The sequence below is a fragment of the Pongo abelii genome, chromosome 7 (assembly GCF_028885655.2).
Source record: "Pongo abelii isolate AG06213 chromosome 7, NHGRI_mPonAbe1-v2.0_pri, whole genome shotgun sequence".
NCBI classification, from domain to species: domain Eukaryota; kingdom Metazoa; phylum Chordata; class Mammalia; order Primates; family Hominidae; genus Pongo; species Pongo abelii.
Window position 1 is genome coordinate 14,380,379 of NC_071992.2, and position 72,089 is coordinate 14,452,467.

The window sequence follows — 72,089 nt, forward strand, 5'->3', positions numbered from 1 at the left end:
AACTGGTCTAGGTATCCTTTACCAGTTACCTTGTGCCACACCTTAGAAACAAGGGACCTGTCCAGGCTTCCTTCTGATGGCCAACCCACTTCTAATGGTGGGCAATCTATTTCCCACAAAGTTCAAAGTTCCCCTGGTGGTCTAGTGGTTGGGATTCAGCACTGTCACCGCCGCTGCTCTCGTTCGATTCCCGATCAGTGAACCAAGAAATCAAGTGGGACGAGCAGGGGACAAAGTCCCTCAGACAGCGGATTCAAGAAGAAAGAGGTTTTTTTGTTCAGCCGGGAGCGTCGGCAGACTCGCGTCTTAAAAACCCAGCTCCCGGAAGGAAGACAGAGTTCCTGGCCCGTTTAAGGGCTTACAACTCTAAGGGGTTACACGTGAAAGGGTCGTGATGGATTCAGAGCACATGTGCTTAGAGTGGGGTGGGGGGTTAATCTTTTCACCTCATGCCGGCTCATCAGTGCCACCGGCTGGTCTTGCCACCGACTTCATTCCTGTTGTTTTTCCACTTCTACTTCCTCCTCCTCTTCAGAGACAGGAGACAGTAGAGAAATGGCTTCTCTCCTCAGGGCGACAGGATGATATTACTCCCAATATCGCAGGTGGTGTACACAGCCCTGTGATATTGTTCCTAATATCCAGAGCGAAAGAGGATGATATGACTCTCAATATCGCAGAGGGTGTACACCCCTCCTGTAATATTGTTCTTCATACCCTGGGAGGGAGAGCATAAGATGACATTGAATATCGCAGGGAATGTGCACCCTCCCCCTCTGATACACTTCCTAATACCCAGGGGAAGAGAGGATAGTTTTACTCCCAATATCGCAGAGGCAGTGCACCACCCCCCGCCCCGTGATATTGTTCCTAATATCTAAGAAGGGAGAGGATGATCCTTCTCCCAATCAAGCAGTGGGTGTACATTACCCCTGTGTTATTCTCTCTAATATCCGGGCGCGGAGAGGGTAACATTCCCTCAAATTTGGCAGGTGGTTTCACGCCCCTTGTGGTATTGTTTTTCATATCCAGCGGGGAAGACAACAACACTACTCTCAATATCACAAGAAAGGTACATCCCCCTGTGATATTGCTACTAATACCCATGTGTAGAGAGAATGATGTTACTCCCAATATCGTCAAAGTGTCTGCCCCCCTCTTTGCTATTGTTTTTCATATATGGAAGGCAAGTATGCTATGACTCTCAATGTGGAAGGAGGAATACATGCCCCTTTGATATTGTTCCCAGTATGCAGTGGAGGAGAGAACGATATTACCCCCAATATCGCGGGAGGGGTACACCCCTCTGTGATCTTGTTCATAAGGTTCAATGGAAAAGATGATCTTACTGGAAATATGGTAAATACACTGCGTGTCCACAGTGGCTGCTAACATGCAGGGAGGGACGGGGCTTGATATTACTCTGCGCATCAGCAGAGGGTGTCCACGCCCCTGAGATGTGGCTCCTAATATCCATGGGGAAGGGGGGTAGATATTACTCCCCGCATCACTGGGGGTGTCTACCCTCCCGCGATGTGGCTCGTCATTTCGGGGGTGGGGGGGAGGGTGATATTTCTCCCTGCAGCGCAGGGGTCGCCCGCCCCCCTGCGATGTGTATCCTAATAGCAAGGGAAGGAGAGGGGGATGATATTACTCCCCGCATCGTGGCGGAGTCTATAACAGATCGGGATACTATCCACCCCCTGGGATATGGGGAGTACACCTCCTCTCATATTGGGAATAATATCATACTCTTCCCCCCTGAATATTAGGAACAATATCATGGAGGGGGTGTTCATCCCCTGCCATATTGTGAGTCATGTCATTTTCTCTACCCCTGGACATTAGGAACGATGTCAGAGGGGTGGTGTACAACCCATGCGAAATTGGGAGATATATCTTCCTCTCCACCTTTGGATATGAGGGACAATATCACAGGGGAGGTCTACACCTTCTGGATTATTGGGATTAATACCGTCCTCTCCCCGCCTGGATATTAGCAACAAGATCACAGATATTAAGTGGAATGGCGCAATATTACTTATCGCAATTAATAATATCACTTTTAATATCAATATTACTTATCGCAATTAATATCAATTTCAACATCAATATTGATATCAATATTACTTATCGCAATTAATAATATTATTAATGCAATTAATAATTAATAACCGATAATATCCATTTTAATATCAATATTACTTATCGCAATTAATAATATCAATTATTAATTGATACTAATAATTATCAATATTAACTCATATAATTTTAAAAATCAATACCAATAATAATGATAATTAATATTAGTTATACAAACGATAACAATAAATGATTCATATTGATGATTAATAACGCCTGATATTAATAACTGATATTGATCTTATTCATTAGAAAACAGTAATATTAGCTCCTAATAATTAATATTAATATTCTGAACACTTTTTATTAGCAATTATTTATTAATATTAATATTGGTGATTCATACTCATGTGAATAATAAATGAGGAATAATGAATAGTAACATTATGCCTAATTCCTCAGTGGGTGTACACCCACCTGTGATATTGTTCCTAATGTCCAGGGAGGGAGAGAGCATGATATTCCGTTCAATATCGCAGTAGGTGTACACCCACCCGCTGATATTGATCCGAATATAATCTCCAGGGGGTGGAGTATGACGTTCCTCCCCATATAGCAGTGGGTGTACATCCACCCGGTGATATTACTGTTAATATTCACGGAAGAAGAGAATGCTATCACTCCCAGTATCGCAGGAAGTGTACACACCTTCTGTGACATTGTTCCTAATATCCGAAGGGGAGACGGTGATATTACTCCCAATATCGCAGGCTGTGTACACCCACCCTCTGATATTATTCCTAGTAGCCAGAAGGGAGAGGACGATATGACTCCCCATACAGCAGGAGGTGTACACCCATCCTGGGATATTATTCCTAATATCCATGGAGAGGAGAGGCTGATATTACTCCCAATATCGCAGGGGGTGTACATCCAGTCTGTGATATTGTTCTTAATATTTATAAAGGCGGAGAGGTTGCTATTACTCCCAATATCACAGAAAGTGTACAAACCCATGTGATATTGTTCCTACTATCCAGAAGAAGAGAAGATGATATCACCCCCCCATATCGCAGGAGGTGTACACTCACCCTGTGAATATTTTTTCTAATGTGCAGGGCGGGAGAGGATAATATTCGTCTTCACAGCGCAGGGTGTGTACGGCCCCCCTGTGATATGGTCCTTAATATTCCAAGGCGGAGAGGATGATCTTACTGCCAATACCGCAGAAAGTGTACACCACCCCAGTGATATGGTTCCCATGATCCAGGAGAGAAGAGGATGATGTGACTTTCAATTTCGCATGGGGTGGACACGCCCCCAGTGATATTGTTAATAATTTCAACGTGGGAGAGGATGATACTACACCCTATGCCGCTGGGGGTAGAAAGAATCCTGTGATATTGTTCTTAATATCCAGGGGGAAGAGGATGCTATTACTGCAAATAGTGCAGAGGATGCACACCCGTCTGTGATATAGTTGGTAATTTCCAGAGGTGGAGAAGATGTTACTGACAATAACATTAACACGCTGTGTGACCACCGCGGACCGTAATATCCGGGGGGGGGAGAGAGCGGTGATATTACTCCCCGCATCGCGGGGGGCGTCCTCGCCCCCCTGCGACGTGGATCGTAACATCCAGGGGGGGAGAGGGGGGTGATATTACTCCCCCATTTTTCCTAGGATCTTTTCTCTACTGCCACCCTTGGTTCACACCCTGGAACATTGTTTTCCATATTCTAGCAAGATGCCACTACTAAAGTCACAGGGGATATACACCCTGCTATATTATTCGTAATATTGTAGGGGAATGTTAATCTTGTCGTCACAGGACTCTACACACTGTGATGTTATTCCCAATATCCTAGCGGGTCATTAATAATAATGTCACAATGTGTGTACACCTTGTGATGTTATTCTTGTTCTCCTAAGCGGAGGTTAGTTTTATTGTCACATGGGGTATGTTCCCTTTTATAGTATTCATAACATCCTAGAGGGATGTCACTGCTCATGTCACAGGGTTTGTACACCTTGTCAAATTACTCGTATTATCCTTATAAGGTGTCACTCCTCATATCAGAGAGGTGTGATTCTAGGGAATTCTAGGGGATTCTAGAGGTCGTATTCTAGGGAAATATTACTTTTCATGTCACGGAGGGTGTACACCTTGTGAAATTTTTCGTTATAATTTTGTGGGATGTTACCCCTGATGTCACACGGGGTGTACACAGAGTGATGTTACGTGCAATATTCTATAGAAATGTTACTCGAAATTCACAGGTCCTGTACACCCTTTCATATTCTTCGTAGTAGTCTAGGAAAACATGACTGCTAATGTCACAGGGCGTGTAGACCCTGTCAGAAAATTCGTAATATCCTAGCGGGAGTTCACTACTAATTTCACAATGCGTGTACACCCTTTGATATTATTCGTATTTCCTGAAGAGATGTTACTACTGATGTCCCAATGCAGGTACATTCTCTGATACTATTCGCTATATTCTCGGGGGATGTTACTTCTAATGTCACACGGGGTGTACTCCCTGTGTTCTATTTTGTAATATCCTGGGGCAATTTTGCTTTTAATGACACAGGGGGTGTACACATTGTGATATTATTCGTGATATTCTAGAAAGATGTTACTCCTAATGTCACAGGGGTGTACACCCTTTGATAGTATTCATAATTTCCCAGGGGTCTATACTCCTATTGGCACAGAGGATAACACCCTGTGACATTATTCATAATATTCTAGCGAGATGATACTCCTAATGTCACAGGGCATGTACACCCTGTGATATTATTCTTACTATTGTAGGGGAATGTTACTGTTAATGTCACAGGTGTGCTCCTTCTGTGATATTATTGAAAATATGCTAGCAGGATATTACGACTAATGTCACAATGCCTGTACACCTTGTGATATTATTAGTAATATTCAGGGGGGATGTTACTCCTAACGTTACAGGGGTGTACACTGTGTGATATTGTTCCCAATATTGTAGGGGGATGTTATTCCTAGTGTCACAGGGGGTGTACACCCTTCGATGTTATTTGTAATCTTATAGAGAGATATTACTTTAAATATCACAGTGGGTGTACACACATGGGGTACACCCACTGGGATATTATTTGTAATATCTTCGAGAGATATCACTCCTAATATCACAGTGGGTGTACCCCATGTGTGTACACCCACTGTGATATTATTTGTAATATCCATGGTAAACATTACTTCTAGTAACCCACAGAGGGTACACCCTGTGATAGTTTTCATAAAATCATAGGAAGATATTGCTGCTAATAACACAGTGGGTGTACACCATGTGTGTACACTCTGTGACATGAGATAGCTTATAGCCTAGGGAGATATTTCTTCTAATATCAAAGTGAGTTGACACCCTGTGATATCATTCGTAATATCCTAGAAAGATGTTGCTGCTAATATCACAGAGTATGTGCCCCCAGTGACATTATTCGTAATATCCCAGGGAGATGTTACTCCTAATGTCACAGGGGGTGTTCACACTGTGACAATATTCGTAATATCCTAAATGGATGTTACTGCTAATGTCACCACACGTGTACATCCTCTGTATTTGTTCGTTATATCCTCAGGCGAGGTTACTCCTACTGTCACACGGGGTGTACTCCCTGTGATATTATTCCTAATATCCTAGGTGGATGTTACTCCTCGTGTCACAGGGGCTGTGCGTTTTGTGATATTATTCACGATATCCTAGAAAGATGTTACTCCTCAGGTCACAGGGGATGTATACCCTGTGATATTATTCGTACTACCCTAGGGGACGTCACTCCAAATATCACAGAAGGTGTACACTCTGTGATATTACTCGTAATGTGTCAGGGAAATGAACTCCTAACGTCACAGGGCATGTGCACCATGTGTGCACAGCCCCTGTGATGTTATTTGTAATGTTCTCGAGGGATGTTAATCCTAATATCCCATATGCTGTTAACCATGTGTGAGCATCTTTGTGGTATTCTTCCTAACATACTAGAAGGATGTAACTCCCAACATCACATGGGGTGTATGCCATGTGCGTACACATTCTGTGATATTATTCATAACATCGTAGGGAGATGCTACTCCTAATTTTACAAGGTGCGTACATTATGTGTGTACTCCCCCTCTGATGTTATTCGTAATATTCTAGGGAAATATTGCTGCTAATGTCACAGGGAGTGTACACCATGTGTATGCAACCCTGGTAATATTATTTCTAACAGCTTGGGGGGATGTTGCTCCTAATGTCACCTGGAGTGTACACCATGTGTGTACACCTTCTGTGATATTATTCAGAAATCACAGAAAAAGATTACGCCTAATGTAACAGGATGTGTACACCTTGTGCGTCAACCGCCCTTGATATTATTCGTAATATACTAGGGGGATGTGACTTTTCATGTCACAAAGGGTGTACAAAATGTCACAGGGTGGGTATGCCTTATGATATTATTCCCGATATCCAGAAGGATGTTACTTCTGAGGTCACAGGGGGTGGACACCCTTCGATAATACTTGTAGTTGTACAGGGAGATATTACTGTAAATCTCACAGTGGGTGTACACTCACTGTGATATTATTTGTAATATCTCAGAGATATTACAGACTTATAGCTCTCTCTGTTATATTAGAGAGTTATATCTCTCTAAGACAGTACAAATAATACCACAGTGGCTGTACCTCATGTGTGTACACCCTGTGATATTATTTGTAATATCCATGGTAAACATGACATCTAATAGCACAGAGAGTGTACTCCCTTTGATATTTCTCATACTATCATAGGGAGATATTGCTTCTAATAGCACAAAGAGTGTACTCCCTTTGATATTTCTCATACTATCATAGGGAGATATTGCTTCTAATATCACAGTGGGTGTACATCATGCGTGTACATTCTGATATGATACCTTCTATCCTAGGGAGGTATCTCTCCGAATATCAGTGCGTGTACACCTTGTGATATTATCCATAATGTCCTAGAAGGATGTTACTCCTAATATGACAGAGGGTGTACACCCAGTGGTATTCTTTGTAATATCCTAGGGAGATGCTACGCCTAATGTCACACGGGGTGTACACCCGTGATATTCTTCCTAATATTCTAGGGGGATGTTACTTTAAAAGTCACAGGGGGCATACACCCTGTGATGTTGTTCGTAATATCCTAAGATGTTACCCTTAATGTCACATGGGGTGTACACCCTGTGATATTACTCGGAATATCTTATGGGGATGCTACTCCTAATGTCACAGGCTGTGTACACCCTGTGATATTATTCGGAATATCCACAGAGACGTTATTTTTGATGCCACGACTGGGTCCACGCTTTGATATTTTTTGTCATATCTTAGGGAGATATTACTTCAAATATCACAGTGGTTGTACACCCACTGTGATGTTATTCGCAATACCCTAGGGATATATAACTTTTAATATCACAGCAGGTTTACACACTACTACACAGTGGAGCCAATAGGGGAGGGAACAGGTGGGAGCCCCACCCCCTACTGAGTTGGCAGGGCATGAGCCCCACACTCATTGGGTGCCATTGCAGCCACCCAGCTATGGCTCCAGACCTGGGCATGCCTGTACTCCTGGAAGCCCCCCTGCCCCCACAGGCTCAGAAGTGCCTGCTCCTGCTTCTCCCCTCTCCTGACACCTGCTCCAATTCTGGAGCAAAGTTGAGGCTGAACCCAGGTGCTAGCTCAACCTGGCTGGATGTGTGCGTGCTAGGGGTGGTGCTGACACACCAGTCCCACCACCTTGGCCCCCTTTGAATTTTGGGCACCAACAAGCAGGGGCGGGAGGCCGAGGGGGCACTGAGGGCAGTTTGGCACAAGCCTGCCAGTGCCTCTTGGTAGCAACAGCCTGGTTGCTATGGATGGCATGTTGATGGTGGCAGGATGGAAAAGGGTGGGTCCTGGTGAAACCTCACCTTCAAGCCAGGGATGGCCTGAAGCCTGGGGCCTGAGCTGCCAGTTCCAGCTGGAGTCCACTGCTTGGAGTGAGAACATATGGTGCTTTTTCCCCCAGCCCACCCATGGCCGCCCATGGACCGATCAGCACACACTTCCCCTCCTGAGCCCATAAAAACCCTAGACTCAGTGAGACTCAAACAGACCCTCAGGACTACCAGCTGCAGAAAGGAGCTACCCACTGCGGGTCTCCTTGACTCTTCTGGATGACCTGCTTGTGGAAAACAGCTACCCACTTCGGGTCTCTTCTCTGCTGAGAACTGGACACTCTTTGGGATGAACTGCCTGTTGAAAAGAGCTACCCACTAAGGGTCTTCTCTCCACTGAAAGCTGGACACTCATCAGGACGACCTGCCTGCAGAAAGGAGCTACCCACTTTGGGTCTCCTGAGAGCTGTTCTATCACTCAGTGAAGCTCCTCTCTGCCTTGCTCACCCTCCAGTTGTCTGTGCACCTCATTCTTCCTGGATGCAGGGCAAGAACTCAGGACTTGCTAAATGGTGAAACTGAAAGAACTATAACACAAACAGGGCTGAAACACGTACCCCCCTTACCCCCCCACTCACCACATTGTGGGTGACAAGAAGAGCTGCAGCTATCTGGGGAGTCCAGACCCAAGGGGTGCCTAAGCCAGCGCTGTGACACCCTCTTTGGAGCTCTGTCGTTCCTGGCATCTCCAAGCTTCTGGGTGCCACAGTGTTCCCCTTGTCCAGATGTGGGTGCCTGCAGTGGAAGCCACATGTGGTGCATCTGGTCCAGCTGCAACCTCGCATGAAGGTGCCCACCCCAAGACAGCAGCTGGTGTGCCTGGTTGTGTGCAGTGTCTGGACCCTGCATGCACTTGCCCACACACCCCTCGCTGCTCTGTGCCTGGTTCGCTCTTGGCAGGTGGGGGATCTGGGCTGGTAGCAAAAGCCAAGCACAGCCTGCCAGGCTGAGTGGCCAGAACAAGCCCAGTGGGCATGAGCATTACTCAGGCAGAAGGCGCCACTAGCCACAGATGTTTCTGGCTGGCAAAGTGCCACCCCAAGGATCCTGTGACAGGAAGATCACTTGAGCCCAGGAGTTTGAGGCTGCAGCAAGTTATGATTGTGCTACTGCATTCCAGCCTTGGCAAGAGAGCAAGATCCTGTCTCTAAAAAAAAAATAAAAATAAAAAAAAAGATGAGTGACTGACATTTGCAAAATCCTAGCTGAGGAATTGGGAGCAGAAACAGTCCAGTCTATGTAACCAAGAGAAGTCTCAAATGGTGAGGCATCAAAGAAAAGAATTTTAGCCTTACCCTAAAGGGACACAGATTTTTAAAAGGTTGAAAAATAGTGCTTTAGGGATGGTTCTGAGGCCTAAACCCTCAATAAATTGCTTTTTTTTTCTCAAAAAATAAAAATGGCCAAAGTTTTTGGAAACCATAGCATATATCTAATGCCACCAAACCATAAGCAAAACTCATCTGTTCTTTAACATATGCAGTTTGGTTCCTCTACTGACTTTGTTTTTAACACTGACCTACAATTTAAGAAAAAGTATTAGGAATTTAGCTTTTATTCAAAATTAAATAAGCAAAAGCAAAAATTTTAAGAAACTTTTACAAATTACTTACATAAAAGAAAGTTAATAAGGACAGTCACAAATTTGCAACAAATAATTACAAAAGTTTCTAGGGCAGCATGAATATAAACCATGTCGCAGCATGGTGATCTAACTGTGATATGAATAAGGCATAACTAACATTTGCACCGAGACCAGAATTAAAAACAAAAACAAACTTTAAAAGCTTAGTTCTATATTAAACTTCTTCTCTTTTCCCAGATCCTTAATGGGTTTATACTATGCATTTTTTTAAAACAAACACATCATGTCAAACTATAAATTACATAAATGGGCAGTTAATGTGAAAAGCCCCCTAAAATGTACAAACTAACTGGTACTGAACTGAGTTCTCCCTTTACCTTTATGTACAATTAAATGTAAACCATATTTTCACAGTTTTGAGTGTTTTATGAATAGATGCACAGTACCATGTCAGGTTTACAATTGTTCCTGAAAACTGGCTCTAGGTTCTGCATCCAATGCCTGTCGGCCACTGTGATGCAAGTATTTACATAAATAAGAAACTGTGTCATAGTCAATGGTCAAGACAGTTCAGCAAGAGCAGTATTTCCAACAAAGAATGATCCTCAACACGATATTTTACATACTTGTGCAAATATAAGCATTAGGACAGATATATCTGAGGCAAATTCAATTTGCAAAAACTTGTATCGCTACTCTTGTAAACTTGGGCAATAAATGACCCTCAGCAAGTTCTGCTCTCTATGGCTTTTTCTTTTTTGTTTTAAAATTTTAAAGCCAGAGAAAATGCACACACACTACCCAACCCCCACAAGCACGCACGCACACACACACCCACACACCCTCTCTCACAGACATACAGAGTTCTTATTTCATTTTAGAGTATGGTACATAGTGCAACTTCACAATGTAGAGGTTCAACACACATTCAGTGCGTGTTTTTCTGTGCAAGTTCTTAGTGGTCTAAATCCTAGTTGAAGGTATTCATTTGCAGAACCACATGATTCAGGAGGTTGAAGGAAAAAGAAAAGTTTCATTAAATTTCTGAAACCAGCACTAGATGTGCAAAGGCAGCAGACAATCTGGCCATCAATGCAGCCAGATTAGGGTAACTTTAAAGGGAGATCCAAACAGTTAGTTACTTAGATTGGTCTCTAGAAAAATAGGTCAGTATATGCTGTATCTTGGTCAACCGTTCTTTCAAAGACTTCATTGACAAAACCGACAGCTGGTATCGTGGATCTACAGGGAGAACTGCAAGAAGCCACCAACACCATGCAGGTCCATTAGGGGCTGCCTAAAAACAATGGACAGTTTATAGCATTAATAAAACAAGGATTTATGTAATAACAGTAGCAAACCACCAAAAAACTACTATTTATTGAGCACTTGTACTATGTGCCAGGTGCTATCTCCAATGTCCTTAACAATTATGCAAAGTATAAAATGGGGGAAACTGAAGCTCAGCAATGTAATGCAAATTGTCCAAGATCTCTCGGCTCATATGTGGCAGAGCCGAGATTCAAATCCAGACCGGACTCTCCACAGTCAACACGCGCTCTTTCCTCCTATTACACTAGCAAGGCTTCTTGACCTCAGGCTACCGACACTTTGAGCCAGATAGTTCTTTGTTGCGTGTGGCTGTCCTACGCACTAGAGCACACTCAGCAGCATCTCTGATCTCTGTCCACTAGGTACCAGCAGCACCTTCCCGCCCAGCTGTGGCAGCCAGAAATGTCTCCAGGCAATGACAAATATCCTCTGGGGGCAACATGACCCTAGTTCACAGCCACTTTCTTGAGCTATATATTTAAAGCATTAAGAAATGTTAATTGAGATTTAAAATTTCCTCAAAGTATTATGGAACCCTTGGAAAGACAGAAGAAAAAGGCCCCAGCTTCCAATTTTGTTCAAAAAAGAAACATATCTCCAGTGAAAAGGTCCTGGTAATGCTGTGAGGGCTGACTATTGACTACTGAAAAAACTAGAAATTTCCATAAAAGGACTTGTAAGCCACCTTCACTGAACCTTCAGTTGCTATTTATCGGACTTAAAATATAAAGCTTCAGAATGACAAAAGGAGCTATGACATCAGTGCTGATCTCAGTAGGCCCCTCTAGAATCAGATTCGGTTTCTATATTTGTGTATTGTCTGCTGTCAGCTAAGCATTGCTACCTCCTCATCTGCATTCCACAGACATTACAAACTGTCTCCTAGAATCCCCTCTGCCATAGGGTTCCAGGTTAGAGTTGGCCGATGAAAGGCACTTTTGTTGGGTGTGGAAGCTGTAAGAGAAGCCATTATCCTCTGAAGATTGTTGCAAAGTGTGGGCAGGAACTTTCCAGAGAGCTCCTGGAAACCCTTTTCTCCACTGCTGTAGACTGAGATAGTGGTGCGGACTCGCTGGGATTCCTAAGAATTACAGCCACTTCCCCACTAGTTCTTCAGAAGCACGCTGTTGGCTGTTCCTGATGCAGGATCTCTGGTGGCAGATTCCCTGACTTCTGTAGGTGACATCCCTGACCTTTACTCCCACAGCTCTCCCAACTACTATATAAAGTCTACATCCTACATCAAACCCTTCATTCTGGGAATATGAAGGGTGGTTGCTTTTGCTTTCCTGCCCAAATCCTAACTCACACAACATTGCTAACAGAAAGCAGTGACAGAGGACAGGACAATAAAAGGCAAGGGTGGTGAAGGTGATGGGAAAGTTACGTTGAATTTTTCTATAAGCTGTTTTGTTATTTAAAATTTCTTATTCAATATTGTTCTTATCAAAGCCCATTTCTATGATGTTTAATCAGATTCAGGTAATCAGTTAAAACAAATAGATGGCAACTGATAATACGCTAAACAGAATGAATACTAAATTTGGAGGTGGCCTAATGTTGGTGTTTCAAGTTCAGGTGAAGGATTCAATTGGGATTCAGACAAATGTAGACCAACCCTTGAAAACGGGAATGAGGCAGTGTGCATTACAATGAGATCTATTATCTCTCCATCTTCACATATTTACTGACAGCCATTCCTTTGTAAACCTATCACCTTCTGATCAAAAACATTTAATTCAATTCAAAATGCTTATGCCTAAAACGTAGTGCTTTAGTGAGTCTATGACCAGATTTTCCAGGAGCCAGACCCTTCTTTTATGCCTCCTGCAGTTCTGCTTGCACAGAAAAGTGCCAGATAAACATTCATTAGACTAAGCTTAAGTGTAAACCCTAAGTACCAGCAAGACTAAAAGAATAATAGTTTCATGAGAAGTGAGGTATTAAACATGAAGAGACAAAAATGAATTGAAGTGGTTGGGTCAAATGTTGGGAGATACAAAGAAAGGTGAGAAAAGATGTTTTAAATGTATAGAAAATGGCAAGTCTCTCAGCTGTCAAAGAATAACAGCAACAGGCGATGGGCTCGAAGGCATGGTTAGTTGTCTCACAGTCACAGTTTCTAGATAGTAACATCCCATTTTTAATTCCTTACCCCCTCCTAAAAATCCTCTTAAGGACTTGCTCCCTCTCTGGCACTCTCTCGTACAGGCATCTCAGCTGACATGTATTTCCAGCCTCTACCTGTACAGAATGTAGTGGAGACCACTGCTCTAGAGAACTCATGATTGCAAAGATGAGGTGGGGCTGGTGCCGGGGAGGGGGCAGTCAAAGAAAAAGTAGTGCAGAAAGGACAATGAAAAAAACAAATGTAGAAGTGTGCAAATTTGGGTTTACAAAAAAGTGACTTTTGGAAGAACAGAAAAGCCACCATACCTGAAGGTTTTCCTCCCTCTCGGGCATTGATCCAAAGTGCTGAAGAATTTGGCTTCGAAATCTGTCTCTTAAATTCTGAAACCAGCTGCAGGCTTGAGAGTAAACCAAATCATGAAGCTCTCTGAGATTCTTAATCTCATCTTCATTCTCAACCTAGAAATACAATAGTCAGTAAGACTTCTGTGTCTCATCCCCCGCCCATATGCCATATGCCAACCAACACAAATGGAAAAAGGAATCAGAAGAACAGGGCGATACCTGTTTCAGTGCTGACCTCCCAGAGAGTATTATTCCTATGCTATAATACATATTTCTGTCTCATATAGGGCTGACCAGACTAAAGAAAGACAGCAAGGCCTGAGCTATGCCTAACCTTGCTGACTTAGCAGCGCAATATTGCAGAACCCTACAACAGCCCCCAAGTGGGAGGAGTAAGATTGAGAGTGAGTTCTGGTTCAGAGGTCTACACTAATTTGGAATTCCATTTGTCTTTATGGATCAATGGCTTTTGAAAGCAGTGGAACAAAAAAGTGGATGATAGTTGCTACAAAAAAAGAAAAGTAGTTAGGGTGTAGATGACATGACAGAAAGTAGTAACAGGAGGAGTCCAGGCACATTACATCTTTTACTAAGGAACTGGGTCAAAACACAAAAACAAACAAAAAGCTACAACAAATAAGTTAGCATATAAAGCCAGTATGACAGAGAGTCAATTACACAATGATGAGCTTCTGCTGGAAAGGCCCAAGGCTATGGCTACCTCTGGAACCCCTCAGTGTATTCTTTAGACTACTGGGTCACCAAACTGCAAATGTAAAATTAATCGCATCAGGCTTCCAGCCTGAGATAGAAGAGTAGTCTCAGAGAACACAGGTGGGAAGATCTAAGTTTAACTCATCCATCTTATATTGATTTCTTTAATGCACACTTACATCCCACTTGCTACGTGCCAGGTCGTGCTCTGTCTCATATGCACAAACTCATCTGAAAAAATACCAGGCCTGACTCAGCCTTTCATACTTCAAGGATGACTCATTTAAAAACAACAAAGGGACTCCGAAAACATTTCGAAATATAAAAATAAGACTACAGCACACCAGAGACAAAAAAGCAAACTTTTTACTTTTGAAAGAGTTGAAATGAAAACTAAAGTTTAAAGAGCATCTGCTTTTTGCATAACAATGTGAATGTACTTAATGCCACTGAAGTGTGCACTCAAAGATGGTTAAAATGGTAAATTTTATGTATATTTTACCACAATAAAAATAAACTTTTAAAAAAGGTAGAGGAGCCACACAATTGAAGAATTTTGGTCTTGAAATGACTATACAAGATTCAGGCCCTTGCTAACATACATTGATAGGAGCAAGAAACAAACTTATGCCTTGTTAAATCTTTTTTTTTTTTTTTTTTTTTTAAAGCATCTGCTTTGCACCCTCACAAAATTCAAGAAAACAAATGACAGGCTCTGGTAAACAAGGAATGATAACAATTATAAGAGTCTGTGATGAAAAACAGAGCTGGCCAAAAAGCAGGCAGAGATGCTTTTAAAGTCTCTGCCTGCTTTTTGGCCAGCTCCATTTTAAAAGCAAGCTTTTAAAGTCAAGGAACTTTATTGTGATAATTTTAACAGAACTTAAAATTTCATTAGAAGTCACAGAAAACAGAATTATTATAAGAAGAGGAAAATTTGCTATATAAAACAAATTTGAGAAGGTTTTCCAGAATGGACAAGAAAATCATTATATAGATGAAGACATTATGATGAGGAAAAATTACTAGACATTCCGAGGACCAAAGAGCACTCGTTTATAAATATCAAATCTGTAATACTTTTAGAATGTGATTCTATTGCCTACATGTTTATAAGTATTAATACATACAGTCATGTAATTCAGCCATATACTCAAGTGATTTTGTCATCAAATCCAATACGTGAAGACATAAATTTACATAAAACTGAAATACGGTTATTAACTTTACAAAGAAGAACCTTTAGCAAGTGATTCCATTAACCAAGTATGCCTAAGGCACAGATTATATCAATCAACTCAAAATTTCAACTCACACAATACTTTCGGCCAACTGCACAAGACAAAGTACCCCCATAGCATTTTTATAATAAGATAGGACTGCCAACGTCAGACTAATCAGGTTTATCAACAGAGAGCCAAATGGCATAATGATAAAGCTCACAGTCTGAGTCAGAGAGTTTGCTTTAATCATTTTTGTTACATTATCTATAGGATCTCAGGCAAATTAATTAACACCTCTGAATTGTACTTTCCTCATCTACTATTTCATAGAGTTGTGAAAATTCTATGAGTTAATGTTTGTGAAAATACCTAATGCCAATATCCAATAAATGTTGACGAAATGAAGGGCCTAAACAGATCAATGAACAAGTGAAGGGATAAGATCTATGTTTTTATAATGCCTTTCCAAAAGAAATTGCCTTCAATTTGGTATTTATAGCATCATAAGTCACTTTTCCGGTTCCTAAACTAACTGCAGTACGTAAACTGGGTATTGCAAACATCAAAAGGGCCACATTAACCCTATTCTAGAAAGACATCACAAAAACCCTACCCTGGTAAGATATCAACAACATGTACACTGACAGTGCCTTCTACGTCTGCCCCAGGGTCTTCACACAGCATTCAACTCTATTTTATCATTAAGGTTATCTTAAGGCACAAGAACAATCTTAATATATAAAACAATTCTTATAAGATTTGATGTGTTTACATTTACATCAAATTTCAATCTACTAATTCCATCAGCTTCAACTACTAATACATTCAATAAAACAGGGCAGAAATGTAAACCTTTCAAAACTTACATGGGTTGGAAATTCAACCTACTCAACCACTATTGTTAAGTACCTATCATGTGTATACACACATGCACATGTGTACATATACACATACATTCTAGGCACTGGGCTGGTTGTTAAGCCTGTAGAAATAAAGAGAGTCTATGTTCTAGTCTTCCAAGTTCTCTTAGAATGTGCAACAATTTCAGAGCAAGATACGAAAAAGATAACTTGGAGCACATTCTCATAACCTTGGTAAGGCTCTCTGATAAGAACTGGTTCATGCGCCTAGAAAATAGCCTGCATGCCTGTACCAATCCCTGGAACAGGATATACGAAAGTATGCTGGCAAAGCACATTTTAAAATACCTTAACATCTTCCAGATATTCAATGTCGGCAGTGCAATATCCATCTTTCATTCCTCTTTTTAAAACCCTAAACCGCTTTCCTCCAACTGTATCAACCACAGACCTTCCATCAGGTAAGAAATGCACGTTTCTAATTTGTAACATACAACCATAATCTGCAAAACTAAAAGAAAACCTTGATTAGTAACAAAGCTGAAACGTAAACATGCAAGTTCTCATCCATATTGAGAGGTCTAACATAAATACAAATATTTAAGTTCACAAAAAGCATACCTATTTTGTGTATCACTGACACACATGCCAAACTGTTTGGTTCCAGTCTGTATACTTCTTCGAATCATCAGTCTATATCTTGGCTCAAATACATGGAGAGGGCAAGGCACAGTGGGGTAGGCCATAGTGCAAACAAATATTGGAACATTCTTGGTCAAGCTAAGGGAAAAACAGTTTAATTATTAGAATTCATACAAGAAAAATATTACCGAACACATACAAAAAATGAGTGAGGTTTATAACAGTAATGAACGAATGTAAAGCAAAAAAAGAATTAGTTCTAAATAAGGTGGTTTTTATTCTTGGCAAGAACAAGAATCAGCACCCCATTCATTAAGCTCACACTGATGAAATATTAATACTAAAAATCTGCTGTGATCCTCTTATTTATAAGAGTAAACTGAATTTTAAGACACCAGATTATCTTACAGAGCTAAGTATCTTTATGAATCAAGAGAATTTATTATAAGTAATATTTTATATTAAAATCTGTTTTAAATATTTATAACATGACAATAAATACCTTTTATCCACTCATAGTTACTCTTAGACAACAAGAAAAAGTGAACTCCCACAACAAAGAGCAAATAATTAAAAATTCTTAGCCATTATTTTCAAACGCAAGGATCAGAAAATATATTTTGATGAGATAACATTTTTTCCAAGTAATTAAAATGATGTAACATTTTTCATTGCCAGAATGGTAGAAAGAAAGAGAAGGATAAAGGCAATGCCCAGTTCTGTCTGAGGTATGGGGAAAATGGCAGCAGTCTGAAACAGCACAGGCACGCTAAAGAACATGGCTACAGACAGCAGAAACCTTACGTTGTTGGCAGGAAATGTTCACGTTCTTGGAACCAACCAGCTTATTTTCAGACATGAGTGGACAAGTGCTATATGAATGTTCACCATAGCAATGTAGATAGTAACCAAATTGTAGAATCATAAAGAGGAGACTAGTAAGATCAACTATGGTACATCCATAAAACAGAATACTATGTTTCCATTAAAAGATGATGTGTATGAACTGAATTAGAAGAAATGCTTATATTAATGAGAGCAGCAGGTTTTAGATACTGATCATGAATAACATGATCCCATCTTTGTTTAAAGCCTATTTATACATACTACATTCAAGTTTGCAAATATATATGCCAAAATGCCAATAGTTGATTCCCTTTGGGTTGCAGATTATGGCTTTTTTTAAATGCTCATTTGTATTTTTGAGTTTTTTTCAAAATGACCATCAATGACTTATATAAACATAAGGTGAAACATGTTTAAAATCTGTGTTTTAAGAAACAGCGCCATTAGTAAGCAGTTGGACATCCTGTCGCTTTTCTTCTCTCCAACGCGCAGCTCTCTCTGTGTGACTCCCTCCTCTGTCCTTTGAGTCTACCACTCTTCCGTAGGCAGGCTGGTTGTGTCACTGTGTTTAAATTTTCAAAAGTATAACTGCAGTTTTCTTAAATCTAGATGCTTCAGCATTGATCAGAAAGGTTCATAATTGTCATATCATTTTATAAATCACACAATAAAATATCAATTCTGTGAGAAGACAAATCAATATCTATTCCTATAAAGAGTGGAAATCCTTCTTCTATGGAAGGCACCTGGCTCACTGAAGACATCTGATGGGCACATGTTGATAAAGGAGTCTACAAGCACAGCTTTTCTTAGAAAGTGACATACAAAATGTTCAATTTATATTTTGAAAATCAATGGAAACAAAAAGTTGTTAAATAAAACAGCATATACAAATTATAATTTTGTTTTTTAGTGTGTTCAATTAAAAGAGGGTAAAAGAAATAAAGAAATTAAAAACCCGTTAATAAAATGTAAAGAGACCCAAGTGACTGGACAAAGAGGGAAAGACATTTAGGGAAAAGAAAGGGAGAAAAACGGGAAAGAAAAACAGAAAAGGAACAACAAGCAACACGTGGCCCTGCCTACCCAGCTCCATCAGCTGCTGTGTTCTTTGCAGAGTGGTCTGCCTTACCGAATCCCAAAGTTACCTCCGAGATTTTCACCCTCCCGACACCAACTCAGTTGTGCTCCCACTCAGTATCTTCATTAACTGAGGATTTGGCCCTGAACACCCCTCTTCCAATTTCAATCTCAGATCTCATAGTTTGGAAAGCCCCCTTCCGGGCCTCCATGTGACAGAAAATCCCCTGCTAATCTAGGTTACTGACCCTCAACCTTCCTCTTGCCCTACCATGACACATGAGAGCCGCCATCACCACCAATGTCACTGTCACCAGCGCCCCCTCTCTATTTCCCATTCCACTGCCTGATGGCACTGTAGGAAATTCCTCCCCCGCCTAAAATACTGCTTCAGCCCACAGAGCTGAGTCAATAACTCCCTATAAAACATCCGGATGTTACCAAGTGAACTTTTATAAGATTCTGTCTGTTGAGGACCACAGAAAGAGACCAATACTTCTTGACTAGACTGAGATGAACTAAAGACAGGATCCAGCTTGCAGTGAGGTTTTTCCTTACTATTAAAGGGTAGTAGTTCATAATTTTTTTTTATGAGAAGAAACTTACTGTGAGAGTTCAGCAGTTTCTTCATCATATATTTTTTTTCTCTCAGACAGTTCATCAGGCAGATACTTCACTATTAATTCTTCCAACAGCTGTGTGACACAGTACCTCCTATCTGCTAGATACTAAAAGACAATATTATTTTACATTCCAGCAGTGGTTTTCCTACAGTATAAAACAGGCAACACAGTTAACTGATATATTAAAGCCTTTATTACATACTTATACCATCAATTCTGGATTAATTAGTGAGGGGAACATTACAATGGATGATGCTAAGCAAAAAAACCTGTCTGAGGCTTTGCTCAAGCGCAGTAAAGATAGTTGGCTGCAACCTGAACCAAGCCCTGTACAGAAGAACTGCTTCCTGCTGTGACCACAGCTTCTCTATTAGCCGCAGAGGGCCCTGCCCCACCGTCTTCCACAACAGAGGCCCTTTTCCATCTGACAGCTCATGGGCACTAAACTATCATTTTAACTGAGATACAAAAAGGGGATAAGGAATAAATAAAATAACACATTTGCCTTATTTAAGAAAAGCAAAACATCTATTTTGTTCCCAATTTCAGACACAGTCTCTAGATAATTTTTCTTCCACTGTCACCCACTATTGAGTAGAGGAGCAGACCTCAACTCTGTCCTTGAGTGACCCAAGGAAGGTGCGTTTCTTGGGACGCTATCACTCAGACCCTTATCAAGATACTGCTTTTCCTATACGATCCATCCACCCCAGCTCTATATAAAATCTTACATTTGCGCCGACCCCTAAATATTCTGAAAAAGTACTATCCTCATGCATTTTTGTGTCATTCTCTATTCCAACTTACAAAAGCCATCTCTCTCACTCCTGCCTGTGAAAAACATGTCTATCCTTCAAGGTCTGACTCCAATTTTACCTTTTTCACAAACTCTTCCTTAATTATTTTTTTCTCTCCCAAGAACCCATATTTTACTGTTTTTACCACATAGTAGGCATTTTAGAGTGTAGTGTATGCACACAGATACATTACATCTCTGTAGTTAAACTAAAAATTGCTTAGCGTAGGGCCAGGGACATGGTCAGGGTGTATGCACAGAACTTTGTACAAAGAAAATGCCCAATACATATTTATTTCATAAAATTAGTGAGGAAAACCTCCTGGGAAACTATCACAAGATAAAGCCATCCTTGAATCTGCAGTCAGTAAAAGCAAGGGTTTTGTCATTATCCAATGAAGAATAGATGGGGAAATGTGAGAGGTTGGGAAATTGGTGGTGGTTTTCAAAGTTGAGCATGAATCAGGGCTTGTTAAAATAGAGACTACTAAGCCCTACGCCAGACTCTCTGAGCATCTGGGGTAGGGTCCAAGAATCTATGTTTCTAACAAGTTGTCAGATGACAGATGCTGCTGGTCAGGGGAGCATGGGGAGAGGTGGCCTTGGGCAGGTAGTATATACACAGATAATAAGTGTTTATCACAAAATTAATCAAATTAGATATCATAAAAGCAATTCCATTATCATTTTCTATTAAGTTAATAAAGATGTTTAAAAATCTAGGGAAATACAGCCACTCTTACATTACTGATAAAAATCTCAATAAATGTAACATTTCTGGGGATGAGGCAATCCAACAGTTGGTTTTAAGGGCTTTATAAATATATGGCTTTTGATCCAATAATTCACCTCCCAAAAATTTAACCTAAGGAAATGGTTATTGTCTTATTTAAGAAAAGCAAAACATCTGTTTTGTTCCCAATTTCAGACACAGTCTGTAGATAATTTTTCTTTCAAACTTTTCTTCCATTGTCACCCACTATTGAGTAGAAGAGCAGACCTCAAGTCTGTCCTTGAGTGACAGATATATATCTGTCATAATATCTTTGATTATACAAAGATGCATAAAATCATTAATTTTAAATGATGTTGGCAAAAGCATGGTATATAAAAAAGAGAACAAGAAACCTTATATACCAACAACAAGGAAATGTTAAATCACTGGACTATTATGCTGCTATAAAAACCATGTATCTAAAATAGATGGAAATGGAAAAATGAGCAAAATAAAATGACAAGTAGGAAAAATGTAAAACTGAACAGCATACCAATATTTTTTTAAAGTATATGTATTTTGAATTTACAAATTATATTATGCAGGGTATCTTCAAAGTTGGAAACAGGATATTGCTAAATAGTATGTTAGTTATACTTTCAAAAAAATATGCTTAGTATATATTTTTCAATCTCCAGACATTTTTTAAAGAGGGAATATCCCTAATCAAAGCAATAGATCTAGTATTATGCCAAAAACCGCAATTACTTTTGCACCAACCTAACAGTTACTCTGAAAAAAAAAGCATCATAGTTATCCTGGGGAGTATTTAAATAAAGTCTGGAAAAATAGCATGTTTAGAGTACTTCATCTAAAAACATTGAGAATATTAGCTGAAAATGTAACTAACAAACTCTTTTAAGAATAAATTTATCTGATGTTTCCCGACTTTGAGAAAATTCTAAATATGCTTTTGTTTTACATATCAGCTTGTTATATATGTAAGACACATATCAAATGTAATAACAGACATGCTATTATGACATCCGTACTGAGTTGTTTTCTATATAGGAAATACTGTATGTATATTCACAATGGTTTTATGAATTTTTTAATTCATATTTGGAAGATACTTTTTTTAAGCAATCCTGTCAATCATCAGAGACAGAATCACTTTCCCCAATCAATGCTACAAACTGCAATTGCCTCTCAGAATCACAGGCTTTAGCCTGACCGTAGGTGATCTGCAGTCACTCAAGCATGATTAAGAGGGTGCTCTCTTCTCATCAATTAGAGAAGACATCCACTGAGATCTAGCTACTTACCTATCACAGGTTATTAGCACTGATCACTGACTCTACAAGAAGGGGAATAGGAAGCTGTACCTCCCTCTCTTCTTTCCAATCTACCACTTTTCTAGAGCTGCATTGTCCAATGTCGCAGCCATTAGTCACATGTGCCTACTTAAAGTTAATAAAATGTAAATATAGTTCCTCAGTCACACTAACCATATTTAAAAGCTTAATAGGCAAACATGGCTAATGGCTAATATATCAGACAGCAAAAATATGGAACATTTCCATCAATGCAGAAAATTCTATTGAACAAAGTTGTTCTAGATGTTAAGGAAGCTGAAACAGTCCTCACATCTGGCTTATTATTGAGGGTTGGAGGCAGGGCAATAGGGTTTCCCCAATATAGTCATCACCAAAATTGAACTTATCCCTGACCAGATAACTAACCATACCCACTTTTGTTTAAAAAAAAAAAATTAAGTACAAGGGATTTGGTCTTCAGCATCTGTCTTCTTTCCCCCCATCCTCTTCAACCTCACTTTTCTCCAACATTAGCATATGGGTAATAAAACATTATCCTTGTTAGTCACTGAGAATATAGAATGTAATTCTGAATGTGATCATCACTATTTCTATGGCTGAACAGAAATTAAACCATGCTGCCAAACTTAAGACCAACAAACAGACACATATACAAATATTTACCTCTTTTAAGCTTTCTTTGCAAAGAGGACAATATGGTGCGTGATCTAAACAACGCTCAAGACAATTCTTACAGAACGAATGTCCGCAAGGGGTTGTTACTGGCTCAAAAAACAACCTGAAATCAACCAAGATACATGTTAGTTTTCACATTAAACTATCCACTGAAAAGCCTGTACCACTATAGAACCATAACACTAATCTCTATTTAAAGGAGGAAGAAAGAGGGGCCAGCAGGCAGGAGAGGAGGGAAGGGGCAGTGATAAGTGTAACCATACCCTCCAGAATGTTTTAAAAGTTCTCCATCAACAAAGGCCTCCTGCCAAGGGCCTAGAGCCAAGGGCCTAGAGCTGTCCTGACTAACGCAACAGCCCCTGGACACTATGGCTACTAAGCACTTGAAATGTGGCTAGTACAAGCTGATATGTGCAGTGAATGTAAAATACATACCAGATTTCAAAGACTTTCTGCAAAATAAGTAATGTAAAATACATCATTAAAAATTATTAGTTAGCTTTTGTATAGCCTTTAGATTCCCATTTTAATATCAACTTAAAAATGATTCCTTAATAGGTTTATAAGAGCCTTGTGATATAAAACTTATAAAAAGAATGGTCTAATAAATAATGCAGTTGAATCCTAATGTTAGGCTTAATACTAAATGTATCATTCAAACATTACAGAAAAACTAGTTTTAGTTATTTTCTGAAACATGATAGCTTTGAATTTGCCAGAAATAGATTTAGAGGTACTTTAGGAACTGTTTAGTATAATCCCCTCACTTCACAGATGAAGAAACCAAGGCTCAGAATTAAGACTTGCTCAGGAATGTAACTGCTACCAGCCTAGTGTGACCAGCACTAGGTCTCCTGACCCCGTATGAATCTTTTGATCCTACACAATTCATGTAAATGAGAAATGTTATTTCAAAACATTTAGTCTTTTAGAATTATAGCATTCTGAATAATGGAAATCCTTATCCTTATGTTACTTTAAAAAGACTTTATGGTTAATATACATTAATAAGATAGGATCATATACATAAAATACTAATTCGAATTCATACCCAAATTTAAAACCATGGAGATAGGTAAGTTTCAATAATGATAATATCTATAACTTTCTTAGTACTTTACAGTTTCCCAGATTCCTTTTATACTGAAGCCATGTGATTCTCACAATGAGATGTAGGCTATGCAAAGCTTGACCCCACTTTCTAAATTAGGAAACCTGAGGTTCAGAGATTCAGTTATTTGCCCAAGGCATGAAAGGTAAACCCAGGCCTAAAACTCATGTCTTTTGATTTTTATTCCAGCATTGTGTTACTTTACATTGTCTATTATTACCTTTATCTACACGGTATTTTATGTATACTAACATAAAATATTCATCTTCTATAAAGTTTTATATGCTTACCTCATGCAGAGAGAACACTCGAAATCTGAGACATCGATTAATTCTTCTGGAATATCACCATAAGCTAAGGAAAACATACAGACTTCATTGGGAGTTTCTATTAAAACAAAGACATGGGGTTTTCTTCCTTAGGAAAAACTTTAAAGACTATTCTGACTAAATAAATTTATTTTATATAAGTGTAGAGCAAAATTTTTACCTCCTTGTTTTTTAAGCTTATTTCTTCCATCTTCATTTACAATCACATCCTGGTCTAAAAGAGACAACTTTCTTTTCAGCAGAACACCTTTTTCTTGAACAGACAGAACAGGTTCTGAGGACACTCTTTTTAAACAGTCCTCTCTGGCAGGCATTTCTGTTGAATTTATAGACTGTGCTGACTGAGCACGGTTTAAGCTTCCTTTGACAGGCTCTGAAGTGACCTCTGGTATTTCTTCACTCTACAAAAATACAATAAACAAAGGTAACTGTATTTCTTTACTATCCTTTATTCCTCTCACCAAGAATCAAACTGAAATGAAATTTCAATGCCTTATAATGCTCATTTTAATGTTCATTTAATAGCACTAACTTGATTCCAACACTGTGACAAGTAAATGATTTTTGCCAGCACAGTTGGCCCTCCGTATCCACAGGCTGTGCATCCGTTGGTTCATCCAACTGGGCATAGAAAATATTCTAAAAAAAAGCCTGAACATATATCGACTTTTTTCTTGTCATTATTCCCTAGACAATACAATATAACAACTATTTACATAGTATTTACATTGTATTAGGTATTATAAGTAACCTAGAGATGATTTCAGTATACAGGAGGATGTGCATAAGTTATATGCAAATACTGTGCCATTTTATTAATATATCAGGGACTTGAGCATCCTTGGATTTTGGTATCTGTGAGAGGTCCTGGAACAAATCTCCCACAGATACAAGGGATGACTGTACTTACACAGCCCTAGAAATCAAGCTGACTTATGTTATAATGAGGTTTAAAAGTAGTTATGCTATAACAAAGCTGTTCCTATCCTGAGGAAACATAAATGCAATGTTCTATACATATTTTTAAAGAACTAAAAGTTTTCTTTCACGTGACCTAAAATTGTGATTCATTAGCAAATATTTTACATAAAAGATTTTAGTGTAAAATAAAGGGTATGGAAAAAATTCTACTAAGATAACTAACCAGGTTAAAAGTACTTAAGTAGGTACTAGTACTTGAAACTAGGAAAGTGAAGATCTTAACTTGTAAAGAAATAGATACGCTAAATTCATGATAACCTTGTCTCATCCCGTACCTGCTTTGGGCTAGGTTCACTGAGAGACTGAGACTCTTCCATTACTGAAGGAAAATCAAAAGGTCTGTTTTTAGTACATGGTAATGAACTCCAGGAAGATTCCTTCAGGCCTTCTTTTAAGTTTTCAGGTAATAATAAATCACATAAAATCTGTAAGAGAAATATTAAAAGTAGTAGAAAATATAAAATATTTGGTTAAGGATAATTTTGTATAAATTTACCTAATTAAGAATATTTAGAAAGTTTGTAGCAGACATTTTTTTAATGAGCAGGAGGGGAACAAGGTAAGCAACACTGTAAGTTCAAAAGTCTTGCAAAACTAGGTGTGCCTCATGGGGTGAAATCACCCGCAAAGAAATGATTCAAAACTTTGAAAGGAAAGCATGGGAGTAGTAAGACTCAGGATAAAGGCTGATCTTTTAACACAAAGACTATAAAAAGATCTTAAAAGACATATTAAATATTTATCTCTGAATCTTAGTGAGCCCTATCCTATCAAAATAGTTCATGGTTCACCTCAATGTATATTTACGAAGTTGGCCTTGGGGCACTTATGTGAACTAAACTTGGACTTCTAACTACAAAACTACAAAATTCCCTGTACTTACACTCAATTTAATCTCTCACTGAATAACTAACCTGTGTGGGCAGTTACTGCTGCCCAATACTTGGTTAGGAGCACCCCATGGCAGCTTCCCTATAATAGCGAGGAAATAAGCTGGGAGACAGCTGGAGAATCAAATTTCTGGGTGCTTATCTCAGGAATATGCCTAAAACTCCAACAGAAACAGGTTAAGATAGGGGAAGAACATGGCTAGAATAAAATGAAAGGGATTCTGATATTTTTGGTTGTCAAACAATCTGTATTTATAGGTACAGCACATATTAAAGTCTAAATTGGAGGTTCGGTTTTTCAGCTGTTATCTTTCAAATACACAAAAATCAGAATAAATCATAAATCATTCATGGAAATATAAACAATGTAGATAAAAGCACGTATCTTTGGTAGGTGCTCAAATACTCCATTTAATAAGCAAACATTTAAAAATCTGTATATACACATTTACATTTCCTCTGTTTTAAAAAATATATTAAACACACATCCACCCTAGAACCCAGCAATTCCACTGCTAAGTTTTTGCCAAAGGGATGTAAAAACATATGTCCACAAAATGACTTGTACAAGAATACTCATAGCAGCTTAATTTATATCAGGAAAAAATACTGGAAACAATCCAAAGGAAAATCACTACTAACTGAAAACCACAAATTCCATTATGTTCATATAATGGAATACTTAAAAAACAATTAAAAATGACTAGATGTATCTAAAAAATATGCTCAGCAAAAAAAAAAAAAGACACAAAAGAGTATATATTGTATGATTCCATTCCAATGAAGTTCTAGAATAAACAACACTACTCTACAGTGACAGAAATCTGAACAGTAGTTGCCTCTAGGAGCAGGGGATGGAGGATTTACTGGAAAGGAGATGAAGGTACTTTCAAGGGTGATGGAAATATTCTCTGTTTTGATTGGGATGCTGTTACACAGGTACATACATTTTTCAAAACTCACTGAAGTGTAAAATCCATGCATTTTATTATATGTAAATTATACCACAACTTAGAAAAAGTACATTGGAGAAAAACAAAATATTCTAAAACATTATTTGTTTTGCATCTACCTGATCCTATTAACCGGCAACAGTTACAGAAATAGAAGGATGTCTGGCAGCATGCAAAATGCAGAAACACATGCTCTTAAAATTAAACTTTGCAGTCTTACCAAGAAGATAACACTAATGAACATGGAACAGTCAGAAAACAGACAATAGTAAACATTTTCTTCTTAAATCAGTGGGCTAGAATGTATATGCAAACAAACCTCATAGAGGCTATACCAATGCCAGCTGGATTCTTAAGGGGGCTGAGATCTGAGAGTAATCTCAAAGTTCTCATGCTTCAGGGTACATAAACATCTCCTGGGATGCTTCTTAAATGACTGCTCCAATTTCAGAGATTCTGAATCAAAGACTTGTAGTTGGTGGGCCCAGGACTCTTTAGGTTTAACATGATTCCCACATGATTCTGACAAAAAGCCACACACTAAGAAACACTGCAACAGTGATAAATAATGTGGCATGTTTTGAGTATGTGCAGGAGAGCATCATGACTGGGACCCTGAATTTGTATTAGCATAGATTTTCTCAAAGAATTTTTCGAAGATATTCTGTGAATAAATCTTGTAAGAGCTGAGTGCTATTTTATTTCATGCTGGCATATCAAAAGCTATGAAATGTTCTGGAGAAACCTAATTAACTTGGCTTAACCCAATGCTTCCCAAAGTCACTTCATCAGACAGCTCCCTTCCTTCCCTCATCTCCTATTTTAAAAAATTAATTACGAACACACCACAAATAGAACAAAGTATGGAAAGTGACATATGGAGTATTGAAAAAAATAAGGCAAAACAAATGGACTGGGCAATACTATTGGCAATCCTGGGGAGTAAGCAAAGGTTAGACCTGAAGTAAAAGGCAAAAGGCAGGTCAGTAAGGCTTCTGAGCAGGAACATCGTGATGGTAATGCTTAAGGACCATCAGTCTGGCTCAGATTGAACAAACTATTAGAATACTAACAAAAAAAATGCATTGAAATATCTGTGAATGAAATGTTTCGATTTCACTAAGAACTCAATATAATACGTACATGAACCTGAAAACCACTCAAATTGTCACATTTGTTCCTAAGTTAGATTTATTTACTACTTATGTTCTTATTCCAACTTTTATTAGCATTTTTTTTAAACCTGTCTCTTAGCCCTACCTTGAACTGTAATTGTTGGTAAACTGATTACCTTTTGTACTTGCAGCTTTGCAGGTGCAAAATCTTCATCAAGGGCTAAGCACTGAAGAAAGAGTTGTAAGGCATCACCTAAAAAACCAGCATCGCAGAGTACTTTTCCTTTCCTGAAGTAGACCTTCAATAAAAGCACATATATAAAACCTTTGTGGTAAGAATTGCTTTTTAAAAAATCATTATCAAGTAAAGAAAAACAACAGTCTGCTCAGCAGTGCTGATTTTGGGCTGGGTGCAGTAGCTCACGCCTGTAATCCCAGCACTTTAGGAGGCTGACAAAGGTGGATCACTTGAGTTCAGGAGTTCGAGACCAGTCTGGTCAACATGGTGAAACCCCACCTCTACTAAAAATATAAACATTAGCCAGGTGTGGTGGCATGCACCTGTAATCCCAGCTACCTGGGAGGCTAAGGCACGAAAATCACTTGAACATGGGAGGTGGAGGTTGCAGTGAGCTGAGATCACACCAATGCACTCCAGCCTGGGTGACGGAGTAAGACTCTGTCTCAAACAAACAAAAAAAGGAAATGCAGACTTTGAAATTCTGAATAATTGAGGCCAAAGCATTTTAAAGGCATACCTACACACCACCCTGGAGAAGCACTAACAGGGGAACTGAGGCCCAGACAATGACTTTTTCACCTAAGTTCCACACCAAGTCTGAGCTTGGCAGGATCAGAAATACCATGTCCCCACACTTTAAGGAAATTACTGATTTAAATATTATTGATTTAATAAGAACTGTTTGAGGGAAAAGGAAATTAAATGTAAAATTATACTGACTTTAAGAATCCATCAAAATTAAAGAAATATTAAAATGTGAAAAAAATTTTGTCTTAGATTTAGGGCAATATGGTAAATTTCTTCCAGGTTATTAGGAATGTATAATTGCCCATGCTATTTTTTAAGAAAGTACTTATAGACATGACACTTTTCATAAATCCCTTATTTTGTCTTTCACTTTTCTCCTTCATAATGTGAGTTCAGCAAACTCTACGACAAAAATTAGAGTCCTACTAATTATCACTGATAAACCCAAAATTCAGTTTGTGGGTTAGTCCACCAATAAAGTATCACCTGGTAAGCTTTAAATGTTCCTTGCTTATGTGATTAGAATGAAAGAGATTCTTAGTATTAATATAAGAGGAGCCTAAAGAACATTCTAGCCAAACAGTTTTTTAGCTACCACTTTAATGGCTGAAGAAAACCTTTCTGATTACATCACTTCTGTGGTAAGTCCAGAAGATTCCTTTTCAATAGTTTTAAAGCCATGCACACCAACCACTGCCCTCTTATTCTGAATACATTTGCTTTGTACTAACCAGTCATGCCATCCTGAGATTTCGTATCATTTCTCTAATTAATTTGTAATTTTTAGAGCAGCCTTACTACACTGTCCTCAAAGACACAGTTTTGAATGGAGGGAAAAAGTCACTTAAAAGAGTAACTTATATCTTAAAGAACACATTTGGACTAATTTGCCTTGACAATTTGATAAAAAGGAGAATCTGTAAACTGATTGTATGTTATACACATTCCAAAGTCTTTTTAAAAGCCACATGGGCAAGGCAACTTCCTTTGTCCCTATCTTCTGAATTAAATCACTGCCTAATTGCCTAGTTACCATATAATACCTCAAAAAGTTTCCAACTTTAAGAACCTATTCTCTTTCCATTAATAAATCTCATTCAGTGAAGTCCAGTTTGTATCCATCTTCACAACATGGCAAGTTGTATTTCTTTGCAGACATTTTGTATAATAAAGTCTTTTTTTTCCTGTACCATAAATTGTTTGTTCCTTATGAAAGAAAAATCTCCTATAATTTAAAAAATTGTGAGATGATATTCATCCACTCAAAATATTGAACCTAGATTTTTTTTGAGACAGGGTCTGTCACCAAGGCTGGAATGCAGTGGCACTTCAGTGGCACAACCTCAATCTCCAGGGCTCCAGTGGCCTTCCCACTTCAGCCTCTTGAGTAGTTGGGACTACAGAGACGAACAACCATGCCAGGCTCATTTTTGTGTTTTTTATAGAGATGGGGTTTCACCATGTTGCCCAGGCTGGTCTCGAACTCCTGGGCTCAAGCAATCCGTCCAACTCAGCCTCCCAAAGTGCTAGGATTATGGGAATGAGCCATTGCACCTAGCTGAACCTATATTTCTAGAGCACTAGGTATTTTATTTGGAGTCAACCATCTACTTTGTTAAAATTTCTAACTGTGAATGAATGCACGTCCCCTATAGTTGAAATTTTACAATTTATGCAAACATAAAACAGTAATTTTACCTCAGGCCAATCTGGAAGTTGAAAAAGAACTGCATTTAAATCTTCTATGGCTGCTTTAAACTCTTGGAGACCAGCATATGATTCCGCTCTGTAAATTTTTACAATCAAGTCACTGGGCTCTGAAATAAATATTTTATAAGGATATGATTATTTTAAAAAGATTATTACATAATCCACAAAATATGATCATACCAGATTAAGAAATGACTTAGTGATTCCAGGGTTAATAATCACCAAACTAAAGTCTATAAGCCAAGGGCAGTATAGGCACAGCCCATTTTACATGTTGAATCTTATCTAGAAGTTGTATCAAATCATTGTAAGTACATCATTTTGGTGGAGGAAACTGTTTTCCAGAATATTGTAAATACTTTTATAATATGAATAATCACTCCTAAGAAAACTTTTTTTTTAACAAAGGGTAGTCTACAAAGATTTTAAAGACATATCTCTTAGATGTTTATTTGCCTTTTTATAGTAAATCTTATATTTTTACCCTACTTTCTAAATCCTCATTTATAAAAATAGCCATATGTGTAACTATTACATGTGGAATTCCCACAGTGACAAGGGACTGATAAAGGCTCAATCTTATGAGGGTACACAGTAGTCTTGATTCTGGAGGAAATGGGTTAATAAGAGTCAGCTTTTAAGAGATCGAATTTTAATTCCTGCCACTAGCAAAAACAGTATTGGCCCAATTCAAAATATATTTAATTTAAAATACTCCTGAGAAAAAAAGCTTTGTGATTCATTTCACTATCATCTACATCTGTAACTAAGAAGCCAAATTATTATCCTATGGCATTCAGAATTTCAGATACTTAGCTGGTTCACTGATATTACTGCAATCAATTACTACAGGTACATAGTTCTAAAACTGATGTCCAAGCAAGAAATTAATTTTTAATATAGCAACAAATGACATTAACTTGACTCTTATTTTAAAGCTATCTTTGAGATCTTTAAAAGCATAAGGTATTCACTGTAAGATGGGCATAAACACCTTAATGCTCTAAATAAAATTTAATAAAATTCATCAATAGCTGCTGGGTTTACTCTAGTTTTTAGATGGCTGCTTTTCTATTGAAAACTCTCACTTGAGCGATTAATTTAGGAAGGCCTCTTTCAGTTGCTGGTGCCTGAGAACTGGGATTACAATGTTCCCAGAATTTTATATCAATGAAAACATTTAAAGAATAAAATTAATATTTTATAAAAATGTTTTACTTCTTAAAAAAGACATGTCTAGAATATTTTGTCTTGTGCTTCTTAAAGCAATGAAAAATTATCTCTGAACAAAATGCATAAGAATTAAAAGTTCAATATGATTATCAATCAAGAATTAAGAGTTCCTAGCACAAACCTAGACCCTGTAGGTATTCAAAAATGTTTTACATTATTCCTGTCTTTGAGGAGCTTATAATCTAGCTAGAAAATTTTACTGTGAAACAGCATCATGCAACACTGACTTGTCAAGTACAACTGGAGTTGAGAAAACAGAGCAGTGTATGGCAAAATAGTCTAAGAACAAGTAGTAAAAGCATCAGCATCAAAAACTCCAGGCTATAAAGGACTAGGCTCAGAAAGTGCAGTTTTCCACCCACAGCTGGGGTGCTTTCAATAGCATCCTTGAGACAGACTCCGCTCTAGTACCTCCAGCAAGAAGGAGTTCACTACTGCAACAAGCAGCCCATTCTTGGATTTTTATTTTTTTTATTTCAATTTTTTTCTTATACATCAAGTTCTCACTCCTTTATATTTGATGACATGCACGTTCAGAACCGATGAATATTTCCCCTTTTATCCATGCCTTCACTGCTCAATAACCTTTATACAGTTTCTTTACAGCAGCAGTGAAAGAAGTGACTCAGAAGACCTGTCTTTGAAAAAACAAACTATAAAATGTATCCACTCTGACCAAAGCAAAAGACATATTCCTTCCCCTCTCCACACAGAAAAATTCAGGATATTGAGATCTCTCTAAAGGAGGTCCTAAAAAGTCAGTATATGTTGGGGTAAGAAGAGAAGATGCATGCCCTAAGTAGAGATAAAAAGAGCCAGATTTTAAAACTCTTGTTCTCTAACTCCTTGTACGTAATGTTCTTACTGAGAATTTCCAATGTTAACGGATTATTTTGAATGATTTTTTTTTTGGAAAAAAAAACCCATCAGGTGAGTTCAAACTTCCGATACTTTTTAAAAAAGATTAGGACCATCATACTCACTGATCTCAAATTCTTAAGAGCCAAGTGCGCTAAATGAGCCCCTTTGAAAGCATACACAAGGTCTGCCTTCCATGTAAACTTTCAAGAAAGACAACAAAATGGCTATCAGTCCTGACTGTATCATTAACTTAAGTTTGAAAGAGTCAACAAGTATTTACTGTATGCTCTCTACGTGACCTTGAGGACACTAGAGAGAACGAGTCACCTCACTGCACACGCCATCAGGGAAGATGCTGGTGCTCACTCCATTACTGCAGGTATCTGTAGTGCCCAGCAAGTGCCTGGCATATTATGTACTTTCCATTTTTGAAATTGACAAAATTTCAAAAGTTGTCAAAATTTTTGAATTTTGTTGTCAAAAAATTGACAACTTTGACAGAATCCAAAGACAACATGGTTTGGGCTAATTGTGTTGAATATGACTGTGGTACTTAACTCTGTGACCTTATTCTAAAATCACTTAATATCTCTAGTCTTGTTTCCATATCTACCAGAAGCAGGGACAGATGTGCTAGTCGTCATGATTTAATTAACTCCCTGATCTTTATCTTTAGTACTGATTTTTCACCCTAACTTCAGATTCATCAAATTTCCAACTGCCTGCCATACTTTTTCTCAAACTCCGCATATTCTTCACCAAAAAAGCATTTTTCATTGTATTCTGTATTACTGACACCACTAACTTCCCAAATCAGAATCAACTTTGTAAATGTCACCTCCTATGATATTCCTCAAATCTGCCCTTTTCCAATCCTATTGCTAGTAACCCTGGGTTAGGCTCCCCAAATCTCTCTCTAATACTATTGCAATAGCTTGCTCACTGATCTCCCTGCCTTCAGTTCTACTCTACCTACATCCTTACCATCCACAAGGTAAAACAGGTATTATTTAGTACAAGTTCCTCCACGCCTGGCTCCTGCCCATCTCTCCAGCCTTAATTATCATTATGAACCTTCCCACTCACTCAAAGTCCCAACTATACCTAACTACCCACACTGCCCCATGCATACCATTCTATTCCATGCCTCCTTCCTGTGCTGAGCTCCTCCCTTATCATGCCATTCTTTATCTTGATAACTTTTTATCATCCAGCAAGACAGCTCACCAATCTCCTCCCAAGATGCTTTGCTTTGGGTCTTCCTCCACAATTTATGATAACCACTAAGAGCATGATCTGGCTCCTCCACCTACTCACTGTGACTTGGGGTAAATTACAAGTAATCTCTGTACTTTAATTTCCTTAGCTTTAAAATTCCGGGGCTTTTAAAACATTATTAACACCACTATGTGTTGTTCTAAATGATTTACAATCTTCAGCACAATTCTAGATGGATCTAGGATTGTCCACATTTTTATAGAAAACAGTGGAGAGTATATGCAGCTTGCCCATGATCATACAGCTAGTAATTGGTGGATTCGAGATTCTAACTCAGGAAGCCAGCTCCAGAGTTCTAGCTGTTTACCTCCATGCTGTTAATATGTTAGTAACAGTCTCTACCCTGAGGCTTACTCTAGAGAGTAAGTTAATGGGTGCAAAGTACTTAGAACAGGGCTTGGTACATTGAAAGCATGGCATGTTTGCTATTATGATTATGTGCCTTCACTGTATATATACAGCATTTATTAAAGTAATTTAATTTAAAGATTTTTGAACTCCCTCCGTTATTTCCTGCCTTTTATCCTCAGATCCTGGCTTTGATAAATGTTTCCTGAATTAGGGAAAATTCATTAAAATTTGATTCCTTAAGCTCAATTCATGTGCCCATTTTCTCTTCTTTTATACCCAGTATTATTTGTAAGTCATTCGGCAAGTAAAAAGATTTAAATAAGACTCTGCTCCACCGTCTGAGGAATCTAGTCTTCAGCTGTCCAAAGCATTTATTTCATGGGTTGAAGAGAGAGTTTTCTATTCTAGAGTCATGGTTTCCTATCTTTGTTCCAATCCTTAGGGATCCATGGTTAGTAACAGGTCTTAAAGTTGTTTCTTTAGTTCACCTTCAAGAAAGTTTTTTTCAAATCACAAAAGCTTAAAAAATGTTTACTCATAAAATTTGAAAAATATAGAAATAAGAGTTAAAAACTATCTTTTTCCCATCACAAAGAAATAGCCAGTGTTGGTATTAACAAAAGAAAAAAATTACCACAAATTTAAAGTTCGAATTGACTTTTATTTGTGATTCTAGAAATGGGCAACAGCTCATTCTATAAAATGGGTCTTCTAATGAGCTAAGCAGAGGTGGTTAGCCTTCTAGGCAGAAAAGGGCTGAAGAAAGCAGAAATAAGGGACAAAAAGTAGATTGGTTGTTTTAAAGTTGAAAACTTTCTTTACAGGTTAAAACAAAGAGGACTTTCTTATTTCACTAACTCAGGTTGACTGAAATCTTTTTTTTTTTTCTTTTTTAAGAAAACGCTCATTTCCGTTCAAATTCAAAGTTCAGTTTGATTATGTGGCACTCAGCACAAGGGCCTCCATTCTAATTCTGTCTGGTCTGCTGGTGCCTAGTGCAGGAGGTCAGTCTAAAACAACGGCCTCCCATACATTATTGTTCTTTATGTGTAGAGCACATTTTTAACATGTAGTTTTATAAAATATACTATATATGCTGTTTATAATCTGCTTTTTTCTTCCATGTAATACTAGTCCACATGATTTTTAATAGTTGTGAAATATCCTACTATATACACAACCTATTTAAAAACTTCCTACTCTGCAATTCAGTTACTTCCAACCGCTGGCAATATAAAAAGGATAACAAGATAACAAACGCCTATCTGTCCATCTTTATGTATCTGCTTTCCTTTTTAGTTATTTGCTATACAGTATGTAGAAAGTTATTTATTTACTGTACTTTATTTATTTGAGAAAAGATCTAAGATCTCACTCTGTAGCCCAGGCTGGAGTGCAGTGGCATTATCATGGCTCACCGCAGCCTCGACCACCTATGCTCAATAGATCCTCCAGCCTCTGTACCTGGGACTCCAGGTGCGTGCCCCCACACCTGGCTAATTTTTAAATTTTTTGTACAGATAGGGTACCACTATGTTGCCCAGGCTGGTCTCAAACTCTTGGGCTCAAGTGGTCCTCCCTCCTTTACCTCCCAAAGTTTTAGCATTATATGCATGAGCCACCATGCAGGGCCTAGAAAGTTACATAGATATACAACATTTCCAACACATTCTGCCAACCCTTCTTTTATAAAAACTTTATTTTATACTCCCACAAGCTGTGTTTTTTCTCTTTGCTAGAAACATATAATTAAAAATAGCATCGTAATTTTAACAACCTCCATTTCTTCATTAAGTTTGACCTTTAAAACTTTGTGTTTATTCAGTATTTGGACTGTGTATAAAGTTCTCTATTCATATCCTTTTTCTCATTTTTCTGAGTGTCTTTTTCTTAGATTTATATATCAAGCTATCAAAATTTTCAAAGGCTAACCAGAATATCAATTTTTTTTTTTTTGCTTCTATTGCTTCATTATGTTCAGTATAGTAGGACTTTGTTACCAGGGTTGAGCTCAAAGCTGCCAATTGATAAGTTGTTGATCACTGATTAAGAATGTTCAGGAGTAGGAGTTTGGGATAGTAAAATCATTAACACTGGATTCAGAAATTGGGTTCAGATCCCCTTTTGGTACTTTAACTCTTTGAACTCTCCTCACCTATAATATGCTTACCTCTAAAACACCTACATTTTATAACTGCTGTGAGGACTGAATAAGATAATGCATGTTAAACAGTTAACACCACACCTAGGACATATATGCTCCATCTATAATAATTGCTGATAACATTCCAAAATATCTCAAAACAAAGTGATGAAGATATTAGATCAACCCTTGATACAAGATACGGAAGAGTATTTTCTACCTTGTCTTTTACCCACATAAATGGTAGCCTAGATAAGAAACATCTTTAGGGATCAGGAGAACAGACTGGACAACAGATAGCACAAAGGTGGGTCAAGGGGAGGGGGAGTAAAAGACCTTACCAAAGGGAAAGAAAAAACCAAACAGAAGCTTCCATCTTGCATTTTAGAGTTCCCTGAAGTCATTCAACTTCAATAATAAAACAATTCCAATTCTGAGAAATACCTTTGGAAAGAGGCAGAACACTATACAAATTCATTTAAAATTTTACTTGAGATTTTCCAAGCCTCTTAGAAATATTCCAAAAAACAGAAAAATGATTCTGAATAAACAAAAAGTTAATATATAAATAACTAGAAATCTAAGATAATTCAGTTTTGGTAAATTCTGCATTTGATGAATGAAAAACAGTTAAAAAACAAATTACTCATTTGAAATGGGACACGTGAATCAGTTTTTTTATCATTTATATCAATAGCCATTATAGTTGATCTTTTTAGTAACCCTGAGGCACTAAGGAAAAAAATCCTTAAAGTACCTTATGAATCAAAGAAAATACTTAAGAGATATAGTCTTGGTTAAGTAGAAGTCAATTAAGCAGTAAACCCCATTTTCTAGGGATTTTCAATTTGCTGCAATTACAAAAGAAACAAAAAATACGAACTCTACAAGGACAGGGACTTTATTTTAATCCTTTTTATATTTCTAGCACCTAAAACAATGCCTGGTATATAGTAGCTACTCAATAAAAATTTGTTGAATAGTAAGAATACTTTAGATTTATGTTTTGCGTGCTAATTTTTAAATAAACTTTGTGTTTACAATCAATATGCACATATTTGGGTTCTGCTTTCAGTTTTAACTTGGTCACTTACTTGCCTTAAGAAACTCACCTAAAATTCTTGGAACTTTTCTTAAATCTGTGAATTAGGGATATTAATACTTGCCCTCCTATCTCACATGAGTTTGTGTATGGATCAGTTACGATAATAGAAATCAAAATAATTGTGAACTATAATCACCATACAGACATCAGTGTTTACTGTTTCAAGTCCTCTGCACAATAAGTAAGGACATAAATAAGTTACAGGAGCCTCCCTTTATCCAAGGGGGATACGTTCCAAGACTCCCACGGATGCCTGCAACTTCGGATAGTACCAAGCCCTATATATACTATGATACCTATGATAAACTTTAATTTATAAATTAGGTGTAGCAAGAAATTAGCAACAATAACTGATGATAAAATAGAACAATGTAACAATATGCTGTGATAAAAGGTACAGGAATGTGGTCTCTCAAAATATTTGATCATACTGTATCATGTGGGTAACTGAAACCACAAATAACGGGAAACTACTGTATTGTTTAAATTCAAATTTCTTCATTTTAACCTAGTTGAGTTACTAAATAAAAACCCTCTACATTTTCTTTAAATGTATTCAGTATTTACCTATAATTTGACTGATCTTCTGATAGCTAAAGCTTTTCAGTATCTATAGTTTATTGATGAATGCTAAACTGCTAGTTAACATGTGTAAACTAAAATCGGGATGTAATCGTTACTCTCTACCAAGTGATAGAACAGAACAGGATGTAAAATCGCAAGGTTTAGATTCCACTTCAGCGAAATCCCCTTCTAGCCGTAACACACTTCTACATTTTAAAAATATGTAATTAACATTTACTGGGCATTTACTCTGTGTCAGGCACTATTTAAAGCACTCAGCATGTTTTGACTCATTTGATTCTCAGAACACCCTATGAGGTAGAGCTTATTCTCATTTTTCAGATAAGGAAATCAAAACACAGATAGGTTAGGCAACATGCACAAGGTAGGAGAGAGCCGAGGGCTGCGTCAGATTAGAACCCAGGTGTCAGCTTCCAGCATGCAGAGCTTTAATCACTAAGCCACATGGCATGTCTATCCATAGGTGCCTCAGTTTCCCTCTGAGGATAATATTACAGTACTCCATAGAATTCTCTGTGAAGATCAAATGATATTAATATAAATAATGTAAAAATACTGGGTAACAGTCAAGGATCATATTTTTATTTTAATTTTTAATTTTTTTTTTTTGAGACTGAGTCTTCCTCTGTTGCCCAGGCTGGAGTGCAGTGGTGTGGTCTCAGCTCACTGCAACCTCCACTTCCCAGGTTCAAGCAGTTCTGCCTCAGCCTCTGGAGTAGCAGGAACTATAGGCATGCACCACCACGCCTGGGTAATTTTTTGTATTTTTAGTAGATACGGGGTTTCACCATGTTGGCCAGGCTGGTCTCGAACTCCTGGCCTCAAGTGATCCGCCCGTCTCAGTCTCCCAAAGTGCTAGGATTACATGTTTGAGCCACCAGGACTGGTCAAGGATTACAGAATTAATATTAAAGACAAAATTTTCCTTACCCAAATATTTTAAAACAAAATGTCACCCCCCCCTTACAACATTTATTATTATTTTTTAACCTGTACAAATTCTAAATTATACTGTTCTGTTGTCTTCTTTTGGGGGAGAGGTGAACACACGAAGGAGACAAATCGGTGCAAAAAAACATTAAACGCAAAAGGCAGGCAGCATGGCTTAGTGGGATCATTTCAAATAGGCTCAAGCACAGAGATTCAGTGCAGGAAAAACTTTACATAATATCCTTGAATACTAAAAAGACAGAAAGTTATGAAACATCTGAGAGTTAATACCAAAAGATCAATGGTTTAAATGTTATCTAAATATATTTCAATTCAACAGAAACTTATGTAATCTAAATGGGAAACTTCTGATTTTGGCAAAGGTTTTCAAGCTTTCCTTTGCTGCTGGTAGAGATAAGTTTGGATGTGTGTGGGCTAACTGCAGACTAGATTTTTTTCTAGTTAATAGTATTTACTTGTTTCATTATAAGAATTATATGAAGAAATTATAGTGAAGATCTTTTTTCATTATCAACAATAATGACAGGATCATTAATAACTACAACTGTACAGTTATATAAATACATGGCAAATGCCTAACTTGCCAATTCCAAAGAAGTTAAAGCCTAAGGACTGTACAAACAGCTTGACTGTACTAGTTAACATTTTGATTTACACCCATAAATTGTGAAACACTTATAAATCGGCCCTTTACCAACTCTAATTTGTTAGCTCTGAGATTTTTTTTCCTGTTACTTCACATTAAGAATTCAAAAGATTAAAAAACTTATCCTCATTAGTGCCATTCAGACATTTTCAAGAATGGAATTAATGATTCTTGAAAGAACTAAAAATGAGGAAAAAATAAGCTAATGCGGTGAAAGTCAGAAGACTTGGGTTCTATTCCTGCAAAAGTAGAATTAAGTTGCTAAGTGGGCAAAATCCTCATGTGCAATCTATGCAACTTGAAAAAAGGAGAGATTACATCTTTCAGAGCCTTTTCCTGTTAAACATAATATCCTCGATCCAAGAACCAGAATCTCTGTTAACTAAAATATTATCGGTCACAGAATGTTAAGCTAGACCTCAATTAGCAAAAGCGCTCACTGTTCTTCCACGGACCAGGACCTGGATTCTTGTGAAACCCCTAATTTAAGGTCAAATTACTAAATCAGTAGTAATGTCCGTAAGGTTCAGCCTCAGTGACCAAAAAAACTTCCTTGGATATGTATACTGAACATGTGCTATAAGGCAGGATGAACCCTAGACCAACGTTTAGGAGAAGTGGAAGATACAGCACTGCCTCTCCACCAGTTAACAGTGTGATGGTGTGCAAGTCTTCACTGCCTGGCATCTGCTTCCTCGCTTTAAAAATCACACCATGGTCAGTTACTAGGTGGTCTGTACAACTGAGTCCAGTTTCTCTTCTCTTACTTTATTCACCCAGACAGGCAGAGTCATCTGTATCAGAATTCTGTATTCCAAATACTTTTCTTTTGTTCTGAGCCTATCTTTCTATTTTATACCTGCCTACTCCTCACAAAGGCACTGAAAGAATACAAAAATCTCCGGGGTTTGTGCTTCGAACTCCAAAGATACTAAACAACGCAAGATCTTGACATTAGTTCAATATGACTAAGCACTTGGGACAAAAGATGACCCGAAAGATAATCCTTTCAGTTACACAGTCTACAAATTTACCTGTAATACCTAAAGTCAGTTGCTATTCTAGATGTCTATCTTCTCGGGGATTATTCCCCTATCATTTCATGCCAATGGATAGACCCTAAAATCTTGAAATACGCGTAACACAAGGTTTATCAACAGTGGCACTTGGGGCCTGATAATTCTTTGTTGTGGGAATCCTGCTGTGCCTCGCAGGATGTCTGAGCAGCATCCCGGGCCTCTCCCACTAGATGTCCATACCAGCACCACCCCCCACAAGAGGTGGCAACCAAAAATGTCTCCAGATATTGCTCTAGATAATGCCCCCTGAGAGAGGGGAGATAAAATCCCCCTGGTAGAGAACTACCGATTTATAGAACATCTTTTCCTTTTACATAAGAGAAGCTTGAAACTGCCCCCTTTCAGCGCCTAAAACCACCTTAAGAAGAAAGTGCTAACCTAGGTTAGGAGGCCGAGGCTGCTTCTTGGAGACTAAGAAATGCACTCAAGACCTACAAGGCCTTTCCCCACAGCCTGATCCTAAGTGGAAAGGCCAAGAAAAGCGTGGCAGAGAACTCTGGATCAGGGAGCCCCTCTCATCTTTACCATAAGCTAGGTGCACTGCAAAGTACATAGGAAATGAGCATGATCTGAAACAGGCCAGCTGAAACTTTCAAGAGGAACCAGTGCAGGCATTTCCAGGTAGCAAGGGACCACCCGGGGCAGCTCCGCCCCGCGCCCCAAGCCCGGCGGCCTGCGGGGCCTCCCGGGGCCGGGTGCCCGCGCGGAGCTCCCGCCACGCCCACCGGACGTCACTCGTTACACAACGCCCCCCGCCCCCAGCTTATGCAATTCTGCCCTCCCGCGGTTCCCAATTGTCCCGGTGACTTTTGTGGGTGAGGAAGGGAGACGCCGCCTGCCCGGCCTAGCTGCCCTCGCGGGGGATTCTCTCCCCGCCCCGGCAGTCGTTTCCCCGCGGCGGGCCCGGCCCGAGAGCCAATTCCCGGAAAGCGCGCGGCAGGAAGCGAGCGGCCGCTCGGGATAGCCCAGCTACCACCCATCCCGCGCCGGGGCGGCCTCGGTCCAGGTCACCCACTCCGCGCCGGGAGCGCGCGCCCGACAGCCAGGCCGCGGCCGAGGGAACCCCGCGCCGAGCGCCCCTCCCCGCGCCGCGTCACACTCGGCTCCCAGGGCGATCCCCATTGTGACCGAAGCACCCCGGGGCGCCGCCCCCTCCCACACCCCCCAGCACCCCGAAACCCGACACGCCAGCGGCCCAGCGGCCCCGGGGAAGCAGAGGAGACTCTCGGGGCGCAGACAAGCTCCGGGTCCCCGGCCCGCGGGGCCAGGAGGGTGCGGTCGGCCCGGCCCCGCCGCATCCCCGCGCGGTCACCTGCTCGCAGCGCCTCGCAGGCGGCGGCCAGGGCCTCCCGGTAGCGCCCCTGATGCAGTAGCTCCCCGAGCCTGCCGGCCGCCCGGGCCCGCTCGCGCTGGCCCGGAAACCACTTCTCGGCCAGGTGGTTGAGGACGACGCTGGTTCTGAAATCTGAGGCGGCGATGGCGGCGGCCAGAGGCGGCGGCCGCGGGGCGGTCCCTTCAGCATCAGTGGCACTGGCGGTGGCGGGCGGCAGCCGGTCCCGGCAGAGGCGGCAGCGGGCGCGGAGTTCCCTCCGCAGGCAGCGGCGGCAGTAGCTGTGGCCACAGGGCACGGTCACCGGCTCGCTCAGGAAGCCCCGGCAGCCCAGGCATCTGAGGAGCCCGCCGGCGCCGCCGTCAGCGCCCGCAACCGGGGCCGCGCTCCAGCCCAGCCCGTGGCGGAGCCGGTAGTTGAACACCAGGCAGTCCACCAGGGCGCCCAGGCACTCGGGCCTGGCCGGGGCCCCGCGGCGTAGCGCCGCCGCGAACGCCTCCAGCGCGCCCTTCAGGTGGCCGCCCAGCGCCAGCAGCTCCCCGCGGCGGAGCAGCAGCTCCCAGCGTTCCGACTCCGCGGCCGCGCGCTCCAGCCGATGGCCGCTGCCGCCGCCCACTTCCCAGAACCGGCCTCGGCCCTGCGGCGCTGGGGCCATCTCCTGACTCCCTCCTGGGGAGCTCCTCGCCACCGCCGGAGAGGACATGGCCCGCGGAGGGCTGCGCCGCCGCCGCCCGCCGCCACGGTCCCGGAGCCTCCCGGGCGCGCGGCTCCGCACGCGGCCCGCGAGCAGGGGGGCGTGGCGCGCGGACACGGCGGGGCTGCGCGCGCCCGGGAAGCCCCGAGGGCGGGGCCTGGCGAGGGCGGGGCCGGGCTCGGCGACGGCGCCCGGGACTCCCCCACGCCGCCCGCGGCCGCGCTCCCGAGGAGGCAAGCGCTGGGCCCCGCCCTTTCCGAGCCCCCTCCGGGTGGGGGACGCAGGTCGGATGATTCCTCCGTCGATCTAATTGGCTTCTCCGGAAAGGAGGGCTCGGCTCGTGACGGAACAAAGCCCGAAGGAGCCCGGAGCTTCAGTCCCCGCTTGCCTGCCCGCCGACGCCCCCACCTGCGGTGGCCCTCGTCCCTGCCGGGGGTTGGGGGACGCTCCCCTGCCGCGCGGGACTCAGGGTCACCACCCCTCCCCCGACGCCCCCGTCCAGGCCGAACCTGCCCCAACCCCTGGCGGGCGGGGGTCTCCCGGCGTGGCCTCGCGCTTGTGCGGGTCTGCATTTTCATAGCTCTATGCCCAGGTTCCAGGTGGGCGCGCCCAAGCAGGGGGCCTGGGAGGGCACCTTTGGCAGATGACTGGGACTCTTCGGTTCTAGAGGACTCAACTTTAAATATGAACAAAAAACCCACGTTCCTGGGGCGACTCCCCCCAGAGGGCAAGGAGTTTTCCTGGTGCCAGGTGACTGCTTGCCCGTCTTGCTCAAAACTCATCGTGGGCCCACCTCGAAGGAGAAAGACCACAGGTTCCTCTGGTGTCTCCACACCTCAAGCACTGCCTTACAGCTGGTTAACGTCTATATTTGGCATTTTTAAAAGAAAACACCAAGAAACATGTTTTTCACATGGCGGTCACCGTATTACTACAACCCAAGCAGTTTTGCCGACAGAAGAAGATAATGGGTACTATTTCCCTTAAACTTCACAGCAGCAAGTTTAAAGCTCTCCGCTGAAAATATAGATTTGATGATAGGGTATTAGATTGTTAATGTTGGGAGTCACTTAGAACTTTTAGTCCTTTTTCAAATGATTGGAAACAGAGGGAAAGTTATTTGTCAAAAATCACACAGCTAATATAGATTTTAAGATCACGTCTATTCCACTATTATGTTACTACGCTAGACTAATCATTGTAATATTTAATAAAATATGTAATATTTCATAGAAATATATGAGATTTTCAAAGTAAAAGAAGTTGCTAATTGGAAAGTTCACCTGAGCATGCTATGTTTGAAATTGGTAAAAGTTTAATATTTCTCTTTATAAGGAACAGGCAATTAAGGCAAAAAAATGTTTTGAGTTAATGTGTTTTCACTACACAACGAACAAGTCGTGTAACGTCAGAAAAGACAGAGTTATATTACCCTAAAGGGAATGAATAAAAAAGAGGTGCCTGAGAAAAAGCCAAGCCTCCTGTTCCAACAGGATGCAGACAGAAACAAGTTCATTTATCATTCACATTGCACCTGAAGCAAATCGCAGCTAGATCCAAGGAGCACCTCCTAAGCATTTGGCGTGGGAAGCATTGGGATTAAGTCATGAGCATAACCTTAAATCCAATCCTAAACCCCTAAATTACTACCTTTCCTTAACAAGCAGAACAGTGACTTTCAGCTGATGTTCACATACTCCCTTGAGACTTGAAATCACCAATAGTATAACAAATATCCATGTGTACACGCACATTCATTTTTGTAACACATCTTTGTTCTTAATGGCAACTTGCAAAATGTAAAATAGTAAATAATCAATGTGTTCATGTTTATTACAAGGAGCATAATAAATTAATAAACACTGATAAACTTCAAATATAAAGTCAGGTTCTATTATGGGATTTCTGCCAGAAGTACAATATGGTTCAGAAAATAATGTGAAGTATTATTTGTCCTTTGGAGTTCCTTTCCCTAATAAATATGACAACCACATGTGATTCTGATGTGAAATAAAATGGCACAATTATGATAATGTGCGGGAGAAAAAAATGGGACCGTAGGAGGAATCTTACCGTGTTCTCCTTGGCATTTGTGAATGGTTATAATTCATGTTTGCTGGTTTATACATTTACATAACTTGTTCTCATTTATGTAACTTATTTATGTAAGAGGCTGTACTGCCGCTGTGGCCTTTGTGTGCTGCATAACTTCCCTTTGAATCAGGAAGTCTAGGCAAAGCAGTCACTGGCACTATCACAGATCACCCTTCCATCATTCTCTGCCACCCAAAAGTTGCACAATAATGTGACTGCTTGTTTAAATTCAAAGGCGAGAAAAATTAGTGTCCTTCTTCGTTCATTTCCTAAAATTTAGACAGGTCTCTGAGTCACCCAGCAGGCTGTGAGGGAGAAGAGGGAATCCTGCTAAGCTGCCCCTGGCTAGGAGAAGTATAATGGAGTGAAGAGCTCTCCTTTTCTTTCTGCATTACTTGCTCGTGTCGTTCTTTGCTAACAAAGTAGTAAAATCATGAGATTTGTATTCTGTTTCGGTTTTTGAGTGTTGTCTTCTAAAATAGATCAGTTATGTAAGAGAGTAAGAAGAAAAGCGTATCTGTTTCCTAATTTGGAAAATGCTTATCACCATCATTGCCTGCTTATCCCCGCCTCCCACTGCCACACCATAAGACTTTTCCTGATATAGTTTGGTAAACTCCTATTTAAGAGTAACATAACACAGTGCTTTTCTTATATACAACTCGGCTGAAGATGTGTATTTGAACCTCTTTTTTTTTTTTTTTTTTTTTTTGCTGTGGGTGAATTTACCATTTGTTTCTTTACATTCTTATTAAAAAAGAAACTGAATTTGTCAGTCCAAGCAAAATATGTCCCATTCCTGATTCATTTCAGTTGATAATGTTCTATTCAAAGAGAGTAAACTATAACGTTTTGTATAAAGAGTACCTACCCAATAGATTTTTTTTTTTTTTTTTTTTTGACACAATCTAGCTTTGTCACCCAGGCTGCAGTGCATAGTGAGTATATAGCTCACTGCAGCCTTGACCTCCTGGGCTCAAGCAATCTCCCACCTCAGCCTCTCCGAGTAGCTGGGACTACAGACGCATGCCTCTCTGCTCAGCAAATTGTTTTTTTGTTTTTTTTTTTTAACTTGTTGTGGAGGCGGGGCCCCATTATGTTGCCCAGGCTGGTCTCAAACTCCTGGCCTCAAGCAATTCCCCTGCCTCGACCTCCCAATAGGCTGGGATTAGAGGCATAAACCACCACGCCTGGTCCCCAATAGCATTTTTCTACAGAATACACAGATGGAGGGGTCTCTAGATACCATCTTTTCATACCTCTCATTATATATATATGAGAAAATTGAGATCTGAGAAGCTGCTAGTTTCGTAGAAGCTATACCAGCGAGGGAATCCAGACACCTGGTGCTGACTGTATTTATGCCTCTATGCCAGGGAAGAGGTCACCTGGGTTCCCTGGGCCTCATTTGCTATCTGTAGAAAGAGGGAACTGGAACTACCCCTAAGGTGCCTTCTGCCTCTGGAGCCAAGCCCCAGGGCTTGGTTTGAACACAGTAAGAGGAGGCAGAGCATCTCCCAGACTGAGGAACACAGCAATGTGATACCTGCTGAAAATGTAACAGCAGGTGAGGGCTGAGAATAGAAGAGAAGGGTATCAAGAAACACATCTTGTTGGTACATACCCATCCCTGTTTAGAGAGGGGGAACCAGTCTCTGAGACCTGAACACCTGCAGTCACTGTACAGGGATCCCCTATTGCACTCACACCTCCTTGCCCCTACTGTAAAACTGTGGGAAGCTGAAAGAAAGCCGGGGGTGGGGGGGCCGAGGGGGAGCTGATTATATAAGTTGGGCATTTGTGGGAAAGTTTATATAAGATGCTAAAAATACCATATATGATTGCTATAATAGCGTTCCAAATGAAAAGCCCTAATGAGGACAACCTGAGTAGGTTAAATAGAGCTGATACGAAGTGTAAGTCTAAAGCCAATTGCCTGCAATGACTACCATCTAACTAAGTACCGTTTACTGCTCATTCTTTGTTATCCCTACAGGGTGCACAAAGTGCGCAAGGGCCACTACCCTTACAAAGGGTGCTATGCTTCATTCTTCATTTCTAATACTCTGAAGAATCTAGAAATACTAAGTGTGTGACCCATGGCCTATTTTGCTGGTAGTCAAATTGATCAAATGAATACATTTCCCTGTATCAAGCTGTTTAAAAAGTAGACATAGGAATAAACCCCATATATTATTTAACAAATTCTAAGAATTTACTACATATGAATCCCTCTGGTACTTTCCATCCTCCTTCCTTGCTGTCCCCCCACCACACCCACCCCCACCTTTAGTACTTATCATCTGACGTATGACATACATATCACTTGTCTCCACCCTCCAGAATGTAAGCTCCTTGAGATTTGGGATTTCTGTACATCTTGTTCACTGTCATGTCTCTAGAACCTAGGCACCAAGAAGACACTAGAAAATCATTGTTAAATGAGCCCACCCACAAAGATATCATGTACTATTCTTCATTCTTGTTAGTGATAAACATCTGGTGGGGCACGGTGGCTCGTGTCTGTAATCCCAGCACTTTAAGAGGCCAAGGTGGGTGGATCACCTGAGGTCAGGAGTTGGAGACCAGCTGGCCAACATGGTGAAACCCTGTCTCTACTAAAAATACAAAAAAATTAGCTGGGTGTGACGGCACACTCCTGTAGTCTCAGCTACTCTGGAGGATGAGGCATGAGAATCACTTGAACCTGGGAGGCAGAGGTTGCAGTGAGCCAAAACTGTGCCATTGCACTCCAGCCTGGGTGACAGAGACTCTGTCTCGAAAACAACAACAAAAATCCACTTACCATTAATACATTGGAGCAATTTATTTTCTTTATTTCTCCTCTGTTATGGATTGAAGGTTTTTGTCCTCACAAAAATTCATACGTTGAAATCTGATCCCCCGAGTGATGATATTAGGAGGTGGAGCCTGGTTGGAAGGAATCAGGTCATTCAGGTGGAGCCCTCGTGAATGTGATTAGTGCCCTTATAAGAAGAGGCCAGAGAGCTAGCTCAGTCTCTTTCCATCAAGTGAGGATACAACAAGAAGAAAGTAGTCTGCAACCCAGAAGAGAGCCCTGGACAGAATCTTACCATGCTGGCACCCTGATCTCAGATTTCTGCCCTTCAGAACTTTGAGGAATAAATTTCTGTTGTTTGTAAGCCACCCAGTCTATGGTATTAGGTTGGTGCAAAAGTAATTGCGCTTTTTGCCATTACTTTTAATCGCAACTGCATCAACCTAATACTTTGTCACAGCAGCCCAAGCTAACTAAGACATCCTGTCTTTCTCTGATACTTCCCATTTGGTGTGTCAGACAGTCCTCTTGACCACTCTTACCCCTTCTACCCCACCACCACCCTGGCCCAAGGCAGTAGCATCTCTTGTTTTATTTACTTATTTTTATTATTATTATTTTTTGAGACAGAGTCTTGCTCTGTCAGCTGGAGTGCAGTGGCACGATCTCGGCTCACTGCAACCTCTGCTTCCCGGGTCCATGTGACTCTGTTGCCTCAGCCTCCCAAGTAGCTGGAATTATAGGTGCCCGCCACCACACCTGGCCAATTTTTGTATTTTTAGTAGAGACGGAGTTTTGCCATGTTGGCCAGGCTGGTCTCGAACTCTTGACCTCAAGTGATCTGCCTGCCTTGGCCTCCCATGTGCTAGGATGACAGGTGTGAGCCACCGTGCCCAGCCCACATCTCTCGTTTTAAAATTAAGAGAAGTTTGGGTATTCTTTAGGTAAGAGAAATAATTTTACACGTGGAAACAGATATAAAGAAAGTTATATTCGGTAAACTATATATACCATATATGTGTCAATCAAGAAAGCAAAGAAATAAAGCATTAATAATTTGAATATAGACTCCAGCATTATTGTTAGCATTAGTGTTTTAAAGTGCTTCCTAAACTCCTGGGAATATCAGCAAAGTCTGAAGATTTTAGATTTGGTGGGATGCCTATATGAGTCAAAAGATCTCAGTTATTCTCGACTCCTCTCTTTCTCTCACGTGGCATCTGATCTGCCAGAAAATCCTTTTGGGTCTACCTTCAGAGAATATCCAAAATCTGACCCCTTCTCACCTCTCCCTGGCCACCACCCTCCCTGAAGACACCAACATCTTTCTCCTGGATCCATGCATCAGCCTTCTAAGCAGCCTTTGCTTTGATCATTTCACCCCTTCTTTCCTCTACAACAAAAGAGTCATCATCTCAAAACTTCAACTAGGTGCTCTTCGAAACACAGTATCTGCTTCCCATTGCACTCAGAAGAAAATCCAAAGTCCCAACTGTGACCTGGAAGTCGGCAGTTAAATGTGCCCTCACCCTGCAACCTCATCTCCGGCTGGAAGCCCCAGTCTTCACTAGTGTCCAGGCACGCTGGCCTCTCCTGAGCCTTTGTCTTTTCTGTTCTCCTTGCCTGAAACGCTCTTCTGATACACAGCCCCAAGCCTCCTTCCTTCCTTCAGACTTTTACGCAATGCCACCCACTCTGTGGTGACTTGCCTGGTCTCCCTATCTCCTTTTCCTATCTTTTTATCTTTGGCATCTATCCCTAATATACTGTATATTTAATTTACACTATATATTTGGTTTTGTACATTTTGCATATTTGATATTATTTATTATTTGTCTTCTCCAAATAATATAAATTCCAGAAGGGATTTTAACTTCTTTGTTCACTGCTGAATATTTGATGCTTGGGACACATAATTGATCCTCAATTTAAAAAACGGTTGTATGAACAAATGAGAAAAGGGCTGTGGTGCTACACACAGAAACGTGTTTGCTTTGATGCTCAGCACCTGACTGTAATGGTTGTGGTCACTTGTGCCACAACTAAAAGGGAGAGTGAAGCCCGTGGAATTAAGGATGTGCACTGGAAGCTCTAACATGGTTTCCTAGGACAGGATCTAACAAAATATTAATTATTTGTAAGAGAGACACGTAGAAATAAAGTTGTAATATCCAGCTTCTTGAAAAAAAAATCACTAGCTCTAGTGACCAACTCTAAGTGACTTTACTCCTTTGGAAAGTTCCTGAAGATAGTGGCAATCAGGTAAATCCCCCATGCCCATCAAATATAGAGGAGCCCCTGCCACTGTTCTCCTCCCATGTGGTTTTGTTTCAGACAGCCCTAGGATTATACGGAGGGTTGGGCTGTCACCTAGTTTAGAGGGCGAAGGCATGCAGTGCAACTTTACCTGGCACATTTTCAGCTCCTGTGTTATTTTTAAAACTCTGAGTTATGCCGAGCAAGGTGGCTCACACCTATAATCTCAGCACTTTGGGAGGCCATGGCGGGTGGATCACAAGGTCAGGAGTTCGAGATCAGTCTGACCAACACGGTGAAACCCCGTCTCTCCTAAAAATACAAAACATAGCCGGGCATAGTGGCATGTGCCTGTAAATCCCAGCTACTCAGGAGGCTGAGGCAGAAGAACTGTTTGAACTCTGGAGGCAGAGATTGCAGGGAGCTAAAATTGTGCCACTCACTGCACTTCAGCCTGGGCGACAGAGTGAGACTCCGTCTCAAAAAAAAAAAAAAAAAAAATCTGAGTTATTAGGTAAATTGTAAAGGATTCAGGATTGCAGTTCATAAACTAATGAGTGACATGGATAAGATAAATACATCTATCGTTTTGTTTAAAAGACTGGAGTAAGTTAATTGGGTGGGGAGGATGTTTGGTAAAGGAAGTCAAGCATGTTAAGTAGAAAAACACCTGTGACTAGGTTAGACTAGATGATCTGTATTCCAATATGGCCTAGAAGTTCAGTGCCAAACAAAGAGACACGATGACTTCAGATGATGGAAGAGTTCATGACCAGAGGATGAAATTGTATGGACCAGAGTCAAGACTAGGTAGAAATGGCATAACAACCAACCAGGTCAGCAGCTTAGAAAGTCAAGAGAAACAAGAGGAGAAGCAAGATGTAAAATACATCAAGTCAATGTGCATTACAGATGAGTTTTAGTCAGTGTCTAGTACATGTTTTAGGACAGGCACAGGTCTTGGACTAAACAGAAGGACCTTGGATGAAAGAGAAGGACACACATCTCTTTTTCCGATTCTGAAGTAGCTAGAGGAGGGGATATTATTTTCAAACTTAAGTGAAATTAATTAGGTAGAAAACATAAAGGACTCTTTTCTCTAGCATGGAACACTAATGTCTCTATTTGGATGGCTATGACAAAAATACCCTAGACTGGGTAATTTATAAACATCCAAAATTTATGGCTCACAGTTCTGGAGGCTGGGAAGTCCAAGATCAAGGCACCAGTAGATTCTATGTTTGGTGAGGGCCTATTTCCTGTTTATAGAGGGTGCCTGGTTGCTGTATCCCCACATGGAAGAAGGGAACGGGAGGCTCCTTCACATCTCTATAAAAGAGGCACTAATCCCATTCAAGAGGGCTCCACCCTCATGACCTAATCACCTCCCACATCACTACTCTTAATACTATCACATATGTAGGTGCCAACATATGGGGGACGCCAACATTCAGACCACAGCAAATAAATATCACAAAAGTTAACAAGATATAAAAGCGTTCCAAGGAATAATGGATACATTAAAATACTACTAAGGGGACGGGTGCGATGGCCACACCTGTAATCACAGAACTTTGGGAATGGGAGGTGGGAGGATCACTTGAGTCCAGGAGTTTGAGGCCAGCCTGGGCAGCATAGTGAGACCCCGTCTCAACACATAATTAAACAATTAGCTGGGCATGGTGGCTCATGCCCATAATCCCAGCTGCTTGCAAGGCTGAGGCAGGAGGATCAATTGAGCCCGGGGAGTTGAGGCTACAGTGAGCTATGATCACACCACTTCACTCCAGCCTGGGCAACAGAGGAAGACGTTGTCTCAAAAAAACAAAGATCTGCTACTAAGGGAAGTCAGGCTCTACTGAAATTCAGGTTAGTCAAGAAAAGCAATGATGTTTTTTCATGATCTATCCTTTGATATTTCTGTCAATAAAAAATGCCAGGCTGGATGTTCTAGAGGGCTAACACAGTAGGATGGTTCCCACATTCTTGTTTTTAAATAAGTATTTAAAAATTGCATTAGCTTTGGGGGTACAAATAATTTTTGGTTACGTGGATGAACTATAGGGGTGAAGTCTGAGACTTTAGTGCACCTGTCACTGGAGTAGTGTACATTGCAGCCAATATGTGGTTTGTAATCTCTCAACCCCCAATATTCATCTGTCTCTACCTAGTTAATACCATCAACTCCCTTATGAAACCAAATCACAAACGTGACACCTTGGAAAAAAATGCCTTGCAATCAGAAATATCTTGACCAGACAAGTGTAAGTAAAATGTGGAGTGTAGAAAGATGTTCCAGCACATGTCAGCGTATGGTGACCTTTTCCACACTCAGCTGCTGTTCATATGAGCCTTCAGAATTCTGATCACCAGTTTAATCTGATGCTGACCCTGGTCTTTGTGAAAATTCCAAACAACTCTTCTAATCCAGCGTGGGGGGAACCAAAGTTCCCCATGGACATGTTATTCCCAGAGTAACCTTGCTACAAGTGCTTTCAGCTTTAGAGGATTTATGAATCCAGTTGCCACTATATCATTGTCCCCAATGACATCAACTCAGGCCTAAAAAAATTCAGGTCTCTCTCATGTAAAGTGGCTTTCCTAGATTTAGATCAAACCTTTCTGAGCAGCATGGGGCCATTCTGAAACACCTACTTTTTTGTTTTCCCTAAATTTGATGATTCTAAATATGAGTAGATAGCTCTAATACAGCCAGCAGTTACTGAGTGTACTCAACTTTCATTTGTATCTACTTACATGAACAGCTTGCTTAGAAGAATGCTTTGGAATTGCTTATATGATAAATCAGGCTTGTTTTGTGTTTATATGGAAACAGAATAGATCCCCATATGTGCACAGGAAAATTGGCAACTGCCAAGATGGTATTGTTACCTAGAATCCTGCCTTGGGATGGATCCTTTAACCAAGGAGATCCAACAAAGCCGGACCTCTGGACCAGCAGTCTTGGTTCTCGTGATAGTGAGCAAAGAATTGCAAACTAACCCCGAAATGCAAGTTCAAAACAAGGCTTTCTGAAGCACAGTAATGCACTCTCAGAGGGACAGTGGGGTAACCTCTGCGAAGTGAAATCAGCCCCTCTTTACAGAGCTCAGGGTGCGTTTATGCAGTTTGTGGGGAGGAGTTGAGGCTTGGGCTGTGTTTGAGTGACAGGATTGTGTAATTTGATTAGCAGTTTATGCTTATATCACTGAACTTAAACTGCACGTCTTTACTTATACTTTGTTAAGGAAAGCCCACTCAGAAGGGCAAAACGACATGTAAATTTTATTATAATGACTGTATAATGAGGATGAGGTTCCCCGGGTTTATGGCCTAGATGGACTGGGCATGCGCCACGTTAGGGGATTTTTATCTGTGCCCAGTTCTTCTTTCTCCAGGATGTGCTGGCCACAGACTTTACCACAAGCTCCATCTATCAGGGTGGAGTTAGGGTGGTCTTGGGGGCTGAACTTAGGTGGGCCAGGGACTGTCTTAGTGACAGCCCTTCTGCCCTCCTCTCTTGCCCCCTCCCAGCTGCTAATGTCTAACTACCTAATATTATGGCTGGGACACTATGTCCCTGCGGTAATGCCAAAAACTGTAGTACCAAAGGGTAAGCCTCCTTGATTCTGTCCAGCCATGGGTGAAATTTCTCCAACTCTATGTAGGAGGAGAGTGTTGTAATAGATCGTTTCTAAAGTCCCTTCCAGTTCAGGGAGACTACAATCTCTGAACAAACACATTCCTGTCATCCAGTGGAAAAGAGGCCTTCAGGGCCCACAGGTGATAACTTTTATTTTGCAACTTAAAAAAAAACCACCCCTGAGTCGGCCCTCGGAGGAGTGGGCCAGCCCTTCGGAGGCAGTGTCTACACAGGCCTCGCAGCTTCCGCCTAGCACTCTGCAGGGTTTCCGTTGCATTGCGGGGCAGGGACCACCACGTTGTGGATGTGGGGAAGGAGATGTGAGGACAAAGGGCAGAGTGACGGTGATAGGTCACAACGGGTAGAAGGATGGTTTAGGTGGAGACGTCGGAGGAAGGCGAGCAGTGGCGGATTAGGCTCAGGCTGCTGTGAATGGGTGTCAGCCTGGGAGGCCCTGTCCAGTGCGCCCCCACATCTGTCCGCCCTCTATGGGATGGGCACAGTCTCGATCCTGGCACCAGTATCGACCTCAGCTGGCACCAAAGGCCTGAGTAGAGGGTAATCGGTGTCCCCATTCCAGCCTAAGCCCCCCCTTCCTGGGTGTTCTGCAGCAAAATGGAGGCCTGCACAGGAGCCCCGGGTTCCAGGGAGACCTGGTTCAGCAGGGCGGCCTGTGAGACGTGGTGAGAAAGGTGTGGAGCAGCCACCAAGAACTGTCTTAATGAAACGTTGCCATGAGCAGCGAATCTATGTAACCATATTACTTTGTGGAAAACAGCCAGCGGAGGGCAAGTTTAACAGCTCCACGGGGAAGCTCCAGGGACAGCTGTGCAAGAGAGAGTGTACTGTTTTCAAGTACACATCGTTCTGTTGAAAGAAAAAAAACTTTAGACAAATTAAATTGAACAGAGTTTAATTGTACAAAGAATGATTCATGAATCAGGCAACACCCAGAACAAGTGGAAGTTCAGAGAGCTCCCTGGGCAGGGATTATTTATAGAGAGAAAACTGGAAGTACCCTACAGAAATAGCTTGATTGGTTACAACTCCGGCATTTGCCTTTTTTGGACATGGTCTGATCAGTGGGTAGCCTGTGATTAGCAGAAGTTCGGTTGCTATGACTGGCTGTGCCACAGCTATTTGTTACAAAAATATGCTCCTAAATTAGGCTTTCGGTTTGTTTACCTACTAAGTTAGGTTGTGGCTCCTGACACAGAAACTCAAGGTATGGAGGCAGCCTCAGGCCAAAAATAAGTTAATTTAACAGATTTTTGAAAGAGACTTTTTCCAGATAGCAAAAGAAGAGCGATGATCCATCTATACACCACGGGAATGGTGGCTGTGGACCTTGTATCCACCAGCCCCAGCCAGGAAATATCTGACACCATGCTGCTGGCCTGACCAGAAGCGGCTGAGAGGCTGGGCATGGTGGCTCACACCTGTAATCCAGGCACTTTGGGAGGCTGAGGCAGGTGGATCATCTGAGGTCAGGAGTCCGAGACCAGCCTGGCCAACATGGTGAAACCCCGTCTCTACTAAAAATACACACACACACAAAAATTAGCCGAGCACGGCAGCAGATACCTGTAATCCCAGCTACTCACGAGGCTGAGGCAGGAGAATCACTTGAATCCAGGAGGTGGAGGTTGCAGTGAGCCGAGATTACCCCACTGCACTCCAGCCTGGGTGACAGAGCGAGACTCCATCTCAAAAAATAAAAAATAAAAAATAAAAGTAGCTGAGACATCCAGGGTAGAGGCTGTAGGCCTGTAAAAACCTTCGAGGCAACAGGGCTGCCTCCTTGAGGTTTGTAAAGACAGCCATCCACAGTCATGATAACAGTTCCACCTGAAGTTTGCCACTGGCCACTCATTTCACCTGCAGCTGTGCCCCTGCAGATGGAAAAGATCTGGAAAAACTTTGTTTATCCCCTAAGACCACCAATGCAGGCTTACATCTGTACCCAGGCCATCCCGCTGAGGACACAATGGGCATACCTGTGTGGAAGGCAGAGCCCAGTGGCCATGGTGCTCCGTGGAGAAGGGAATCTGCATCAGGCCAGCATTAGGAACTTCCCATGTTCCCTGAGGTGTTTGAGGTCACCTCTGATTATGCTGAGGCGGAAGAAATTCAACACATCTCCGGCACATGTGTTCATGGAAGGGCACTCTTCTTCATTCTAATCACAATGCAACCAGTGCTCAATGAAGGGACAACAGCAGCGGTAACAACAGGCACCAAAGCAGGTGCTATGGACACACAGGCCACCAAGTCTGCAGACTCAGAGGACATTAACACAGCACCAGCAAGAGCGGCCTTCGTGGATCCAGTAGGATGTGGAACCAGCACATCGTGGCAGGTGTGCTCAGAGGATCTTTAGGTAGTGGGAACAACTGCTTACAAGCATGTCCCTGTGCTCAGAGGCTACGTCCTGCATGCCAGGAGGAGCTTCTGGTCTCTCCCCAAAGAGCACCCCGAGTGTGGTGGCTGAAGGAACAGAAATGACTGGCAAGCCTGCTGCAGAAACAGTTAAAGGCCTAATGGCAGGACCCCTCGTCTGGGCCTTGCCGATGAAGGATATGCGAGTGAATTGATGAGACGGAAGCCAGAAAGTCTCCCATCCCAAGACTGAAGCCCAGAGAAAGAGAGAAAGGTAAAGGACAGAACTCCCACAAGACGCCATTGCCATCACCAAAGGACTGGGGCACACAAGTCAACTCTATGAGCATTCATCTTCTGATTCTGAGCAGAAGATGATCCCTGCAAGGGACCAATAGGGATGAAAAAAGGAAAAGGCTAGAGCAGTTCGGGAGGCTGAGGACACAGCTTCTCCTCTCTATGAAAATGCCAGTCCCATTCTCAGCACAAAGGAGTCTAGGTTATCTCAAAAACTGTGGGGGAGCACATACCTATACTGGCAGCTACTCAGGAGACTGAGGTGGGAGGATCCCTTGAGCCCAGGAATCCAAGACCAGCCTGGGCAACATAACAATACCTGTCTCAAATAATAAGAAGAAGAAGAAGGGGGAGTGAAACTATGACAAGTTTAGGGTCTTCAAGCAAAAATAACTCTTTGCGAAGTTCAGAACCTGCTTTACTCACCTGGAAGAGAGTAGAGAGGTGGAATCAAGTCTGAGACAGTAGAAAAGGGCAGTATGGAACACCGCATAGTCAGGCAGAGTGTGGCAGGGGCTGGGGATCACTGGGACCATAGCCGAGATGAGGGGGACAGTAACTTTAAAGCCCATCAAAAAAGAAATCAGAGCACGGAGACCAAGGGGTTTTTGGTTTAGGTGGCCTTGATTTAAGTAAATAAATACAAACCAAATACATTCTTAGAATGAAAAAAAACCTGTTAAGTATCCTCCAAAGGCACGTGTCATTTCATCATGAAACTCACATATATGCATTGGGAAGAAGCGTTGTTTGAGGTAAGGAAGGAAGAGATGCACACCTGAGGGAAAGGGTGACCATGGCCTGTGCTGGTCAGCAGGAGTTTCTTACCTTCCTTCTTTTTCTCCAAAAGGCATACATTTCACTATTGAGCTTTGTGATTCCTAAATTGTAGTGGGTCTAAGAATCGTCTGGGGTGCTTTTCTGAAATGCAGATTCATGGCCCTGGACAAACTGAACCAGGATCTCATAGAGTGGGACTATCTTAGGTGATCCTCATGAGATGATCCAAGGCGTGGACTCAAGGCTAACATTGGTACATGGTCCAAAGTAAGAAGTGGCCTTGAGAGTTAACAAGTAGGTTTTCGTGTAAATGTGCCCATCCTTTTGGACTATGCATTGGTTCATTTCAATCACAGCTACTGTCAACATTTATTCATTAGTTAACCAATATTGGAATAAGAGTTTACTACGTGCCAGACACTGTTTTAGCTGCTTTACTAGTTGAACCTTACATTTCTTGAGGATCTGGTTTTTAGAATGCTACATGCAGATTTGCCTGATGCTCTTTAGCTGCTGGCTGGCATGCCATTGTGTGAGTGAGTGCTATACCACCGACCATTCCTCCTAAGGGAAAGGACATGGGAAAGAGAAAAGGGACAATGGCCCTCTTTATCCTTTTCCTTCTGACAATAACCTTTGCAAAGTATAGAACATTCACTGACTTTCCAAGGCTTTATAATGTTTTATTTATTTAGAAATATAAATAAATACACTGTGAAATATATGCTGGGGGAGGTTGTGAAGCAACCTTCACATAATACATAAGAAATTATAAATCTTTCTATTTTGAGACAGTGTCTGCATTGAGAAACAGATAAATCTATCTACCCCTCCTTTTAATCAGTAATCTTATCTCCAGTAACAGTGGAATGCACTTGCAGTAACACTTGCAAGGCTGGAAAACAGGTTAATGAGTAGAACAGGATACATATTTCAGGAAAAGAAATAGAATGCTTTATTGCCTCGAGATACCAAATAATTGCTTCTTTCTCAGTATTATCTCGTCTCAGCCTTGTGTAGTATGTAGGAGAAAGAAAAAGTCTTTCATTGAATGATAGTCACCTTTAGAACATCGTTTTGCTCTGGTTTTATACACCAAGAGAATGAGAGGTCTGTCATCTTGACATGTGTGGTCTAAGGTCTAAAATTAAGGCCCAGTGTTATGTGCTGCCTTGACATCTGTTGAAATTGGGAGGCCTTGAATGTTCTCACTGCAATTTCCCCTCCTTGCTTTGCTCTTGTGGATAAGGTCCCTTGGCTGAACAACTTTCCTTTCAAGGGTACCAGAGGCAGTTTCTGCTTATCCTGGAGTATCCTGGGGTTTCAACTCCCTGCCAGTTTTCCGAATTGTTCAAACAAGCCAATCACTTCCTCCTATGAACCAACAGACACCTTACCCTCTTGATATTACAAAGCCTGCCTCCCGCAGCCCCTGGTTGTCCACTCTTTTCCTGAATACAACCCTACTTGGTCTACAGGGTCACCCCCACTCCCCGGGCAGTGAGTATATCTGACTAATAAATTGCTGTTAATCTTATCTTTCCGTTGTTGGTAGTAGCATCTTCAGCCATCCTTATAACCCTAGGGCAGAAATCCCTCCCTCACCAACTGAATGAATAGGAGGTGGTTAAAACATGTTTTATCCACTGAAATAGGATCTTTCTTAAAATAAAATATATATGTGTAATTTTAGAAAGCATTAAAAATTAAGTATTTTTTTCACCAATACTAAGATAACCAGCAAAAGGGCTACTTGGATATTTTCTTTTTACTGTAGCTTGTCCTCGTAATAGTCTGGAAGCAAAAATATGAAAGGCAGGCCAATTGCAGTGTCTTAAAAGGACCACAGGTTATCACAGTCACTAGTGAGCCCAGAAATTAGCCAACACTGGATGAAGGAGGAACTTCTCAGAAAGCTAACTAGGTAAATAAAAGAAACAAGGCCTCCCACAAGTTTATTTATATCTGGATTAGGAGTATGATAATACTTATGGGTTGACTCAATAAAAATAAGAACTCAGGTCACAAGGCTCATATAGGACAGCAGGCATCATGGCTCTAGAAGAAAGGTTTGGTGGGAAAGAAGGGAAGAGTGTCCTGGGAGGTATTACCATCCAATCACTTCTCTGACTCTACTGTACATGCCAAGCAGGGGCACAGCAGCCCTTCTTGATTTCTACCCAGGCATGATTTTCATGCCCTAGTGCCAGGTAGCAAGGCCATCAAGGCCCACGCAGGCTCAGTAAGGATTACGTTTTGTAAAGGATAACCTAGGAGGTGAAGCCAGCAACAGGGAAGAGGGCTTTGACCTACTGAAGGCAGCACTTGGTTTGGTGGTTGCCTTCGCCTGTGTTTGTGACTGCCTTCGGAGTGCAGTGCTGAAGTGAATCATACAACTTATCTGCACAACATCAAATGCAGCTGGCTTTTCTAGTAACAAAGTTGCTACCATTTATTAACAACTACATGGTTGCTAATCACACACTGGTTCATTATCTTCTTTAATCCACTTAATTCTTCGAGATAAGTACTCTTATCTACCTACATCTTGCAAATGAGAAAACGGCATTAAGCAACTTATTCAAAGTTGCATAGCTAACAAGGAGTAGAGCCTGGACTCAAAGCCAGAGCCAGGGTTCAATCATTTTTTAAAATCAATTTCATTGTATATATTTGAGGTTTACAACATGATGTCATAGGATACATATTGATAGTAAAATTGTTACTATAGTGAAACATATGAACATATCGTCTCACAGAGTTACCGCTTTGTGACAAGAGCAGTGGAAATCTACTTATTTAACAAAAATCCTTAATACAATACAATTTTATTAACTATAGTTCTCATGCTGTACATTAGATCTTCAGACTTGTTCATCCTATGTATCTGCTACTTTGATCTACATCTCCCCATCCCACCCCCTGCCTCTTGACCTTTTTGTTGTTGTTGTTTAGATTCCACATAAAAGTGAGATCATGTAATATTTTTCTTTATATGTCTGACTTATTTCACTTAAAATAATGAAAGTGGTGTGTGCGTATACACGTATATATGTATGTATGTATTATATATAATGTATATATAATGAAATATTATTCAGCCTCAAATTAGAAGGAGATTCTGCCATTTGTCACAGCATGAATGGACCTGCAGGATTTGTTCTTAATAGCACCCAGGGTGTGTCTGAGAATTTCTGGGGAGAAGGGACTAGAGAAAGAAGGTTACCTAGGGCTATCAACTCCAAGTACAATGCTACTAAGAAAATAGGCCATGTCTTTAATACAAGTATAGGCAAGTTTGTTTTTGACAGAGAAAAAAAAAAACTCAACCAGGTGTCCCACAAGCATATACCGTTAGGACCCATTCAATGTAGACTAGATTATAATAGACTAGTCATAATAGAGCTGAATCCTTTAATAGAAAGTGATGTCATAATTAAATAACATGAAACAAACACATATTTACACTGTGTGTTTTCCTGTCACTTCCAAATAGCTTGCAACTCATTGTACAAATTTATTGAAGCAATATTTTGTGTTGTACAGAAAGCACAATCCAAAACATGGGAGCTCTGAAGGGCACCATTCTGCATTGGTTATGTGTTTATCTCTCTTTTCCTTATGTAAGCGTGTTTATGTTATATAACATCAATACCCAGAGCAGTAGCCAAATGATGTTATGTTAACTGATGGGAACAGAAAAGTACTGCAGAGCTCAGCACCTCACAACAGCCCTTCCTTCTGATGGTATCTGGTAATTAGAAGCTACTCACCTTGAGAACACACCCCTTGTAGATCTGTAATTAGTTCATTTAGTTTTACTGCTTCTTTGACATTGATCATAGTCTCCTTTGAAGTACAAAAAAAAAAAAGAAGAAGAATAGGAAAAACTGACCTGGCTCATACCTGATGACTTTTATCAATGTCTCTTGTATGAATCTTTTGTTATGAGGTATTTTAGACATAATGATTTATAATGGCATTTACGGAGCTTAATGTTAGGTCTGAAAGATTCACTTGTAAATTACATAACTTCAGTAATTCATGCTAATTGTGTTGGTTCAGAAAAAATGTTTAAATTGACATGAAATCACTATGTTTTGGAGACACTGCCTTTCATTAAACCCGCTCATGGTAAAACCAGACTACTTTAGTATCCTTCACTACTTCAGTACTTATTGTAATTAGTATTTATGTACACTATTTAAATATATAATTATCTGCACACATATGCTCTATAACCTCTAATTTGCTTTGACTCCTTTGTTGTTGTTGTTGTCGTTGTTGTTGAGACAGGATCTCTCTCTGTTGCCCGGGCCTGGAGTGCACTGTAGTGCAGTGGTGCAATTACAATTAACTGCAGCCTTGACTTCCTGGGCTCAAGCGATAATTCCTTTTTAGCCTCCCAAGTAGCTAGGACTATAGGCATATACCACCACACCCTGACTCTTCCTTAATACATTGCAAGTTTTACATTAGGATCGATATATGTCTTCTGCCTCCACAGGCTTCAAAACTCTGAGCAGAATTCTCTGAATATTGTGAACACACACACACATACACACACAACAGGATGTTGTTGGACAATAAGAGTTTCAAGTAAATTTCAAGTCAATTAACAATATTGTAGCTTTGGAAGTATCTCACAGGAATCAAACCTAAATGACTTTTCCCAAATACAAGCCCTCTCTTGGGTAGTTTTTAATCTTAGAGTAAAACACTTTCAAATTACTTGTTTGTAGTTTACCTAATCAAATGGCCGTATGCTTTGCTCCTCTGAGAACCAACATTAAAAGGAAATTCAACATCTAAGTATTCATTTGCAAAACATCTTACTGCATCTAAAGGCTAAAGATAGTATAAATGTATATCCTATTTCTAGGTTATGCTGATTTATCTACTCACCTTTTTCCCAGCTTTTTCATTCAGATTCCATCAGTAATATTTTATTTTCCCAGCCCATGTATGCAAGTATTTCTAGATCCATCAGTTACCTTATAGGTGTTCCTTATTTAATAAAATCATATATATATATATATATACACACACACACACACACACACACACAAGTCCAAACTTCCCCAGTGGTTAAATTGGGAGAGATATAATTTTATATTACAAATAATTTTTCACTTTATAAAAAGGAGCTCTCATCCCTTTTTTCTATAAATATCATTGATTACATTTGTAAATGAAGAGTTCTGTGGTTGGATGGTGGTGATGATAGCACAACAATGTGAAAGTATTTAATGCCCCTGAACAGTACACATAAAAATCATACAGATGACAAATTTTATATTATGTGCATTTTAGCACAATTATATATACATAATTATCACAATTATATATATATAAAATTATCACAATTATATATATGTATATATATGTGTATATATATGTGTGTGTATATATGTGTGTGTGTGTATATATATATATATAAATATATATAAATAATTGAGGCATCTCTGTGGGCCTGCACCGTGCTGGGTGCTGGGGCCAGGGCACTGAGTGAGACAGAGATCATCACTACCCACATGGAGCCTGCAGTCTAGTGGGACAAACATCTAGTCCACTGACCATGTAATCCAGCAAATGTGGCCTAGTGCTATCAAGGCAGGATATCAGCAGGACTTGTTTTTGGAACACTGGTCATGACCCCAATCACGACGCCACTGATTGGAGCAGGATCTGGTCAAAGCAAGGGTGCAGTGAAGAAGGTGGCCAAAACCAGTAGATGGTGATGAAAGCAACCTCTACTTGTCCTCACTGTTCATTAGCATAAAGACACTCCCACCAGTGCCGTGACAATTTACAAATGCCATGGCAATGAACCACGGCAATGGCCCATAGTTACCTCATATGGTTGCAGAACATCCCTGCCTCATTTCCAGAAAGTTCTGAATAACCTGCCTCTTAATTAGCATATCATTGAAAGTGGGTATAAACACAGCTGCCAACAGCCCATACATTGCTACTCTGGGCACACTGCCTATGGGTTAGCCCTGCTCTGCAAGGAGCAGTCCTTTGCTTCTGCTGTACAATGCTGCTTCAACAAAAGTTGCTGTCTAACACCACCAGCTCACCCTCGAATTCTTTCCTGGATGAAGCCAAGAACCCACCCCTCTCAGGGAGGTCATGTGAGAGATAGCCTAAGCATTGTCATCTTACCTAAAAATTTCCAGCCCTTTCTCCAATGTCTCTACATGCCTGCCCAGATTCAGCAACTCTTAGAGAATAACTGAGAAGTGTAGACGAAGGACAATTTTTTATTGGTAAAAGCATATTAACTTTTGAAACAAACGAATCCTACCACTGCAGTTAACACAGTACACATTTTTTCTGCCTCACAGTCATCCAAACGAGAATGTGGTGCTGCCTGCTCCTCAGAGTCATTCAAGAATCCAGGTTGCCAGAGGCTCTGCGCTCTTAAGTAGCTGGCTTCCAAAATTGTCCTAACCATCAACATCCAGCAAGCAGTTGTTGGAAAGGAATAGATTACATGTGATAGCTTTCACTTGCTCAGACCTAGACAAAGTGTCCATGACTTTCACTCACATTCCTCTGGATAGAATTCCACCTGCAAGGGAACTTAGAGGTGTAGCCTGGCTGTGTGTCCAGGAAGAAGACGAAACAAGTTTGATGATCACTTAGCCATCTCAGTCTTATCAAAGATGCTGTGGTTCTCATATACAAAGAGTTATACAAGTAGAAACGGAGGACAGATGGTTGGAAACTGTATTTTATTTACTCATTTGCTTATAGTTACAGGGATCAGAAATTAGGAGTCAAAAAACAATAATTTATTGTTTTATAATAGAAGAATATGTATTAGAAATTTGGAATAGTTATCAACTTCCCTCAACTAAAGATCTGGAAAAGGAACTTGGTTACAACCTACATTCAGGAAGGGGCTCAATAGTGATTCATATATAATATATGTTGGCAAGCATTAAATTAGTCTCTACTTACTACAAGTAAAGATAAGAAATAAATGGAGCCTATAAAAATTTGCTCAGATGAAATGAAATGAAATATCATATGAAGACAAATTAAAACACACCCCTGAATGTGACTTATTACAGAAGTCAGAAGAAAAGCACCCTCAGTAGACTGTAAGACTGCAAAGCCTCCAGGAAATAAAAGGTGTAAGTACAAGCAATGAAAAATCAAGATCAAAGAATGGGCATGTAGAGAAAAGGAAAGGAGACGGTTATTTATGACATTGGAAAGGGTCAAAAGGACACTAAAATGCTGGAATAATTCACTGTTGAAGGTGTGTAGGGCACAATTGGAGTAGATGAAAATGAGTTAGAGATATGGAAACAAAGTTGAGTTCTTACAGAATGAAAATAGAGTGGATGGATGTGAAAAGATGAAAGAAGGGAAGGTAGCTAATCAGAGAACTCAGAGCATCGTACGGGTAAGTTAGGTTCTAGACAAAAGGTCAGAGAAATACTTTGCAAAAGTGATCATATATACATACACATATATATGTGCATATATATATAGAGAGAGAGAGACAGAGAGAGAGAGAGAGAAGAGTTTAAGAATCATTTAATTCCAGGCAAAAATCAAGTACAAAGAGATACAAAGAGCTACATCCTGGCACTCATTTTGAATTATAAGGATAAAAAATTTAAATCCTATCCAGGCTAAAAGACAAGGTACTTAGAAAAAAAGGATAAATGGACAAGATTCACCTGGCTCTAAAATTTTTGAGATCAGCTGGGACAGTTCTATCTAATATTAAGACAAAATTATTTCAAATCCAGCTCCTCATAGGCAGCCAAATTGTCCTTCAGGTGAAATAAAGATGTGTACATAAATGCCATAGCTTAGAGAAAGTATCATCCATGTGCAATTTTTGAAAAACTATTACTTGATTATATGATCACATTGACTACGAATGAAGCAAAATTATGAGCTCAGGAATAGGGAAATCGTAGTGCAAGAGTACTTGGAGTGAGCACCAAAAGCATTTGTATGTAGGTTTAAATCTAATCCATGTGCAAAACTAAATGATCTAAACTATTTCTTGAAAGAGAAAATATATAATGTAAGATAATAATTTTAAAACAGTAATATTAACCTATATTCTTAAGTTATACTAATAAAAACTGAAAAATCAAAGGGATTGTGATTGTATTTATTTCCTTAGCTTAGCTAGAAGAAGACCCAAAAGATTTATTTTGGTTCAGATAATTAGGGAAATAAAAATCGAGCAAGGCTTCTGAATCTTAAAGCAAACCATAAATAGTTTAACATAGAGCTGTATCTCCCAAATCAGTAGAAAAGATAAAAATAAAACCATGTCTGCATTTTTAGCAGTGAGAAACAAGATGGAGTCACTGTGAAAAAAAAAAAAAAGCACAAAACAAGATGACATAAGCGAGACTGCATGATAAGGCATAAGGAAAGATGTCAGAAAATATGTCAGAAGTTAGACTAATCTTATTAGTTATAACAATAGATGGAAATGTACAAAAATAAAAGTAACAAAAGCAACATTGAATGGATCAAAACTCCCAATTTAACCTCCCAAAATGCTGGGATTACAGGCGTGAGCCACTGTGTCCGGCCTATTACTTCCTTTGATTTTCAGTTGACACACAACTGTACATATTTATGGAATACAGAGTGATATTTTGATACATGTGTACAATGTGTAATGATGAAATGTATAAAAATGACAAACACCTCCAATGTTTATCATTTGTTTGTGTTATGGACATTCAAAATCCTCTCTTCTAGCTTTTTGAAAATATGAACTAAATTATTGTTAACCATATTTGCCCAACAGTGCTACAGAATACTAGAACTTATTTCTCCTATCTAGCAGTACAATGTAACTTTGTATTCATTAACCACTTTCCCTATCCTCTCCCTCCTCCTATCATTCCCAGCTTCTAATGACTACAATTCTTCTTTCCACTTTTATAAGCTCAGTATTTCTTAGCTCTCGTATATGAATGAGAACATGTGGTATTTATTTTTCTGTGCCTGACATTTCACTTAACATGATATCCTCCACGCTCATCTATGTTACTGCAAATAACAAAATTTCATTGTTTTTTATGGCTGAATAGTATTTCATTGTGTATATATTCCACATTTATCCATTCATCTATTGACGGACATTTAGGTTGATTCCATATCTTGGCTATTGTGAATAGTGCTGCAAAAAATCATGGGAGTAAAGGTTTCCCTTCGATATAGAGGTTTCCTTTCCTTTAGATTAATTCCCAGCAGTGAGAACACTGGATTCTATGATCGTCCTATTTTCAGTTTTTTGAAAAACCTCCATACTGTTTTCCATAATGGCTGTACTAATTTACATTCCCACCAACAGTGTATGAATTCCCTTTTCTCTGCATCCTTGCCAGCATTTGTTATTTTTTGTCTTTTTGATTATAGCCATTCTAACTGGGTAAGATGATATATCTTTAAGATTTTGATTTGCATTTCCCTGATGATTAGTCGTGTTGAGCATTTTTTTTCACATATTTGTTGGCTCTTTGTATGTCTTCTTTTGAAAAATATCTCGTGCTTGTAATCCTAGCTACTCTGGAGGCTGAGGCAGGAGAATCACTTGCATCCAGGAGGCGGAAGTTGTGGTGAGAGGAGATGGTGCCATTGCACTCCAGCCTCGGTGACAGAACAAGACTCCGTCTCAAAAAATATATATATAGATATGTGTATCTCTATATTTCTATATTCAGCTCCTTTACCCACTTTTAAATTGGATTATTTGTTTTCTGTGGGTTTTTTTACCGTTTTGTTTTTTTTAAGTTACTTGTATGTTCTGGACATTAGTCCCTCGTTAGATGAATAGTTTGTGAATATTTTCTCCCATTCTGTAGGCTGTCTCTTCACTCTACTGATTATTTCCTCTGCTGTGCAGAAGCTTTTGGGTTTTATATAGTCTCATTTGCCTCGTTTTGTTTGTTTTTGATGCCTGTTTAAGTCTTACCTGTAAAATCTTGCAATGTCCTGAAGCATCTCCTTTATGTTTTCTTCTAGTAGTCTTACAGGTTTGAGTCTTTTACATTAGCCTTTAATCCATTTTGAGTTGATTTTTGTATGTAGTGAGATATAGGGGTCTAGTTTTATTCTTCTGCATATAGAGATTCATTTTTTCCAGCACTATGTATTGACAGGGTGTCCTTCATCCAATGTAAGTTCTTGCCACCTTTGATGAAAATGTGTTGGCTGTAACTGTATAGATATATTTTTCTGTTCTCTATCCTATTCCATTGGTCTATATGTCTGTTTTTTTATAACAATACCATGCTGTTTTGGTTACTATAGCTTTGTACGTATTTTGAAGTCAGACAGTATGATGCCTTCTGCTTTGTTCTTTTGGCAAAGGATTGCTTTGGCTATTTAGTGTTTGTGTGTGTGTGTGTGTGTGATTCCATATACATTTTAGGATTTTTTTCTATTTTGGTGAAAAGTGTCATTAGTGTTTTGATTGGGATTCCATTGAATCTGTAGATTGCTTTGGATAGTATGGTCATTTTAACAGCACTAACTCTTCCAATCCATGATTATGGAATGCCTTTCCATTTTTGTGTATGTATCCTCTTCAATTTCTTTATCAGTGTTTTATAGTCTTCATTGTAGATATATTTCACATTTATTCCTAGGTATTTTACTTTTCTTATCATAAATGAGATTGCTTTCTTAATTTACTTTTCAGCCAGTTCATTATTAGTGTGTAGAACTGTTGCTAATCTTTGCATGCTGACTTTGCAGCCTGCATTTTTTTTTTTTTTTTTGAGACAGAGTCTCTCTCTGTCGCCCAGGCTGGAGGGCAGTGGCGCCATCTAGGATCACTGCCAGCTCTGCCTCCCGGGTTCATGCCATTCTCCTGCCTCAGCCTCCCGAGTAGCTGGGACTACAGGCACCCGCCACCAGGCCCTGCTATTTTTTTGTATTTTTAGTAGAGATGGGGTTTCACCGTGTTAGCCAGGATGGTCTCGATCTCCCGACCTTGTGATCCACCCGCCTCGGCCTCCCAAAGCTCTGGGATTACACGTGTGAGCCACCGCGCCCAGCCAGCAGCCTGCATCTTTACTAGATTTTTCTATCAGTTCTAAGAGTTTTTTGGTGGCGTCTTAGGTTTTCCTATATATAAAATGTTGTCTGCAAAGAAGGACAATTTTACTCCCTCTTTTTCAATCTGGATGCCCTTTATTTACTTTTTTTTTTTTTTTTTGCCTAATTGCTGTGGCTAGGACTTACAGTACCATGTTGAATAAGAGTAGCGAAAGAGGCAATTTTGTCTTGCCCCAGTTCTTAGAGGAAAGGCTTTCAGCCTTTCTGTATTCATTATAGTAGCTGTGAGTTTGTCATATACGGCCTTTATTTTATTGAGGTATGTTCCTTCTATACATAATGTTTGCAGAGTTTTTATCATGAAAGATGTTGAATTTTATCAAATTGTTTTTCTGCATTTATTGAGATTATTGTATATTTTTTGTCCTTTATTCTGTTGATGTGTAGAATTACAAGTACTGATTTGCATTTGTTGAAACATCTTCGCATCACTGGGATAAATCCTACTGGATCATGATGTATAATCTCATTGTATTGTTAGGTTCTGATTGTCAGTATTTTGTTGAGGATTTTTGCATCTATGTTTTCTTTATTTGTTGTGTCCTGGTCTGGTTTTGTTATCAGGGTAATGGTGGCCTCATAAAATGAGTTAGGAAGAATTCCCTCTTCTTCAATTTTTTGAAATAGTTTGAAAAGAATTGTTGCTGATTCTTCTTCAAATGTTTAGTAGAATTTAGCAGTAAAGCCATCTGGTCCCAGGCTTTTCTTTGTTAGGAGGCATTTTAGTACTGATTCAATCTTGTTACTCTGGTCTGTTATTGGTGTGTTCAGGTTTTCTGTTTCTTCCTAGTTCTATCTTGGTAGGTTATGTGTGTCAAGGAATTTATCAATTTTTTTCTGAAATTTCCTAAATTTGATAGGATTTCTATTTTTTATATTTGTGGAGATTTGTTTTGTGGCATAAAATGTGATCCTTCCTAGAGAATGTTTCATGTGCTGATGAGAAGAATGCACATTCTATAACTGTTGGATAAAATGTTCTGCAGATGTCTGTTTGGTCATTTAGTCTATAGTGCAGTTTAATTCTATGTTTCTTTATCGATTTTCTCAATGATGAAAGTGGTATGTTAAAGTCCCCAACTATTATTGTATTGGGAACTATCTCTCTTTATCTCTAATAATGTTTGCTTTTAATATGTAGGTGATCCTGTGTTGGGTGCATATACATTTACAATTGTTATAGTCTCTTGCTGAATTGATCCCTTTATCATAATGTAATGATCTTCTTTGTCTCTATTTTTTTTTTGACTTATAGTCTATTTAGTCTGATATAAGTATAGCTGCTCCCACACACTTTTGGTTTCCATTTGTGTGGAATATCTTTTTCTAACCCTTTACTTTCAGTCTGTGTGTGTCTTTACAGGTGAAGTGCATTTCTTATATATAGGTGGGTCTTCAGTTTTTAAATCCATTCAGCGAGTCTATATCTCTTAAATAGGACAGGTGAGGACTGACTCCTGTCATTTTGTTAGCTGATTTCTGATTGTCTCATATATCCTTTGTGGCCTTTTTCCTTTCTTGTTTATCTTTGCAATTTGGTGGTTTTCTGTAGTGATAACCTTCTATTCCTTTCTCCTTCTCACTTGTGTATCTGTTCTACCAGTAAGTTTTACACTTTCATGTGTTTTTTTTTTTTTTTTTTGATGGTAGATATCATCTTTTAGCTTCTGGTTGTAGGACTTCCTTAAGCATTTATTATAGTGCTAGTCTAGTGGTGATAAATTTCCTCACATTTTGCTTCTCTCGGAAAGACTTCATTTTTAGCTTTATTCCTGAATTATAGCTTTGCTCAGTTTAGTGTTCTTCACTAGCAGTTTTCTTCTTTCAGCACTTTGAGTCTATCATCCCATTTTCTCTGGCCTGTAAGGTTTCTGCTGAGAAATCTGATATTAGTCTGATGGGGACTCCCTTATGTGTGACTTGATGCTTTTCTCTTGCTATTTTTAGAATTCTCTCTTTACTGTTTGATGTCTGACAATTTGACAATAACGTGCCTTGGACATGACATTTTTGGGTTAAATCTATTTGGGAATATTTAAACTTCCTCTATCTGCATTTCTATAGCTCTTCCAAGACTTGAGAAGTTTTCTGCTATTTTTTAATTAAATAGGCTTTTTATGCCTTTTCTCGTCTTTTCTCCTTCTGGAGCTCCCATAATTTGAATATTTGTTCCCTTGATGTTGTCCTATATGTCACATAGGCTTTCTTTATTCCTTTTTACTCTTTTTGTTTATTTGTTTGACTGGGTTATTTTAAAAGATCTGTCTTCAAGTACAGAAATTCTTTCTTCTGCTTGATCTAGTTTAATGTTAAAGTATTCAATTGTATTTTTTATTTTATCATGGAATTCTTCAGTTCTAGGATTTCTGTTTGGTTCTTTTTAATAATATCTATCTCATATGGTTTGGATCTGTGTCCTTACCCAAATCTCATGTCAAACTGTAATTCCCCATGCTGGAGGTAGGCCTGGTGGGAGGTGATTGGATCATGGGGACAGTTTCTCACGGTTTAACACCATCCCCTTTGGTATTGTCATGATGAGAGTGAGTTATCACAAGACCTGGTTGTCTGAAAGTGTGTAGTTTCTCCCCCTGTCTTTCTTCCTCCTGCTCCAGACATGTGAAGTGCTGGCTCCCCCTTTACCTTCTGCCATAATTGTAAGTTTCCTGAGGCCTCCCCAAAAGCCAAGCAGATGCCACCATTATGTTTCCTATACAGCCTGTGGAACTGTGAGCCAATTAAATCTCTTTTCTTTGTCAATTACCCAGTCTCAGGTATTTCTTTATAGCATTGCAAGAATAGACTAACACACTATCTCTTCGAATTTTTCCATTCCCATCATGAATTGTTTTTAAAATTTCTTTGTATTGTTTGTACTCTCTTATACCTCACTGTTTCCTTAAGAAAGTAATATTTTAATCATTAATATTATTTATTATCAATCATTAATAATTATATTTTCATTAACATCAATACTATTTTATTATTAATACAACTATGTTAATAATATTTTGAAATCCTCTTTAAGAATTTTATGTTTTTTTTCTTTAGGATCTGTCACTGGATAATTATTATGTTCCTTTGGTGGTGTCATGTTCCTGGCTTGTTCATGTTTTTTGTGTACATACACTGATATCTACACATCTGGTGTAACAGTCACTTCTTCCAGCTGTATGCGGTAGTTTTCATAGTGAAAGACTTTTTCCTGCACATATATCTATACTGTCAGTTGGGTTGAGTACATTAGGTTTGGTTGCGGTGGGTGTCATAGTGTAGTTCCTATATGATTTCTTTGACTGTATCAATGTCAGCGGTGTCTGTGAGTTTCTTAGTAGCTTAGGTTACAGTTGTTTATGAAGGGTGTGGTGAGGCTTTTCTGGAGCCTGGGGTGCTAGATGGGCTGGTTCTCAGGCCCCTGGATTGTGCACGTGAGCACAGACTATGGCAGCAGTGAGCCCTGGTAAGGATCAGTTCCAGGGTCCACTGGCAGCAAGTGCAGGTGCCAGTGGTGGATTGGCTTTTGAGTCTCTTGGAGGCACACTTGGGACTGTGGCAGCCCTGCTGCTGGAGGCGGCAAGGTAATTGTTGGTGGTGGCAGCCCCTGGCAGGTGATTCTCAGGCTTTGGGG

At 40.1% G+C, this 72,089-nt stretch overlaps 1 protein-coding gene across 2 annotated transcripts; it reads right to left on the reverse strand.

The window, feature by feature from the left end:
• Window positions 1–9,614: 9,614 nt before the first annotated feature.
• On the reverse strand, window positions 9,615–43,209 carry LONRF1 (LON peptidase N-terminal domain and ring finger 1). 2 transcript variants are annotated; one of them, XM_002818826.6, is made up of 12 exons: window positions 42,383–43,209; window positions 30,827–30,945; window positions 28,536–28,658; window positions 25,677–25,826; window positions 24,581–24,821; window positions 24,382–24,445; window positions 22,969–23,083; window positions 19,441–19,562; window positions 16,888–17,046; window positions 16,615–16,777; window positions 13,431–13,583; window positions 9,615–10,959 (listed from the first exon to the last, which is right to left on the reverse strand). In XM_002818826.6, exons 1-12 carry the CDS (start codon window positions 43,101–43,103, stop codon window positions 10,801–10,803), a joined length of 2,289 nt encoding a protein of 762 aa, XP_002818872.5. In that variant the 5' UTR covers window positions 43,104–43,209; the 3' UTR covers window positions 9,615–10,800. The 2 variants fall into 2 exon arrangements, with proteins under 2 accessions (XP_002818872.5, XP_009241821.3); XM_009243546.4 differs by having other exon boundaries at window positions 24,382–24,478.
• Window positions 43,210–72,089: the final 28,880 nt, after the last annotated feature.

Excerpts from the sequence above, each read along its gene's own strand:
- LONRF1 (XM_009243546.4), bottom strand. The coding sequence starts at position 43,103 with ATGTCCTCTCCGGCGGTGGCGAGGAGCTCCCCAGGAGGGAGTCAGGAG. Across the intron at positions 28,659-30,826 it reads AACTTCCAGATTGGCCTGAG|GTCTACTTCAGGAAAGGAAA; the intron begins GTAAAATTACTG and ends CTTTTATTGAAG. Across the intron at positions 16,778-16,887 it reads GTCAGTGATACACAAAATAG|TTTTGCAGATTATGGTTGTA; the intron begins GTATGCTTTTTG and ends GTTTTCTTTTAG.